Genomic DNA, 72089 nt, shown 5'->3' with positions numbered 1-72089 from the left:
AGGACAGAAACCCTGAGGGCAGCATCAGTTGGTCTTCTCAGCAGGAATCGAGGTAGAGTTCCATGCCAGCGACAGCCCACAAAGCAGTTTAGGAGCTCTTTTACCTAGGTGACAGGTCTCAGGTGCAAGAAGACGAGATCCACATCAGACAGGGTGGTAGGGATGGGGGGATGAAGGGGAGGCACCCTGGCTCCTCCTGGGGCCAATGTCTCTTCTACCAATTCCATAGACATAAGTTTTTAGGGTCCCCATGAGACATATGCCCGGTTACAAAAGTCGCCATCCTCAGTGAAGATGTTTGTGATTTATTACAATTCTCCCCAGTCCAGATGCAATTTACAAGTCAGGGTCTTTTTTTACCAGAGGCAAAATTTCTGGGATATAGGGTCGCCAGGACCAGTGTTGAACAGTTAACCAAAAGTTAAATCTCCATGCAGACCAGAAAAGGGTTGGGTTAACACTTTACCCACAGAATGTATCATGGTTTATTCAGCCAACCCCCATACTGATGGACATTTGGGTTATTTTCAATCTTTTATTACTACAAATAATGTGATGTATAACGGCATGCATGTGCTGTTTCATATTTGTAGAGATGAGTCTTCACAGTACATTCCTGGAGGTGGGATTTGTAAAATCAAAGGGTAAATGCATATATACTTTTATTTATGCATTTTATGTGTGTTAGGTATTGCCAAATTCCCCTCCATAAGAGTTGAACAATTTTGTCTTCCATCCTGTAGTGTATGAAAGTATTATAGTTCTTTACCCATAGCTTTTCTGACAGGATATAATGGCAAACTTTTGACTCATAAATCTGATATTTAAAAAGTAATATCTTAGTGTACTATAATTTGTTTTTATTGTATGTATAAAGTTGAACTTTGTTTTCTTATGTTAAAATACCACTGCACATTTCTTTTTAGTGAAACATCTGTATATATAATAGCTTTTGTCCAGTTTTTACTAGGCTTTTGATCTTTCTCTTCTTTTTAAAAAGGCTCTTTATTTATCTGGAAATTAACCCTTTGTGCTATAAATTACAAAGAGTTTCTTCCAGTTTGTCATTTGTCTATTGAATATGCTTATGGTGGTGGTTTTTTGTTTTGCTTTGTTTTTGCCATGCGAAGTCTTTTCCTTTTTCTAGAATTTGAGCCTGGTTTGCAAGATTTCCCCCTCCCCCAGGTTATAAATGAATTCACCCAGGTTTTCTTGTTATACTGTGTATTTTCAATTTTTCAATTTATGTCTGGAATATATTTAGAGTATATTCTGATATATAGTGTGAGGTTTTAACTAATTTTATCTCTTTCTAAATGGCTATTCATTTATTCCAACACTATTTAAAAGAATCCTTTTGCTTTTATTCTATATTAAATTTTAATTTTTTTCTTGGTAAACAGTGTCAATATTGAGCTAGGTTTACCTGTGAATGACAAATAAGAATGCAATTTTATGTAATAAGTCAAATTATTTTCAGTTTACTTAAAGCTCAGTTTCCTAATTTAATCTATATAAATAATTTTTGAATACAGCACAGAATAAAATGTATGAACTCATTCATTTATATTGTTTCTTACTCATCATTCTGTAAATTCATCCCGTTGAAATAATCATCCCAGCTGGTTTTGCTCTCGATTCTGAGCAGCATCCAGAGGAGGGCAGCTCGTGGTTTCGAGCCGAATTGTGCTAGCAGGGGAGCAGGTGATGGGCCCTGCCTCGCCAAGCTTTTCTCTTAAGCATGTACTTCCGAAGAAAAGTTCAAAGAGACGATTTTATTTGCTTTCCAGCCTCAGTTTCCATACAGAAGGCAACCAATCAATCAATCAAACAGCCTCTATCTTTGATACCATGGACTGCTGTACACACACAAAAAAAATCCTTTTGAAAATATTATCAACCCAGTCAGTTAATGATGAGAGTACAGATTGCTAACAACATCCAATTTACTAAGGCTAAGGAGGAATTTCTAATAAACCATATCCTGTTTAAAACCTCCCTATACCTGGCAACTGTGAAGGCAGCCTTTTTCCTGCCAATGACAGAATTCAGGAAACATTCTTAATTTCATTCTACTCCACAGCCATATCAATATGGTAACTAGAGAGTTCCAAGTATTTCTGACATCCACTCTGCTTTTAGAGGGAATTTTGTAGTGAGCAAGCTGTGGAGAATGAGTAGTATTCTTACTAACATATTCATGTTAAAATGAGGGATGCAGAGCCAAACAAAAGGAAGGGGCTGGATTATTAAGAGAAATATTACTCATGTTGAATCAATTTTGCCCACCTCATGAAACTCAGAAGCACTGACTGGGCTCAGCAGAGCACGGCTGACTTCCGCTGTGCTGACTGTGTGTAAATTCCGCGTTACACAACAGGCCCCAGAGAACACTATCAGTTTTGGAAATGAAAGAAATTGTGTAAGTTTCTCTCACAAGTAGGGGTAGCTCTTTTCTGGGGGATGGTGCAATTCATTTCCTCCTCAAGAATTTTTAAATGCTGAAAACAATTCCTTGTTTTTGTATTACAAGGGTGACATGAAATACTCATGTTAGTACTCCTAAAATACATTTGAATTCTAACACACATCTTGAGGTGGATCAGAGTTTCATTTCTCTTTTATTTTAGGTCTGAATTTCACACTTACTGACATACTGTAAAGAAAACTGAACCCCTCTCAGTACGTTGTGTCACCCATCAATCAGTACTCACGACATGTAGGAAAATGTGCCAACAGGGCAGCCCTCATGGTTAGATATCCACCACCTGCCCCTCCAGAATATTCTTCTCTCCCTCACCCTCCTCTGTCCCGGGAGACTGATGGGTAAGGACTACCAACATCAGTTGGTTGGGCCAATAGCAAGCACTGCAGGCCAGCAAAAGGAGGGCAGACTGAGTGTTCGGGGTAATTGTTTCCTGCACAGTCATCTGGGCTGACTGCTTCTGTTGACCTTCCTAAGGTCACAGCTTCGGTCAGAAGGCCTCTCTCCAGCCAGCCCTCTCTGCTCCTAGATTCTGTTAACTGCCTTCTTTCCTTGTGCCTGCATGACTACCCATACCTGTTACCTTTGACCTACCCCAGTGTGTTTCACTGTCCTTGAGTTGACCTACATTTGCCCACACCTTTTTAAAACAACTCATTGTTAAGCACTCTTAAGTTTGACTGTACCATCGCTTACCTTCTGGGACCCTGACTGCTAACGCCTCTTTGAAAATTTCATAAAGTATCCATAGGTTATCAGAGGCATGCCTGCGGCAGCTTGAGCTGAATCTGAAAAAGTCACAGAGGCTAATATGACTTTCTTAAGTGGAACAAGCCTATTTGGAGGAAAAGGTAGTAACTACATCTCTGGGGCCTGGGTTGAGACGGACTGAAAGAGAGAATGGAGCAGAACAGGATGGTTGCACAGGATGCATTTCCCTATGGTAACTCTAGTGAAATAACATTTCACTGTTTTCTGAACTATTTTATAAGCCCTCTGGGAGATGTATTTGCAGTGAAGGGGATGCCCCTTTATTGCAAATCAACCTACAAACTTTCATTGCAGACTAACTTAATGAAAACTGATAGATACATCATTAAGATGAAAAATAAGACACTATCTCCCGATAGGAGCTGTACATAGTAGGAACCTAATACCTGCATGTTCATTGATTTTTCTGAATTTTTAAACCTTTAATTATAAACTACAGTCTATATATTTTTAATTTTGGATCAAATATTTCACAACTGATATGAAATGGAAATCAAGTTTATTTGTAGGATGAACTGCCAACAGGTATTGAAGAGCTGATTCTTACAGGCCTCCTCGCTAAATAAGATCAGTTAACTCTAGAAATTCCAAGTTATTATGGAAAAGTGTAGAAGCCTAGACCATCAAGAGAGATTGACAAAATCATACATCATAGATGGCCTTAGCCAACCAGCTTTTCAGGGCATCTGGGATATGCCTGTTGCCTGCCAGAGAGATTTGCATGATGGCTCTACTTCTGGTTGTGATCACTTCTTGAGTCCTATAAAGGTTTGCCCTAGAAATCTGTGCTAGACCATGTTGCCCAGGAATTATTCACACAGAAAGAAGGATAATGGACTCTGGAGATAGGCTGTCTCAAATTTAAACCTGTACTGGGTATTAGCTGGATATCCCGTGATTAAGGAATCTCTCTGGTTTCAGTTTTCTTATTTATAAAATGGTGATATCTACCTCATAGGTTTGTTCTGAAGGCTGCATGAGAATGCATGTATTAATAAAAACAGCTCAATAAAAGAAGAGTTCTAGGCATCTTACTCCTATTTAATTATATGAGCCATTTCTACCCAATTAAATAACACATTGTCACAGCCCTTATTTCATGAGGCTGACTTTTGATATGAGACCTGTGATAACTGCAGTGTGTTTTATTTTTATTAATGCTGTAATGGCTTATGAATTATGTAGAATAGAGCAATGCAATGATACGTTTTTCCAATAGTGTGTGAATTGATTATATGTTTTTCATACTCCTTAGTAATATTTCTGTTTCTACATGACAAATCATTAGCATTAACTGAGCAGTCTGTGACAGTTGGGCACTGCCTTAGATTCTGGGGATACAAATAATAATTTGATAAGTTTCTTATCCTCAAATTACTTGCAGAGAAAGTACAAAAGCATAAAGATAACGGTAATTAACATAAATTGACAGCTCACCATGTGCCCAGTACTGTGCTAATTATAGGGATCTTTTCATTTAATCCTCACAACACAACCCAATGAATTAGGTAATATTATTATTTCGATTTTATAATTGCATGACTTAGTGCTCAAAATGGTTAGATAGCTTGCACAAGGAGTAAGAGGTAGAGCTACAGTTTGAATTCTGAACTGCTATCATGGAGTATATTTTGTGACAGTGCTAGTTCTGACATTTGGTCCAGGCAATCAGTGTTAGAACACAGCCACACAGTGTGTGATCTATGGGCCTCTGCTCCTTTGCAAAACAGCTGTTATTGGCCTACAACCAATAATAAGGAAAGAAATTGAGAGTGAGAGTTTGGAAACTTTCATAGCAATTTCACAGAGTAATTTTATGTCGATTAAATCCTAATAGTTAAAAACTAATTCGGGCTTGTATTTGCACTTTTTTTCTTTTTATTATTCATTTTTATTGTATTTGACAAAAGTACTGCTCCGTGGCTGATTGGAAATTTAAAAACAAAACAAGAAAAGTCGCCTTGGTCCTGCACCACCAATAGTGTGGGAGTCACTCTTCTAATCCAGAGGATTAGTGAGGCGGAAAGATGTCATGGATGAAGTAGGGATTATGATGACACTATGAATAGCTGATGATGATGGAGTACTTACTGTGTACCCATCATTGTGCTTAGTATCTTATGGTTTATATGACATGTATGTGTGGGTATATTTAGGTCTATATACTGTGTATGTATAGAGTTGTCCCTCAGTATCCTCAGAGTATTGATTGCAGAATGCCTGAGAATACCAAAATCCACCATACTCAAGTCCCTTGCAGTCAGCTCTCCATGTCCATAGGTTCTGTATCTGCAAGTTCCCCATCTGCAGGTTCTGAGGGACGAACCTACTGTTGGTTGAATGGCGGATACAGTCGGCCTGTGGATATGGAAGGCTGACTGTATAAACACATGATTTAATATCCTTACAATTCCAGAACTTTATAAGATAGGTATTTATTATACCTGCTTTATCTGATTATATTCTGGATATTGCTGCCAATATACACTTCTCCCCCAGAATTATTCTTTGCTAAAAGCTGAACCAACTGGGTTCTTTTCATTACCAGTGCTCCTCATGCACATGTGAGGATAGAGAATCATCATACTTTCCCATCTCCCCCCAGCTTCCCATAAAAGAAAGAAAAAAAACCTTTCATTTTACTTCTTATCTTTTTTTCTATACTTCGGAGGGTACTTTAGTGGGAGGTTGGGAATGGCTGTGTCAGGGGCTGCTGGTGGAGGCTTCATTCCTTCGTCATCATGCGTAGCCTTTCTAATAGCTGGTGCTCACTCTTCCTGGAATGAGTGAAAATGTTTTGCTGTGTGAGTGAAGAGTGCTGATTGAACTGATTCCATCACTTGTACGCTTCCTGGAGGTTGGTGTGCTCATTTAAAAAAAAGATTGAACTGGTATGAACTTGATAACAGGACTTAGGGTGTGGCAAATACATTATATTAAAGGCAGAATGATGGGAAGACATTATTTTGATCAAACAGACCTAATACATAATATGCTGTAGCGAAAGAGGACCATAAATCCTCTCCAACAAATTTTTACCGTGAGTAAAACATGGGCTTTTAAAAAAGTTTACTGGTTACTTGATTGTGTCTGTAAATGTTCTTTTGTAGATGTCTATTGGTGTAAGACAAAATGTACAGAATGTAGCTTTGGAAAGAATAGATCGTGTACTCCTTCATATGCTGAATATATCTGAGGAGATGGCCAAGTAAAGCTGTTCTTCAAAATAGGAGGTATTGTGAAGTACGAGAGAGAATCACAGGCAGCCTACATTGGTTTCCTTATAGAAAAAAAATTTTAATAACATATAGGTATGTTATATTAAACACAAACATAAATGGGATATAGGATATATTTTGTGTGTTTTAGCTCCTCTGGGGATACTTCCACACAGTATTAATCTCTTTATTCTCTTTTAACATGTTTAAACATTTCTCTGTATTAAATTTCCATAGCAATTATCCCTGTTTATATAACTATCTTAAATAATTATATGGATCATTACTATTAAGGGAAACAATCTCTGTGATCTCCTTTTTCAAATGTTATGGTTTTGTCTATTGATTTTTTTTCTTTTCACATTTTAAGTCTTTTTTTCCTTTCCTTATTTTAATCTTACCATCTTTATGTGTATTGAAATAATGAACATGTCTGCTCTCTGAAAAACGGTTTGATGAATCTCAAAGTGAACATGTAACACAGATGAAAGTGCTGTCAGGACTTTCCCAAGTGAACACATTATGACTCTATAGTAAACGCTCATTTTTTTTTTTTTTTTTTAGAATGACACAGTGAAAGTAATAGGGCCGTGATAAGGGTTCTTATTGTCACCTTGCAGTGTTTCTGACAAAGGCTGCTTTACTGTATTTTTGTTCCCATTTCTAAGGCATTCGTCCTAAGCTAATGCTGCTGTTCTAAAATAAAACAAAGCCTGAATAAGTCAGGTAAAAATTGGATTTTTAAAAACACTACTTTTATCTGTATTGGTCTTTCAGGCTTTCCGGAATTTCTACGTAATTGAATGACTTTCCCTTTCATCTTAACTGTGCAAATCTGGCCTGTGTTAGAGAATCTGTCTGCCCACCTATGCTGGAAAGAAATCTTCTGTTTCTCTTGTTTCACTCATTTGGCATACGTTGGCTGAGATCGCTTATCTCAAGAAATGGGTCCTATGATTAATGCATAACATATATTGACTGAGCTCACTGACTCTCAACCTTATTTATGGCGCTTTTTTACCATATACCATTTTGACAATATTAGCATCAAAATAACTAATTTTTAACTGTGCGTTTTGAAATGAAACACTGGCTTCTACTAGATTCCAAAATATACAAACATTAGTAGGTACCAACATTTTAAGGGAAAAAATGTGAGATAAACCTTATGAGAGACATTTCTCCTCATTAAATTAAATTTTTTTCTTGTGAGCAAAATAGAGGAATGACTCTAGCTCACAAAATATCAGTGCTTGGTTGGAGCTTAATTGAGACTCACAATTATTTTTTCATGTGTATCAAGAGTACCAAGATGAATGACCCAGCCTCTGCCCTCAAGGAGCTCATAGTCTTGTAGGAAAAACTTAGAAACGGCAAAGCTTTAAGTCAATATGAAATTACAGGGCAAGGAAGGTGGAGCAGTGCGGGCTTCTTCCCACAGGCCGGGAGGGTCTGCAAAGATTTCCTGGAGTAAGCGCCTCTAGCAAGTGCTGGCGATACCAACAAGGATGTCGGAGTCCAGTGAGAAAAGCAGGCTTGTACACAAATTACATCTCAGAGGCAGGTGCACAATACTGTGTGAACACTGAGAGGGATGCTTCTGTTTCTTCCCAAATGGAAAGAGAGCAGACAGATGGGGTGATAAGTGGAATAGAAGTTCCACAAGCCCTTTGTGATCCGTCCTCCCACTTGAAGCTTCACTAGAACACACCGTGTCCTTCTATGCCTAGTGGATCAGACCCTCAAGGTCCCAACCCATTGTGGAATGAACCAATGCTGCCCAGGCCTCTGGCCCCTGTCACTCCATATTGTTTTATGTCATTAAAATGCAGATCCAGAGCTAGAAAGTCTCAGGTGGGGCTTGAGATCTAACAACCGCCCAGGTGATGTGATGCTGCTTGCTGGCCCATGAACTACACTTTGAATGACAAAGGCCCAGATTTCAACTTCTTATGTTAAAATTGTTATTTGCAATTACCAATTAAATTTATCACCCTTGCAGTGATATTTTAAAATCCATTGTGAATTTTGAAGAAAAGTCATCAGGTGATGTTTGTAAATATGAAGACAGAAGCTTGTCTAGGAGGAATAATAATAGGAACAATTGTTATCATTGGGATGACATTATTGAGTGCTTTTCACTTGGTATCCTGTTATGGATAGTAGTAAAAATAGCAATAAATAGGTTTTCTTCTATTCCTTACAATTACTGAGTGACGTAAATTATCATTTTCCCATTTTGCAAGCAAAAGCAGAGAGGTTAAGAAACTTACTCAATGCCACGCAGCCAGTACAAGGCAGACCTTTGTGATTCAAGTCGAGATGTCTCTTACTCCAGAGCCAATACCCTCTAAAGAGCATGGTCAAAAGAAGCAAATAGAAAGTTTATAGAAGCACAGAATCATAAGAGTAGAAATTGTGATGTTCTGTGGAATAGAAGTGGCTTAACCTTCTGGGGACATAAACTAGTAGCTGAGCTGCACAAGGTGCCCTTATCAAATAGCTCTGTCAAATAATGCTTTTAAGTGCAGCCCGTAGATACACATGAGCCAAAACAAGGAGGGTGCTGATGCTATTCTGATTCTGTTCATTAGATATAGAGGAAAGCACAGGAGTAATTCTTTTTTAGTTTTTGCATATATTTATATATAATTGCATGTATGTAAATACCATGAACATGAAGAGAGAACTTCTGACTCACCATTATGTGACATTTTATTGAGGATTATATATCAGCTAGGAAAAGGAACCACATGGACATAGTCACGGCTGAAGCCAGATTCTGACCACCCCAAGCATGGACAGGAACCATATTCGTAGTGAGTATTCGCTCTGAGTACACAGAGTTTACTTCTTGAATTTCTGTTAGTTTTAATGTAATCATTAAATTGGTAATTTTGAACGACAACAACAACAACAACAACAAAGCACTAAAAATCCCTCCCACCCTCAGCCAGAATGAAAGACTGATCTGTATACAACTCTTTTTAGATAAATAGTTCATGAACTGGGAAGTGATATTGAAGGCTTGCTCAGTTCCATAGATACATGCTGGCTTAGCTGAAGTAGGGTAGTTAGCAGAAATTTTAAATTGAGAAGTAAGTTGCTTTTCTTCACAGGGAAAATACGTCACAACTAAGAATAAATATCTGTACTTGGTAAATTGTTGCCTTGTCCACTGCAGTGCTAAAGAGGGCCTCACAAATCTGGCTTATTTAGCAAATACCTTTGTGGGGCTCAACACTGAATGAACAACTGCGTGGTGAAACCTAATGCTTTCACTCACCACGGCAAGATGGCTACAATGATAATGAAGTTTGATTGTTGGATAACGAGTTGATTGTGCATACTATGAGTCACTTGAGACTCAGTTCATTTACATGTGATAAAAAATACAGTGTCAGTGGTGAAATAAAAAACCAAACCATTAGTGTTCTTTCTTCACTGAGTAAGCTTTTGTGTAGAACCCTGAGATAGGAAGATCCTAACCAATGGATACAAAGACTTTACAACCCACCATACAAGTGAAATGATCTCTCAGCAGGAAGATACTGATGAGCATCTTCAACATCTGTAGCCTGAAAACATTGTACCGAGCTAACTTTTTGGCAACGTTATGATCAACTCTCCTCAGTATTACCTTAAGAGAGCTGTCACTTATTGAGCACGTACTATTATTGCAAAGATTTGTTCCAAGTGTTTTATGTGCTCAATTCATGTAACTCTTACAGTTGTACTTGTACGTTCTATTATCAATTATTATCTGCCAATAAGGAAACTGGGACACAAATAGGTTAGGTAACTAATCAAAGGTCATCCAACTAATAGCAGAGGCAAGATTGGTACACAGGCAGCCTGACTCCAGAGCTTGTTTCCTCACTGTACTGTCGTGCAGCTTGGAGGTGGGGATGGGGGATATTGCCATTTGTATATTTGTAAGTTTGAATCCTAAAAATATGGTGACATCAAGAGTGGGATGAGAACTAATTTTGATGTGCAGAGTCAGTTATTTTCCAATTCAGCCTAATTTTCCAAATTGATACTCTCACTATAACATCTTGACTATTAAGGCAGATGTAGGAGCATTCTTTTGCTTTCAAAGTTAAGAAATATATAACTATTACTTTTATATTTATACATAATATCTGCCAAAATGCCCAGATTTTATGTAGAATCTTTAAGATAAAATATGAGTGTCTACACTGCAGGAGGTCATTTAGACTTCAAGTCTCTAGACTTCCTCGGCATGAGTTTAGTCCCATTCTGCATGAGAGATACTTTGGAAAAGGATGAGGAACACTGTTCACACTTAACACTGTGCTCAAGTGCAGTGAAACTTCCAAATCTCTGTATCTGGAAAATAAATATTTTTAACAATCAGAGGAATCTTTTATATTTGCCATCATCAATAATCAATATTTACTGTACATCTACCATAGGCAGAGAATACCATGAGATTGCAGGAAAACATATATACATATATATTCGTTTTGCTGGAATTGGTGAACTCTAGAAAAGAAAAATATAAAAGTTGGACAGATTTTCCCTTCTGTATTTACTGATAAACCCAGGCAAATTCTGTTCAGTACCAGTTAACAGTTGCACACAGGAACCTAGGTGCAAATAGGTGTTCCAGGATGTGGTCATCCCGTACCTGAGGGCACGCCACCGTTTCCTGTACTTATTCACCCACTGACTGGCATTTTAGGAAGGAGCTTCCTAGGCACTGTCACTAAGCAGCTCTTTCAGATAGTTTTTTTTTCCCCAGCTCCATGTGTCTAATTCCTTGGATGGTGCAGCTATGTAGCAAAATACGATAAGAGATGGTTTCTCTTAGCTGTATGCTGGGCAGCCAAGGGTTTAGACTGGAAACACAGATGAGGTGCTGAACTGCTGGTATTCAGGAAGGTATAGGACTCAGTCAAAAAAATAAAAGCAATCTGTTCCAAAAGGTATAGAAACTTACACAAAAGAAATTAGTGAGTAGAAATTTTTTTTCCAGAAGGAAGATGATTATGGCACAACACATACAATTACCTCAGAAGAGCACAGAGAAAGCATTTGTCTCTGATTTTTTTTCTAGCCAGCCAAGACTTAGAAGAGAGTAAAAAGGTCTTGCAAATCTAACATCATATTTGGACCCCCCATAGTGATTTCAAACCACGACATCTCTAGAGGTTGCCTAAATAAGGGGATATTCACGATGGCATTTACCTCACAGTTTTTTTTAAATTGAGTATTTAACAGTGAGAAAATTAGATATTCAATTCTTAAGAAAGCTATTGAATCTTTCTGCAAATTTGTGGGTTGTAGATAAGGACTCCTGTCTAGTATAAAGCTGTATTGTATGTGTGTGTGTGTGTGTGTGTGTGTTTCCAAAGAAAAAATGAAATACAAATAAATACAGAAGATAATAAAGCAAATACTCCTGTGCTCTGTAGCTCAATTAAATAAATATTAATACTTTGGTTTTGCTTCAGATCTTTTTTAAGGAAATGATTAAAGTTGAAATCCTTTCTTCTCCAATCACATTCCTATTATTATCCTGCCAAACCATCCAAAGTCATGGATCCAGTTCATGCTTTTATAACTTTGCTACATATATTATCCAGGAAAAAATATGTATTATTGTTTGGATGCTTATGAAAATTATATTAATGATATTGTATTTAATATTTTTTATTTGGCATTTTTCCGTTCAACTTTATTTTGTGATTCCCTCAAGTTGATTCATATAGATCTAAGTTACTCATTTTGAGTGCTATTTATATAGTATAATAATATATAGCAATATCACCATTCTTTAATTTGTTCCTGAAAAGATGAAAATAGGATTGTGTCATAGCTCAGGCTGCTATAGCAAAGTACCATAAACTAACATATTTGTTTCTCTTAGTTCTGGAAGCTGGAAGTCTGAGATCAGGGTGCCAGCATCGTTGGGTTCTGGTGAGGGTCCTCTTTCAGGTTGTACACTACTGACTTCTCATTGTAGCCTCACATGGTGGGCAGAGAGCAAGACAGCTCTGTGAGCTCCCTTGTATAAGGATGCTAATGTCATTCATGAAGTTTCCACCCTCATGATTTAATTATCACTGTATAGGCTCCACCTCCAAATAATATTATATTGGAGATTAGATTTCAATGTATGAGCTTTGAGGAGACACAAATATTCATTCAGTCCATAACATTCTGCACTGGCCCCCCACAATTCATGTCTTCACGTACAAAATACATTCATTCTATCCCAATAGCCTTGAAAGTCTTACCTTGTTCCAGTATCAATTCTAAAGTCTAAAATCTCATCTATCCTCTAAATCAGATATGGATGAGGCTCAAGGTATGATTCATTCTAAAGGAAAATGCATCCCCAGCTGTGAACATGTAAAATCAAATTAGTTATGTGTTTCCAAAATATAATGATGGGACAGGTATAGAATAGACATTCCCATTCCAAAATAAAAGGAATAAGAAAGAAGGAAGGGGTAACAGCTTCCAAGCAAGCCCCACACCTAGCAAGGGAAACTCCATGAGATTTTAAGTCTAGAGAATAGTCTTCCTGTGTTCAATGCTCTACCCTCCAGGCCTACTGGGGCAGAGGTCCCACCTTCCAGACCTAGAAGAGTTGAGGTCCTGCCTCTGCAGCTATGCCAGGCAGGGGTCTCAACTCCAGGGCTTTTCTGGGCAGGCGTCAACCCCCCACAGCTCTTCCCATTCCCACCTCCACATCTTTGATCCCAGATAATCTAACCTGTTGAAAATGAGGCAACCCTTCCCATCTTTGAAACCGAGAAGGAAGCCCTTATGATATCTTAATCACCTTCCTGGTCATTCTTTCCTTGTCTTGAAGAATAGAGCACATTTGCAGCTAAATAATAACTCTATGGTCTTGTCCTACAAAATCCAAGAAATCATACAGACTTTCTTCATTCCCTCTCATCTCCTTCCCCTTCCGTTCAAACTGGCAGTTATTCGCACTGATGTAGCTAAATTAAGTCCATGGTTCACACCTATACTAATCTCCTTATCAAATGGTGGCTTGGCTGCACCCTTAGTGTTCTCTTTTAAACATGCTTTCTCATTATTTACAATGTGGGTTGGCTGAGAATTTTCTAAGTCTATAACTTCTAGTTTCTTTTTGCTTAATAATTCCACCTTCAAGCCATTTCTCTCCTCTTATACTTTACTAGAAGCAGTCAAGAAGAACCAAGCCACTCCTTCAACACTTTGCTTAGGTATCCTCAGCTAAATATCCAATTTCATTGATCATAATTTCTGACTTCCACAAACACTAGTACCTAAAAACAATTCAGTCAAGTTCTTTGTCACTTAATAACAAGGATCAACTTTTCTCCACTGGACAAGGTAGAAAAAAGGACAATGAAATTAGCAATGTTAATGAGGACAATGACATGTTTTTCATTTCAATGGGAGAATGGCCTTTATCATCCATACTTCTACTGACATTCTGTACATGATTATGTATTGTCTGAGATGATGAAAGCTTTCTCTACTGCTCTCCTCTTTCCTTTATGATCCCTCACCAGAATTACCTTCGAAAGTCCTTTCATGACAATCTCATCTTCTTGTAGATGTACTTCAAAACTCTTCCAGTCTCAGCCCATTGCTCAGTTCCAAAGCTGCTTTCACATTTTTAGGTATCTGTTACAGCAGAACACCACTTCTCAGTACCAATTTCTGATTTAGTCAGCTCAGGCTGCTATAATAAAATACCATAAGTAGGGTAGCTTTTCAACAACAGGCATTTATTTCTCACAGTTCTGGAGGCTGGGAAATCAAGATCGAGGTGCTGGCCTATTTGGTTTCTGATGAGGGCCCTCTTCCTGGTTGTAGCTGGTTGTCTTCTTGCTTTGTCCTCAAATGGTGGAGAAAAAACAGCAAGTACTCTGGCCTCTTCTTATAAGGGTACTAATCTCATTTATAACGGCTTTGCTTTCATGACGTAATTACCTCCCAAATGCCCTACCTTCAGATACTATCACATTGGGGATTAGATTTCAACATATGAATTTGGGAGGGGAGAAAATAAACTTTCAGTCCATGACAGGTTGTTTCCAATTTAAGATGTTAAATATATTGTAATTAATGTCCTCGTATTCAGGTGTTGAAGTTTCTCCAGTGTAAAAACATGAAAGTGAAATTTGTTATGTAAATTGTAAACTAAATATAGTCAATGTAATTCTTTGAAGTGATTGATCAATTTACGTTCCCACCATTAATGTGCAGGAGTTTTTTATTTACCTATCCTTATCCCTCCCATTGCCCATTGTCTTCATATTAATTGTGGAAAGTCTCCTGTCAGAGCATTACATTACTTTACTTCTCTGTGGGTATTTCATCTGTTTTCTTTGTCTTACAGATCTGTGGTTTTGCCATTATGTGTATGACTGTGGATTTATTTTTATTTTTATTTTGTTTATCCTGCTCAGCATGTGGTGTGCTTTTTCATGTGAGGCTTTGTTTTGTTTTGTTTTCTTCCAATTCTGGGGAGTTCTCAGCCAACTTCCCTTAAAATATCACTTCCTGACAATCTGTTATTTCTCCCCTTATGATAAAAATCTTGTTGGGTGCATACTGGAGCCTTTCAATGTTACTGCTCTAATTGTCTCAATTCTCTTTTTATGTTTTATCTTTTGATCTCTCTTTGAGGGATTCTGGGTCTATTCCTTGGCACCATCACTTATTTTCTTTTGGATTGTTTTGGGAAGAGATTATTACATCTGAATGTTTTAATGTTTTTGTTTTTATATTTCCATCTTCCATTATGTCTATTCTTATTTCGTATTTGTTGATTTTTGTTTTATCATTTGTTTTATATAAATATTATTCTTTTCTTATGACATCATTTATCTTAAACATGTTGATGAAACTAATTCTAGGTGATTCTATTATTTGCATTTGATCTGGAGTATATTCATCTCCTAATTTTTGAGTTGGCTGTCTGTTTTCTGGTGTTAATTTGAATTTTTGCTTTCAGGAAGCACACTGAGTGACAGGTGCATTTTTCACTCTGACTTACTCTTTGTAATGTAATGCTTTGTAGTTGTCTCCTCTAATCCCTCAAGACCCTTAATCTTGAGGCAATATCTTATGATTCCCTCCCATTTGGCAATAATTTTGGAGACATCCCTGACCCAGTCACTGAACCAGTGGGCTGGTTGGCCTAGGTCCAATCTGGATGCTTCTCTGCATCCTCCCCCTCCTGCAGCTAGGTGTCGATGAATGATAGATTTTTCAGCACCTTTTTATGTATGAGTGACAGAACCACAGACCCTGATTTATGCAGGTAGCCTGGAATCTGGTTCCCTACATTCATAGGGGAGTATCTTACACCCCACTTGAACGTGGATCTTTGCCCCTTTCTGCTTCCGTACCTGAACTACAGAATGACTGTGGCTTTAGACCCCATTTACCTACCACTGTGGTTTTCTGTTCCATTTCTGGCCTAAGAGATGTTTATCGCATTTTTAAGAAGGTAGCATTTTTTAAAAAGTGTCTATCATTGCATTTAGAACTGAAAATATAATTTTTAAGTAATGGGCTCACAATGCCAAAATAACCTGAAGCACTTTATAGTTTTAATAAATACTGCTGTCAGCCACTCATGGCAATATATGTTTATGGCTTGCATATATTGCATATTTATGAAAAACATTATTCAATAGATTGCATTCCTTTTTCTAAGAGTTCATGTTAAATCATATATTATTCTGCTAAAATAAAACTTTATCTTTTTATCCACAACACGGTCTTAAATCAGGATTGCTCCTCTAAATAGGTGGCAACTCATTTGACCTGATTTTTAAGGTCACAGGTAGGGCACTCTGTACCCCAATATTCTTTGTATCTGCCATGATATATAAATTACACCAAAGTAATTCCCCTGAATTTAATGACTTTTTAACTTTCCCCAAAGATCCATTAAATGAAAATAAATTTGGGGTCAGGTGGAGAAAGGGGAGCCGATCCCTTTGTAACACTGACACCTAACAGAGAATAAGGCACTTTGGTAATGTCATCAAGATCAGGCCCCCCAGAGGATGAGTCAGAAGTGCCAAAAAGGATATTGGGTTTTTTAAAGGAAGTGAGAGGTCACCAAAAACAAATTCGATCTTCCTGGTAATATTACATAGTTAAAAACCTTGTAACAAGGATCGGTAAAGCTCAATTCACCTTTCAGTAAACATCAGTGGAGAAGCGAGTTCTGTACACCCCTGTAATCATTTAAAGGTGTTCATAAAGGAGAGCAGATTTAATCATTCTTGGTTTAAGAGGAAAGTTGAAAATAAATTTTCAAACCTTAACATACGTACCTTACCAATGATTTTGATTACATGGGAACTTCATTCCTCTAATTTTATTTTATTTTATTTTATTTTATTTTTTTTTTGAGACAGAGTCTCACTCTGTTGCCCAGGCTAGAGTGAGTGCCGTGGCGTCAGCCTAGCTCACAGCAACCTCAAACTCCTGAGCTCAAGGGATCCTCCTGCCTCAGCCTCCCGAGTAGCTGGGACTACAGGCATGCACCACCATGCCCGGCTAATTTTTTCTATATATATTTTTAGCTGTCCATATAATGTCTTTCTATTTTTAGTAGAGATGGGGTCTCGCTCTTGCTCAGGCTGGTCTCGAACTCCTGAGCTCAAACGATCCACCCACCTCGGCCTCCCAGAGTGCTAGGATTACAGGCGTGAGCCACCGCGCCCGGCCTATTCCTCTAATTTTATGTAGCAGATAATGGTAGAAGTTTGTCTCCAAAGTTTTTAGAATATTTTCCTAAAAAAATTTTCATGAGAATTTTTAGTTTGACTGGTAAAGCTTACTTGTTTCCTCCTCTTACATTGTCTCCCTCCTCCGTTAATTAAATTATGCTTCCTTCAGCATGGGGAACTTATCCTTATGGCCATTTTCTTCAAGCCTTACATTTTCTCTCTTCTTTCAGCCAGTCGGGTACTGAAGTAGCTGAAATGCGAAAAAGGCAGCAGTCACAAAATGAAGGAACACCTGCTGTGTCTCAAGCGCCTGGAAACCAGAGGCCCAACAACACATGTTGCTTTTGTTGGTGCTGTTGTTGCAGCTGCTCCTGGTACGTCTCGCTACGTGTGCCATGCCACACCTGCGCTAGGTAGTCACTAGTGTGAACGTGCATGCCAAAGCTTGAAATCACAGAAACCTCTCAACATGCCTCTTTTTTCCCTTTGCAAGTAGGGATTATTGAAAATTATCATTGGTATAATGCAAACATTTCCACAAGCAAAATATACTATTTCCTCAGAATCTACATTTAAATTGATATAAGGTAAAGCATGAAAAATTATTTTATATCATGGTTTTCTTCATCCATGCTTCTTAAAGATATGGGTAAAAATAAGATTATTGTTATATATATATACATTTGTCAATAAACAATATTCTCCAATGTTACAGATGATGCAGGCACATTAAGATAACATCTAGTAGTATAGTAGGATAGTATTCAATGTTGACTTTTAGTCGTGCACCACTTGGTAGGGTGTTGATCATTCAGTCAGATAACTGTGAGTCAGGGCGGCAACCTCAGCCACAGAACTAACTCCTGCCAATAAGGATGAGAGAAGAGCCACAGGCTCACAACCACCCATCTGAAAGATCAGGAGCTATCCTTGGTATGAAGGCCAAGTCATTTAATTAAGAATTCTGAACCTAGAACCAGAGAACCCGCTTTCCATTGCAGTTTTATCACTGGCAGGCTCTGGGACATCATGCAAAGTGGTAATCTCTTTGTTCTTTGGTTTCCTCACTGACACATCCATGAAGAGTTAGACAAACTGATTTCTAAGGTCCCATCTAGTGCTAAATGTCCATGCTCCAGGGACCTCAGAGAACCTGCTCCAGTTCCAAATTCTCGAAGCGCCTTTCAATGAGAAAATCAGTAGAATCCCAAACCCCTAACATTTATGCAGATGACATTCCTCAGGGGAATGCTAGATTTAAGGAACTTTCCCTTGAACCATACGTCTTGGGGTCTTTTAAAATCCCACAGGGATCCTCTAGACCAGCCAAAGTCTTCTAGATCTCCCTGGCCCATTTCAAAACCTAAAGAAAGGCCCATATGCCTGAGTCATTGTCATACGTGTGATCTCTACAGTTTCCCAATGTATTTTTTTGATATGATGGCAAAAATGTGTATCACTATGACAAAAACAGAAGATGAAAAGTGTTATACTATAGTGGCGCCCTTGATGGTGAACAAGCTCCACCCACTGTAGAAAACTCGGATTCCAGAAAACCATCAGATATTGCAGTAATCTGAATGGTCTAAAGTAGTTTTTATAAATATCAAAATTGCTTTCTGGATTATGATTCTTTGTTGGAAAGCCACACATAATTTTTTTTTTCATTCTTAAGCCTTAACAATATCAGATGGAGGAAATAGAATTCTAGATAAGGTAATATTTCAGTCACAGTATGTAATCTTGACTGTCTGTAACCACTCCTGAAGATATCATCCAGCTCTAGTCTTAATCCATGAAATACCGAGTAGTGTCTGGATATGGTGGTTCTGAAGTCAGACTACCGGATTCAAATCTTGTCCTCACTCATCACTATCTGTACAACCTTCAGCAAATTTGTTAATCTCTCTGGTCCTCAGATTTCTTGTCTGCCAAATAACAGTAATAAGAATTCCTACCTCCTAAGGTAATTATCAAATTAAATGAGATAAAATATATAATAAGCCTAGAACAGTGTCTGACACATAGTAAGCATTTCATAAGAGTTAGCTCCCTGGGCTATGGAGCACTTCATATTGGAAATGTAAGATCTCTTTAAAGAGCAGCTGGCTTGAAATAATATAAAAAAATCTGTTTTATTTTAAATTCTATATAAAACATTGCAAATACATTATTACACAATGTTGGGGACTGTACTTCTGTTTCTCATTTGCACTATGGCGTATATGTAATCAGTGTCTGATTTTATCTACCTGCCAAAAGTTGTTTCCAAATTGCTTCAGGATTAAAACACCAGAACGTATAGAGCGCTGAAGTTTCATTTCACTGTGTTTGTTAGCTGCCAAACAAATATTTAGTGGGACTTGCTTTTGTTAATTTTAAAAGCACATACACATTAAATAACGAAACATTCAACATTAGCTCGGGAGCATCAGATTGTCACAGAACACAGACGATGGATCAAGAACAAAACGGCTTTTGGAAGGTGTGTCAACTCTCCACACCTCTAGAGTGGATTCCCAAACACATGGTGCATTGGCTCGTGCTCTTTTAGTTCTAGACTAGGGCATCCTTGTCAGGAACTGCATTTGTTAGCAATGAGCGATGGATGTCTAAGTCTATGACATAAAATGTACAGTCTATAAATTTACAAGTCTTTCTACATATGGCAAATGATAGATAATTTCTAATATAAACAACTTGATTTTGAAAAAACATTGAAAGTTAAATTGCCTGGAACTATGGATTTTAATTATGACTACATTGTCTTATTGCAAATGAAGATGTCCTTTACACATGCATTTTAAGAATATTGTTATTTTTATACTTTGAGTTTAGGAAAGAAAATTGTAATGGCTTTTTGGAGTGAAAAGAAAAAGAAATAAATGTTCTTCAGATTTTCCAGGCTAGGTCAAAGGAGCAGAACAAAAAGAAACACTAAAAATATAATTTAGCCACTAAAAAAAAATGAAATAACTGTCATTCATGAATAGGAACAGTTGTCATGTGGCTGAATTTACTTCCTTTTTAGGAAATAGAGTGGTAGGAATATAAATTTCTATATCTAGTAATAAATATAAAATACCTCACTCCAGCTTCACATGTTACGGGTTTTTTAAACAATATATTTCCCTCAAATTTGCATTTCTCATTTATATTTCATTGTCAGCTCTTCTCTTATTTTTAAATCTATTCCATCTTTTTAAAATTACCACTGCACTTTGTTTTGGGGGAGGATACAGAGAATAAGTACATCACTGATGAATGTTTCCACAATTTCCTTCAAAATTCTGAACAGTTTGGATAAACTTTAGAACGACTTACCAAGCTGATCCGTTCTCTATCTCTGTCCAGAAACCACTTCCTCCCCAATCAGTCTCTCTCCCTATCTCCTCATAGGCCTCCACTGCAAGGAGAGGAAGCAAGAGGATGAGGTTTAGATCATTTAATTGTCTTACCTAGACGAGTGATGGACGCCTGAAGCTGGGCCACCAGGTGGACAATCTGTCAATGTACAAATCCTTCTATGCATGGAACTAAGCTTTTTCTGACCAGGTGAAGAGATAGTTTTGTTAGGACCCTTGTCTAGAGGTTCAGGGTTGTCACTGGAAAACAGAATGACTTGCCTCTTCAGGCTCTCCCCCTCTTCCCTTTTCTTTATGAGAAAGAAACCTACGAAAGATGTTGTGGGCTCCTCTCAAATTACCCTCAGTCAGGACCGTGAATCAGTGAGGTTGTGCCGATATTCACACGTGAGATAATGCATGTCAAAGTACTTTGCAGACTAGAAACTGCTGTGTGCTTACACAAATGGGGTGCATCAAAATGGAAATAGGAAAATAGAGCTTTCAAAGTTTATTCTGAGCTTAAAGCTAATTTTCAGTTTGTCCTGTGAACCCTCTCGTAACATCAGAGGTTACATTGAAATAACACAGGCTATTTTTTTACACATAAAGTTTTAGATGCTAATCCCTCTCTAATAACTGGCCGCTTCTAGTGGTGTCCCATTGAGCAAGACAGATTTCCCTATGTTTAGTAGTAAAAAATTAGAACTCAGGAGACCTCAGCTGCCATCTATCCAAAATGTTCACGTTGACCTCTGCTTGGCACTTCTTGGTGGTAAGAGATGATGGTCGTGGGAGGAGAGGACCACGTATTGCTGGCCACAGCCCTGACTGCTACTTGCAGTTTCCAAGAGAATAGTGCTATCTTTAGTTGTTTTACATATTAGACTCAGATATAAGCTTTTGTTTAGGGAAAAAATGGCCCCGCTAAAAAAAAAGTAATATTTGGAAAATGCTGTGTCTAATTTTACAGGTAAGGAAACTGATGGCTTGCTTGCTGTCACTGGGCTCACTAGGGACAGAGGTGGCACTAGAATGCACGCCTCTTACTATCCAGGCCATTGTTCAGTCTACATTAATGCAACACTTCCAAACTGTTCATTTCCAGATTTGATAGGAGCCATTTCCAAATACAACTTTCCTAACTGAATTCACAGTCCCATGAACTACTGGGTATTGCCTATGAGATTTGGCCCACCGTGCTGGATTCTTCTCAGGAGAGATTGGTCACAGACTGAATTTAGTAAATTAGCTAGCCCTTTGAAAGCTAAAATTGTCTTTCTTTTGGACACATTAGTTCCCAGAGTTCCTAGACCATGGGAGAGATCTCACGAAGTGAATGTTAGGCACTTCAGAAACATGCTTTTGGGTGCCCCTCCCTCCATTTTTAACAAGTACCACAGCCTCCCTAATTCAAAACAGTGCAAAAATGTCCTATTTTATCCTCTGATGCTGTCACACTTTAGCTCTCTGCCAATGGAAACAGTAAGATGCATGCCTTAAAAGTCAAAGGATATTTTTTGAAAAGAAAAACAAAAATCCATGATTGCACCATGGTGAAGAAACCACTCCCTGGAAATAAAACCGCTCACACATGCAAGGTGAATCATTTCATCTGAGGCACCAGTGAGTAAATGGTCTCCTCTGTACCTGCCACCCTGGGAGGGCTGATTCATCTCGATGGGAGCATAAGCTATTCCACAGGAATAAGTCACCGTGCACAGGATTTCCGAAGTACTGTCAACAGATCATCATAACTGCCCCTTACCAAGAATTCTACAGTTTTGAAACTTCATCTTGCCATGGCAGGGGTAACTCACCAGTTTCTATCAACTATATGAACTTTACAGAATCAAAAAGCATCTATCAAAATGAACCCAGGTTTTCCAGGCTGTATACACAAAACCAAAAAGTGGACATTAGGACGATGAATCTTCTTTATGTTATCCATTCATTAATTTTCTCATTCGCAATTTATTGAAAGTCTCTCATTGCCTGGCACTGTTGCACTTCCCCAGGTTTCACCAGGTCCCCCCACCTCTACAATGACAGGGAACAAAGTCTCACTAAGTGACTAAATCTAGATACGAATATTTGGTATCATTCCCAGGTCACCCTCTAAAAGTTTAGTGTTACACCTGCTCCTGCCAAGCCTATGTTACATATGACCAGAGTCCCACCAATTGTAAAGCTGCCAGAATTAGAACTAACTTGATCCTTTTCCATGGAAGGTATATTATATGCACTCTTTTTGACTGTTTACTGTAAGTGTAAAGATTTTCTGAGTGTGACATTGCAGTATTAAGATCGTCTATGGAAAGATGGATGGGAAAGAAACAAACTAATAGATGAACATATTATTTCCAGTCTTATTCAGGAGAGTAGGAAGAACAATGAGCCAGAAGAGAAAAGACAGACGATTAAATCATTTCAAGCCAGAGCCAGCTTAGAAGGTGAGCTGGCTCAGAGCCAGGGAAAGCTAGTCAGTGAGGAAACAAGGAAGCGTCCTGGAGTGTACCTTGGAACGCCTGTGGGGACACCTGTGCGTGGTTCCCATGAGTTGCAGGGTCAGAAGGGGAAGGAAGGGACCATAGAGCTGTGAGAGGCGAAGGAGAGGCGGGAAGGGGAAGTCAAACGGCATAAGCCTCAGAGGGTACAGAAGAGGAATGCGTGAGCAGAAATGCCTAAGCGTGGGACGAGCCACCTCTTTAAAAGAGAACCCTGAGAGAGGCAGTGCCTCGGAGAGCTGGGAGAGCTCCCTGTCAAGCAGGGCCAGTGGGAGACAGTGGGCCAGGGAAGGCTGAGCATGCAGGAGAGTGTATTTGATGTGGAAAGGGAGTTCCAGAGAAAACGAGTGTTTTCAAAGGGGGAAGCTAATAGTGGAGGGAGCTTCACTCCTCTGGAGAAGCCAAGAGTCCTAAGAGGACAGGAGGAAAGAGACTGAAGGTAAAGGGGTGTGACAGTGCATCTGGGGACAGAGCTCTGCACAGAGACATGGGCGGGGTCCACTGGCCCCAGATACCCTAGTCGGCTTCAAGGGTCAGACCTGGAAAAAGTCTCTCAAATCTCAGCCAAAGTTGACTCACTATATGTGGCAATGTGATGAGGACCATCTGTGTCTGGATAGGCCGGGCTGTGCCAGAGCTTCAGGGCTGACCTTGGCAATGGGCCGGTGCTGTTCATACCCATGGCCACGCCTCCCTCTGCCCTGGACAAGGCTGAACACATGGAAGGTCAGAGTTCTTTTGTCTGATTATTTTATTTTTTGTTCTCTTTGAGGTAACCAAGAGTTGTATAAATGAATTTGAGGCTTGCAGGGCAAGTCTAGATTAAATATGACAAGCTGGGAGTCACCGGTATACGGTACACAAGAGCTGAGAGTGGTGGCCCTGGAGAGCATGCCAGGGGACAAGCAGGGAGCTGCAGACCGAAACCTCAGGTTGTACCTCCATTTACAGAGCAGTAGAGGAGTGGGAAGTGGGAGAGCTGCAGACACGGAACACGGAGAACAGACAGTGTGAGAGTAACACGCAAACACAGCAGTGGGCTGGCACAGAAACCACGGAGTAGAGTTTCACAAAGAAGGGAATGTTGAGGTTATAAATACACCAGGGAGGTCCAGTACAATAAGAATCGTGAACACCTTATGATCTGACCTACTAGGAGATATTTGTGAAATTTTCAAAAAACAAGCTTCTGAAGGTGCAGGAGGAGGAGGAACCTGGAGAGAAAAAAGCTGCTAACTGAGAAAATAAGTGAGCCCCTCTTTAAGGGTTCTGAGACACCATGATCCTTCAGGATGAATGTTTGGTTTGAGGGGAGTCAGAGTTCCCTTTGTGACTTATTCAAAGCAAATTATTTAATTTCTAAAACAGTATAAAACTCAACCCTTCCAAATCCTGGCTAAATTTATTAGCTATTTGGACATATTGAAGAACCTCACCAAGCATCTCCCAATCAATAATACAAAAACGAGACTGATGGTTTTGCTATGCTTTCCCTATATATAAAATGTCATAGTTCCGCTACATCTGATTGAAATAAGTATTAACTCTATTTTTGTTCCTCTTATTAACATTCTTCATTGTATCTTTTGGGCCTAGCCTACTTTCTTTCATGGTCTAGGCATGGAAGACCTATTACAATCTGCCTGCTATTTTAGGAAATCATCCAAGAATTACTTGTTCTCTCTTTTGTCAGATAGGACAATAAGATCCACTTTTTGTGCAAATAAAGTTGATTGCATAATTCTGCTGAATTGGGTGTTATAAATATAATTTCCAATGCCATAAAATCCATACCTTTGTTTCAGATATTAATATACGATATATTAACATGCATCTCATGCATGGGAGAATCTGTTCTTAAGTAGAAAGCAAATTTCTGCCATTGATACTTTTCATTTGAAGCAATGTAGATTATTTAAAGGTACAGAGCCACTTTAGTCTATCAATTCCATAAATAACAGTGAAATAGTAACTTCATGCGTTTCATTCTAAATAGAGGCAGTCTTGCCATATTTAATGATTGCACACAAATTCTAATGACATGTGTTTCTCATATAAAGCTGACTTTCAGGAGGCTGCATGGGATAGGAAATGAACAGCTCTAGAATTAGACACACCTGGGTATGTCCCAGTTTTATGACATAGAACTATGAGACCTTTGGGAAGTTACTTAATCTCCCTGAGCCTCAGTTTCTTCCTCAGTAAAATATGATTAATAACATATATACATTACTTAGTTTAAGGTTCAGTGCATGCTGTGAGCCCCTCTGCATAACCTTTTATTGATAGGTATTATTTCTGTCCCTCTCACAAGTCTCAGACCAAAGGAATTTACCAGACTTTGTAGGATTTGACCATTGTATGCTTGGCAATGCTCTATTTACATGTTGTCAGTTAATGTAACAGTTGCTCTTTCTGCACTTCGTATCACTTTGCCCTTTGTCTCCAACTCTCACATTAATCAGCACAGGTATAAATCAGAGCGTCCCTGGAACACGTCCCACACAGACACAGGACTCCCAGAGAGTAAGTTTTATATACTGGAGTTCTGTTTCCCTATAGATCAGCATGTTGCCTTCAATAATACTTTTTTCCCAAGGATGTCCCCACTCCCCACTTCCATCCCATACATACTCATACACACAGTAACTGGAAAACACCGGGGAAGGGATGAGTGAGAGAATGAATGAAGACCCCGCTGGCTATCAGATATATTTCTGGATATTAACTGCTAGAGTTCTAACTTTTTCATTCCGCTTTTTATGATAGGGAAACAAGCTTCCAAAATCAGAAGTTGAGCTCCGACTTAACTAATGCATGTGAAGACTCAGATGGTGACATGCCATTTTAATAACAGTATGAACTAACTAAATAGAAGTCCATTTGGCCTTTTCACCTCCAAGATATTTGCTTTCCCACAAAGGTATCCACTAACTTAATTATGAATTACAGGGGAAATTACAGTGGGTTGAAGGAACAGCTGAAAATAGAATTTCAATTAACCTGAGAACTGAAGTAGAAGATTCTGATGACTGGCATGGATTTATGTAAAGTGTATCTACTTCAGTCCTATAATTCTTTTAATTTTAAGGAAAAAATGAAGAAACCCTGTTCATGCCAAATAAGCTTTGGTTATCTAATTAAATGTCAGCTTACAGAGTGGGTCTGGATTTTCACCATGTAATTATTTGTTAAATGCAGTTGGCATTCTAAATCAAATAAATGTGCCGATGAACGTAAATACGTGGCTTGGGGTTTGAAATGAAAATTTAATACAGATAAAAACAGGGAATTTTTGAAATTCATCTTTTCAAACAGATGCATACGTAGAGAGAAATTAGCAACAGAGAGAGAGAGAGAATCAAAGAATGAATAGATTTATCTTCAGTTTCCATGTGTCAAAAGAAGTGGTGAATGTTTCTATACAACCCAGACTGGAATTGAAAGTGAGAGAACCCACTCTCATAGTGGCTATTTTAAAACATTTTAAATAGAAAATATTTCCTATTGGTAGTTAAAAACCTTTTCTAATTAATTTGTTCTAAGAACCTATAACCTAAGTTCCATTTTACCCCAGCATGAGAGTAGAGTGCAAAGCAATTTATTATTGGAAAGGATAAGGACAATGTTAATAGGATTATGCCTGCCTGTTTTTAAGACTAAAATATTCCTAAATCAAATGACTTTGGGACAGGGTGTATTCAGAACATTTTCTAAACACCAAAAAGGAAAAATGGTCGCAGTTATGCACACTTCCAAGATTACACTTATTCCCCTCGAGTTTGATTATTACACTCACAGAAAGATTGAATGACTCTTTTAAAATCCTTAGAAAGATATAATTATCAAAAGTTCTTACATAATAAGAGTAGGGTCCCCGCCCCCAAATAAGGGTAATTATTCCCAGAAACTCTTCAGATTTTCTTTATTCTGATTAGATATTGTATTTATAAAGGTAACACAGCCATCTAGTGGACAGATTTTTAACAGCTCATCATTTTACTTGAGAAGTTTAAATTCATGAAACAAAAGATTAAGCCAAATGAAATACTTGTTTATGACATACAATACTTGATTATAAAATGTGGGGGGAGTCTTTATAGTGGCAGTGTGGGATTTTTTTTTTAGACAAGCTTGGGGGTTTTTTTAGACAAGTGGTGTATAACATTTCCAAACACGTATTTCTAACCACGATTCCCATCCCCACATACCCTACTCACAACCAAGCTGTATTATATTAATAAAAATGTAGAAATCGAAGAGATGAAGTTCAAGTCACAGATTTGACACTGAGTTTCTATGTGTTGGAAATTATGGATGTTATATGGTAACTGTCCCACCTTCAGGTGCTTGGGTTTTTGTTTGTTTGTTTGTTTGTTTGTTTTTGTTGTTTTTTAATAGTCTTGTAAGCAATGCATCAGTTCTGTTTTCTTTTCCTTGTTCCCCTCTCCCTAAGTTATCTTTGCTGGTGGAAGGAAGTAGAACTTCCCAAGGAGGCCCTCCTTAGGTACAGCAACACCCTGTCTATAGTCATTAGTGCCATTCCCATTTTTTCTTCCTCTTTCAAGCTTTGCTGTCAAAACCTTCTGTAACAACTCCTTTATGGTAATCTCAAATTCCAGGGAGTTGCTCCTCACCAATATCCATCATAAATCCAGTGCTTTGGGCAACAACTCCTATGGAGTGATATTCTATTGGGGCGGATTTACACTTAGTGTCCTGGTTTGTAATAGGAGGTTTACCCTTTCCAAACCTTTAAGAAAAATAAATTTGTGTAAACAGCTGAAAAAGTAACATACCACAATTAATTCTCTCATGTAAAGAGAAGTGGCGTTGCAGAGTGAGAATGAGCATGAGATGGTAAGGCAGAAGATGTGAGTTCCAATCCTAGCTCTGATACATTTGAGTTGTGGATATCGCAAAGTCGTGACTGTTGCCTTGTAAATAAGATGGGAATGATTAATAGCAAGTCCCCTGCTTACCTAACAGGACTGTTGTGAGGAAGAAATAGTAAGATTACGTATGAGAAAGTGTTTTGGAATAATAGCAAAGTGTAAGTCTCTATTTTCTCGGGTTGAAATAAAAAGCTTTTTGGTAAACTTGGAATTGTCATTTTCCTATGCAGCCGATTGGTTCTTCCATGTAATTAAGCATTTGTAATAATTTGCCTTTTTGTCACACGTTTTTATTCCTTGCTTTACATCCTTGTGAAGTAGGTCACTACCATTATCCCCATTATGAGTGGGGAAAATAAAGCACAGAAAGCCAAAAATCATCCTGAAGGAGGTATATTCTGCATTGGAGTCAACTTCATTGTTTTCTCGGCCCGCTGCATACCACATAGGTCACTGCCATTCTAATCTGCTGCCCCGCCCTGGGACATCTTGTCTGTCCATTCTGTTCTATGTTTGCATCATGCTTTTTTACAACTCCCAGCCCCTGTGGGATGTTATCCCCCTCTGCTTGGAAGCCTCTTTGTCCAGGTCTCCACCTGGTAGATGCCTGCTAATTTGCCACCCTATTTAATCATTAGCTCCTCTGTGTAGCTTTTCTCAATTCTCTCATGCAAGAGTACAGATACCACACCCGTGTCTAAGAAACATCACGTAAATAACTCTATTTTTGTTGTTACCGCAGTGCCATGTGATGTTTATTTACCTGTCTGAGTGCCTCGATAGCAGAGCCTTTGTCTTATTCATCTTGTATTTCCAACCCGGGCAATGTTGCACAAACCAGGTGTTTCATACATATTTGTAAGTTATTGTTAACTCCTGAATAGAGCTGTGCTATTTTACTATGATATTTTGAATGATGAAAATGAAAGCTCTAAAGAAAAATCTACCAATTCTTTTTGAGAACCTGAAGGATGTTGATTTTATGGTTTCATTGGGAACTTTGTGGTAGAAGCTGTTAAATGAACAGAAAAGATTGATAATACAATGTGAGAATATTAAAATATGGAATAGTCTGCTCTCACCAATGACAGTGGTTCTTTCTTAGAGCCTTGATGTCATACCGTATTAAATTTAAGTATCTTATTGATTCCTTAGTTGAATTTTTCTGTAAATATATGTGGTTTTGTGACCAGCCTCCATCCTAGAGTTACCATGGCTACTGCGAAGTTTTCATCATATTTGCAACGCTTTTAAGGGTTGTTTTAAAGAACCAATTGTTTTTCTTACAATAGTAAGAAAATAGACCCTGCACATATCCAGCATGACAAATCAGTAGATAAACTCTATCATTGGCAGCAGGTAATGTTTTTCCCACCCCATTACCCACCCTCCCCTATAAACAACCCACTCACCCACAGAGAGAGCACATTTCCTTATTTTCTGAAATGTACCACATGCATTCCCTCCCTTCTCAAAGTCTCCATTTTAGAAAATATCTAATAGGATTTTCAGTCCTTATTTAGCATATTTAGCCTAGATTATTGGATTTTTCTTCCTTAAAGTATTTAAGCTTTGATCAAGACTCCTATCATGAGCATTGTGTATGCATTTTGTTCTCTTTGTGACTTTAACTGCTTAAAAAGTAGAAATGTTAATTTAAAATGTTGCATACATAAAAGTGGAAACAAAAACACGTCTCTGTGTGACCCCTCACAACTTTTAAGTTTGGTGTTTTTCCTCTTAGAAGAAGGGCTTCTGTTGTAGGGCTTTTCTCAAACACATACAACATATTGATCTAGAGCAAATTCTTAGTAATTTATTATCTTAAAAAATTATACTACTTAGAGCAGGATAAAGTGAAATTGGGGACAGACATTAGTATCAGAACAGACAAGCAATCCAGTATCAATTCCTTGTCTATTTTCTCCCTTTCTCTTCATCTTAAAATGGCATTTTCAGTGGTTCTTGATAATTGAAACCTTGAGACCATTTTTTAAGAACATTACTAAATGATAGTTAATTAAAAGGACAACTTGCTGGTTAAAGTTCAATTTCTTTCTACAGGGCAAGATAGTGTTCAGTATTAGATCAAGAGATGGCACAACAGCAAACAGTTAAGCATTTATTGAATGTCTGTTATAAGTAGTTTTAGTCCAAATGTGTGTCCGTATTTTACCATCTGTAGAAATGAAAGATGTAAACATAATCCAATATTTCATAATGATGGCTCTAATATGGTAGCATTTGGAATGTTTGTAAATACCACAGAAACAGACATAAGAGCCAGAATTCATGTTCGGAAACTTGTGAATCATGCATGTGGATTCCAGATTTGTTGCTCTACAGCAAAAGCACAAGGGAGGACAAATTTTTCAAAGACGTTGTGTGAAATGAGGTATACCGACATTCTGCGTGGCACATTCTGTGGGACACTGTGGAAATGTAACAACAATAAATTCTCAAGGAGTTTATTATTTAAGCTGAGAAAGAGAGCTCTTTTTCCAGTCTCTTTATAGTGTCTTAATATGTGTGCACACATACACATATAAGCTTAATAAACCTTGGCAGAACCAGTATTAATTTCCTATTTACATAAAATCTTTCTAGAATTTACAAAAATTCCTATTTTGTGTATATAAGAAATTTCATAGAATATTGTCAGTAGTGTATTTACCCACCCATCCAATTTCCCATAATTACTGGAAATACATCGAATTCCGGAGAAGCAGTCTTACTCAAAGATACTTTGAGACATTAATGAATCTCCTCTAAAACACTTACCCCACTTAAGTGTATAGAAACCTAGAGGACTGAGGTTTCCTAGGCTGCCTCAAGCCACATACACATTCATGGTTCCCACATATAAAGACCCAAAAAAATCTCACTGCTTTCTCTGAATCCCTACCCCATGGCTACGCTATACTGGAGGCTTTGATGTCTCTAACCATGGGATTGCTCCCTCCCTGCAGGGCTCTCAGTAGCAATGGGCTCTAGTTTCTGTTTCCCAGGACTCTCTGGGCCACACCACTTTTCTGTCCATAGTTTTACGCCAATGAACCTGCCACTGTCCCTAGAAATGGATAGAGAGGAGAATTCAAATTTTTTCCCCATTAAATTCTATTTTTTTCTATGAAGTGCCCGTTCTCTGAATCCTTTCCAATTCCTACTGTCTTCTCTTTCTGGCTTAGTCCATGTTCTCCAGTAAATTGTCCTGGCCAGTCTCACTTTCAGTTGTACATTGGCCTGTGCATCAGGCTCCTCCTCCTAAAATTCTTCCCTTTGCATTCTCTCCATCCTCACCCTTGCATCTGAGAATAGAAAAATGAATTAATGAGACACTGTTTCAGTTTCTCTTATCAGATTTTCCAGATTAAGATTACTTGTGAGACACCTTCTCCCCACATTTCCACTCCAACCACATTTACTAACCTTTTTCTGCATTCACATAATCACTGGTATATTTCCTCAGTGTCTTGTCAGAGGGCCTGGCTCATAGTGGGCACTCAGTAAAAATACAGGGTTGTTCAAAAGAGTAGGCTTCAAACTCCATGTCACATATTCAGTGTTCAATTTTGACCAACCTGCCAGACAGCTCTGCACCTCACTTTGCTCATCTGTAAAATGGGGACAATAACATCAATACTAAAAGAATGGTGCCTGGCACATAGTAGGCCCTAAAAAATAATATTTTCCATTGCCTCTCATGGAGTAAATAAATGAAAGAATGAACAAATGAAAGAGATGTTATCTGAACTTCCTTCGCTCCCTGACAGGCTCTCCTGAAGCTCCTTGGCTTCCAGACAGAGGTATCAGTTGGCTGATTTAAAAGCCTGAGTTTTCCAAGACCATTGAGTCATTTTCCCCACCTTGTTTCTTAGCATCTCCCCATAACTACCCAATATTTCTAGTCTACACCTAGAACCTTGGGTGTTCCACCCTAAGGCACTGCTCAGATACAGTTTATCTGAATCGGACAATTCTTACTCTGGGTTGCTAAAATCCATGGGATTATCCCAGATCCTATAATCCTTTAGAATTCCCAAACCTATGTCCTAGAAATGCAGAGACTCCTCCCACCCAATGCTTTCCTATTCCAAACCCTCTGGCCTATCCCTCACAAGCTATTGGAGATTGACTAACTGGGATGAAAGGAGAAAGAAAAAGTCACCTATAAATCCAGTAGCTTGATTTTTAGTAGTTGGGGGAATGATGTTACTGAGGACAGCAACTTATTCTGCAGGGAAGGATGATGTAAATTAAGCAAAATCTGTATCAAATTCTGACACATTTTATCTTCTTAGCTATTAAGGAGTGGGGAATAAGTGGAAAACAAACTATGCATAGAACTAACCAGAAGTCAAAGTGGCTTTCCATTTAAAGAATTATGTAGGCTGGACACTGTGGCTCATGCCGGTAATCACAGCACTTTGGGAAGCTGAGGTGAGAGGATCATTTGAGGCCAGGAGTTTGAGACCAGCCTGGGCAACATAACGAGACCCTGCCTCTATAAAAAATATAAAATAAATAAATAGACTAATGTAATGATTTACATCAAGTATTAAAGTGTTTAATCATGTAAGTATCTTGGAGATTTTAAGTAATTTGCGTATGTAAGGATGAAGTCAGAATGTTAACATCCATTTTTGAGATTCTGATTTACTTTAGTATTTTATTAAGAAATTATTCTCTTTCCTTTAATTGACACAGGCTTACTCATCATTTTAAAAATGGTATTGCTCTTTTTATGCTTGAAATAGTCTCACACAGTTGAAAGTAAAATCTTCTGTGAAATGTTTCTCCTGCAAAACTTAGTATTTTCTTTTGCTATTTGGATTACCCTTGACAAAAGAAAGTGTTATGCTGCCTTACAGCCTCACTGTTAGGAATGAAGAAAGAGGGGAAAATGCTGCAAGACCTCCGCTTACTACAAAAATGGAGAGCATCCAGGTCCTAGAGGAATGGTGAGTGTGAGAGCCACATAGTAATTGTTTCTCATATTTATATGCCATTTACACCTGTTGAGTGCCAAAGTATTATCTTTTGCTTCATTGTACTCTTCAAAATGACTTTGTGGAATGAACACAAACTCAATCTGGAAGATTTTGACATTGCAATTGTTTTTCATCCATTTTTTTCTATTAGCTATATGAAGACACTGGCTAAAATGTTGCCTAAGTTTATCTTTCTCTTTCAAAAAGTAAAAATTATTACATGAATAGCCCCCCCCCAAATCACCCTACTTCTTTATTTTCCATTTCTGAGAATAATTTTTAGGTTCTATTTATAAGGGAATTGTCTAAACACACGACAAGATGGGAATGGATTGTTGCAGGCTGTCAGGCACCCAGCGGGCTCCTGGACCATCAGAACAGACTCTGACCAAGTGTTTTCTACTAAATGAAAAGCTGAAATGCAGTACCTATGGAACAAAATCAAAACACAAATAGACTATCCATATAATTATAAGTGCTTTCTTTCTCTCTCTGCTTTTTATGAAAAGGTTTTAATAATCATGCTTCATAGTAATTTTTAAGCTTTTTAAATTTTAATTTTTTTTTTAAGTCAATAAGGAGGTTCAGACATTATGGAATAGTAAAAATCTATGTAAAATACCTGGTCCAAAAAGTAAGAAAAAATAAAATATAAATACTTATTTGACCAGATATATTTTAGGTTGAGAAATGATTATAATAAATAGACCAATTAATGGGAAAGCAAGATCAGGATCATTTTAACCACAAGAATCTTCAAGCTTCCCCTTCCTCTGCTTTGATGTATAAGCAAGTGGACTAATGACTCGTGGCTTCTGCAGTTACGCAGTCACTAAAAATCTGTACATAGATATCAAAAAAGTCCCCAGTGTTATTATGAAAGCCCTTTGCATCCCAACTTTGATAATTCCATTCATGGCTAACCATTCATAACTTTTCATAGAAAACTTCTTAAAGTTTAGGAAAATATGTGACAAGTTCATGCAGTGTATTATTTCAGATCCAGTGACAAATGAAAAAAGTGGATACCAGATTTTTTTTTTTAAACTGTGTCTTATGGTTGGAAAGCAGAAATCTGTCTCAGAAGCAAAGAAAAATTTCAGTTTGTCCTACGAGCCTTATACGCTGTTACTATCAACTTGCAACATATTGTTAGTTTGAACATTTCCAGGCTTCATTAGGAATTTATGGTGACCTGCACGCATACTGTAAATGGCCCCTTGCCATGTGAATGCTTGGCTCCCTCACACGCCTCTTGTGCCTTCATGAATTTTGTCAAGACCCGACATAGTCCTGCCCAGATATTTATTTGCCAGATCAGGCTGGAGTGAGTGGCAAAATACTGACCACTAGATGGCAGCAATGGATAGACTTTCCGTCCGCAGCTCTCCTTACCTGGTCTAGCATCAGGGGTCAAAGTTCCCTTTGATAAAGGCCCCATTCTGTCTCTGCAGCCAAAACCCCACCACAGAGGAAGTCTTGTCCTGGTCTCAAAATTTTGACAAGATGATGAAGGCCCCAGCCGGAAGAAACCTTTTCAGAGAATTCCTCCGGACAGAATACAGTGAAGAGAACCTGCTTTTCTGGCTTGCCTGTGAAGACTTAAAGAAAGAGCAGAACAAAAAAGTAATTGAAGAAAAGGCCAGAATGATATATGAAGATTACATTTCTATACTATCACCAAAAGAGGTAAAAATCTGGAAAATATTGAGGTGGGCTTCCTAAAACCAAGGATAACCCCAGAGGGACAGCCGTCCAAGTTGGGTAATGCATGGGCTGTGGACAGATTAGATGTCTCTGGGTAGATAAATTTGCTTCCATTCGGAGAATCTCCCTGAACCCGTGTTTGGAGGCTGGGTATCTCCACCATGCTTTGATCATTGATCTCTGGCTGAATTGTGTCCACTTGCTTTTCAGAACTAACACCAAGGAACCTGTCTAGGCACAATTTGCTATGACTTAAACTAAAATGGAAAGGAAGAATTTACTCTGGGATGGTGTTTCTCAAAGCGTGATCTCCAGATCACTTTGTATGAGAATCACCTGGAACATTTGTTTAAAAAGCAAATTCTTAAGGCCTACCCAGGACTTCTGAATCTGAATTTTTGGAAATAGAGCCCAGAAATATGCACTTTTAACAAGCGTTGCACACGCACACTAGTTTGAAAATGTCTGCTATTGGCTAAAAAACAAAACAAAACAAAACAAAAAAGCCTGCTTGATGTTTATGATTGAATTTTTACAGAATTGAAAAATGGGCCTTTTGGCCACTAATATTTTGGGGCAGGGATAGGGAATGGAAATTATTTTACTTAATTTAGATTTTCTGTTATTGAAAGTGTAGACTTTTTTCTCCCCTTGCCAGAATGTAACTAATCAATCAGGAACACTTCTAGGAACCAAATAGCACTTTTCCATTGACTTTTTAAAAATTAATTTGTTCTTGAGAAGTGTTTCAGCTATCAGTTAAAAGCACTGGGTGAGGGAGGGGTTACTAATGTGACTAGGCCCCTGGATCCCTGAGTGACAGAGCTTTGTGGGTCAAGAACAAAGACATTGCTAGAATGCCTTCTCTTTTCCATGCTACCTTCTTCTTCTTTGGTCTTTTCCTTCTAAATGACTATGATGCTTACTTTGCATTTAAATGTACTGACCTGATACTTTCTGCTCTTAGAAAGGCTAGAAGGTTTAGTTTCCACACCTCTCTCTTGTGCACCTGAACGTCCATGGGCTTTGGTCATCAGTCCCTCATTCAACACTTGGTGTGGTCCCATTCTGCCTTATATTCCTTACTTTGAGATCTACAAAAGGAATTAGTGTCTATTCTATTAATCTCTAATACAATGCTATATATACTATTTCACTTCTACTGAGGTATACAGTACCTAAATAGTTTAGATTTTTTTTTATTAGTTAGGTTAAAGTGCCATTGATATTCCAGTACTCCAGTACAATTGTCTCTACAAAATGAGAAACCTTGTAGAACTGGATGTACAAAAGATTGTTTTATTTTTTATTTGCTACATGAACATATAAAAAATATCCATAAAAACAAGATGGGGAGAATTTTTCTGTAGCCTTGGAACATTTATTACTGATGTCACATTTCTAACACTGGTATAATTCTGCATCCTAAAAATACATTCAGGTTCTGCTCTGTGTGGAAGCTCAGCATCTAACCAACTCTATTTGGATTTTATTAATATGATAATTCTCATTTTTATTTTATTTTATTTTATGCCATTGCATTGATCTTGGAACATTTTGATTTTAAAGTTGCATTAAATGGCAAATAAACCAAATGATCCAAATATGCCCAAGGGTGTACTTCTCTTGCTTATAATTACACAAAATTACAGAGTCCTTGGGAAGATTAGTCCATTTCTCTCCCCAAAATATATAAAATATGTCATCTTAAAGTGATAGTTGTCTAGATTAGGCATTTGTATTATATTTGTATTCTTAAAATGATTACTGTTGCATTTTTTTAAATGTTAGGAGAAAAAATAGTCTCCATATTAAGTACATATAATTCCTTTATTTGTACAGTTTCTATTTTTTAATCTTTAGGTTTTAAGGGAAACATTTCCCTATTATCCTTATGGCCCCTGATTTTCAGATGTTATTGATGAAGCTTTGTAAAATACTTAATTTCCACAAAGTTACTTTGAGTTTCAGCTAAAAGTCATTAAAATATTATTTCCTGATTAAGAACATGACCACACTTGGATTACATAGACTGATATTTAGTGTCATAACTATATTTATTCTCTCCTTTATGTTTCCTAATATCCACATTTGCCATTACCCACTCTTTAATACTCTCAAAATATCATGGAGAGAGAGAGACAGAGAGGTGAAATTCAATGTTTTGCTGACTTGTAAATAACTCTCAACATAGAATCTAAATTATTAGACTATATGAAGAGCTTTTGTTTAGCAATTAATTTCTCACCTGTCAACATAGTAATTAAATTTCATCGTTGTTTAGCAGCCAAAAAACAAATAAACTAAAAGTGGGTATTTTCAGTTATAAAAAATAATTGTTAAAAAACTATACTTTAAATGAAGGTATTGTGTGCAATGACTTGAGTCATTCATGCTCACAATATGGTATGCACGTTATAGCTATTTCAGAGCCCTCTCCAAACTATTATATCTCACTGACCTTGCTGTGCAAAAACTCATCAATTTCTACTCAGCTACAATACATTACTAACTGATGATACCGAGTTATCACTTTTCAAAATTTGTTTTCTAATATCAGAGAGAACACATGTCACACCAAGAGAGTTGTGATTATATAGTAGTCAGAGCAGTGGACTAATATCAGGTGCGCAGGATTCTAGTCCTAGCTTTGCTGTAACCTAATTTGTGGCCTAGGATAAATTACTTTACCTCTGTCTCAGTATTCAGTTGATTTGTTTACAAAAATGGTAGTAAAAATGAGCACAGAAACTAGTAAACCTAATCCATAATAACAGCTGTAAAGCCATTTGTGTTACTACTTCATCCTCCCCACCAAATTACATGCATTATCATGGTCCTCTTTACTGCTGTTCCCAGATTAAACCTCAGAATCTTTCTCAACACAGTACTCAAGGTAGCCACAACAAACCAATCAGGTTTAGCATCTATTTCTCATTTTGGGGCTAGACAATCTGACCTTTCTACCTCTGAAATTCTATAGCTGTTTCTGCTTACTCAGAATATTTTTAAAGAATATAAACATTTGAATTATTTACAAAATTGTAATGACTAAATAACTAAAAAATAGTCAAGATTTTATTATTGGACAGAACAGTATTTTTCTTCACTAGACCTTCATTTTACTTTAATTTGATTGTTACCAGGTTCCTCTTTGTAAAATGTAAAGTCAGCATTAAAAAATGTATTTATATATATGTAACTTTTTCCTTAATGAAGCCACTGAAGTCAATGTGCTGAAAATTACATTACATATCATTGTTTTAAGAGCATGTTTTACACATTTGTAATAATTTGAGCATTACGTTATAAAATAAGAGATGTTTGCAATCAGGAGGTGATATAACTTCTGTTCTTGGTATAGTGAACGTTTTAAGAGGAAAAGGCCAAATTTTAAATTTTTAAAAAAATCTAAAAATTTAAATAAAAATCGCATTTCTTTAAAAAGCAATTTTTTTTAAATGCTATCTTCAAGGGGAAAACAAATGAAGATAATAAAGAGGCATTTAAGACTAATAGTAGCCTTGCTGCACATAACAGATCCTAGTGGTAGCTTATATTTATTAGGTATTGAAAAGATAAACCTAGTAAAATAAAGAACTTGAATAAAAACTCTATTTAAAGGCTGTTATCAACTATAAACAGCATTGAACTATTGATAAAATAAATAATTGTAAATCCTTCAACAAATAAGACTTTTATCTGAATTAAAGAAAACTATATTTGTTCAGTTATCTACAAATCTGCTTAATGATGGCATTGTCCTTAACCAGGACTGTAATGTGGTCCTGCCACCTACCATCTGTGTGACACTCAGCAACTCACTTTGGGGCTCTGGAGCCTCAAGCTTCCTAGTGTCGTAGAATGAGGACGTGGAGAAAGCTCTAAAATCCACTACATCTGTGATGTTCAAGCTCTGCCATGTGCTGATTTTAGTAGTAATAGGAATTGTTTGCTTTTTCTAATTTCACCATAAATTTCCAGCTACTATCTGAGAGAAAAAAGTAATAAACCCATTTAAATACTAGAATTATCTAAAAATCATGCTTATGTGATAAACATGTGAATTTTATGTGTTTGTGTATGTATCTTCAAGTGAAATTATGCAAATTTAGCACTTTCAATGATTTAAGTTAGTTTATTTAAACAGGAATCATTTGACTGTTATTGTCCTAGATTTATATCTTTATGCATGCATATTAACATTCAAAAATATTTACTCAGTATTTTCCATGAGCCAGGCACTGGGCTAGATGTTGGGATATGATGGTGAACAAGACAGACGCTGGTCTATCCCTTATGGAGCTTACATTTTAGGAAGACAGAGAAATCATGTTGAAAACAAGTAACTAAAAATTGTGATACACATTATGATGGGGTGGAGGTTGAATGATGTAGTTCAGAATAGGAGTAGTCATGCAAGGTCACTCTGAGAAGGTAAAATTCAAATTGATACAAAAGCCAGAGACATTGTGTTTGATCAGGAAAATGTCATCATAATTATGATCAGTTATTATTATTACTATTAATCCTTTACATTGGGCTTAAATTTGCTGTTGGCAAAATGGTCTTTCACATGTTACTACCACCTGAGTCTCACAATAATCCTTCAGCGAGGACAGATGGCACCACTTTACATCAAACGAAACTGATGCTCAAAGAGGTAAAATGAATATTCGGAAGACATTAGAATTATATCAGATAGGGATAGAACACAAGCCCAAGACCTTCTGTTTCCTGAAATAGTGTTTTTCCAACTATAACATGCTGATCAGTTCTTTCATTGCTTAATATTTTCTTTATGACACTATTGTAAATTTCTGTAAACTCAACTTTAGAACTTCAGACAACATGAGAAATAGTAACCTTCACCGCATGCCTGAATCCTCCCCAAGACAAGAAAGATATAGTTTCCCATCACCTGGACACCATCAACAATGTGGTTACTATACTTTATCCTACTAGATAAATCTTCATTCCAAAAGATAAATTCAAACAATCCATTTTATTTACAATTTATGATTTTTTCAGTAAAAAATAACAAGCACAAAATAATATGCGACTAAATGTGCACATAGTAAAAATTTTTTAATATTGATAGGAGAATTAGATATCCATTAAATCTATAAATTTTAACATGGAAATACCAAATTTAATTCAAATTAAAAACAGAAAATTTCCAGAGGCAGAAGTTATAATTAGTAAAATTTGATATGATCTTATAATGGAAAAAGAAAAAAATTAATCAGAATTTTACTTGGAAAAGAATCCTAAATAAAGCAACTTCAGTAATATTAAAAAAAGATAAGGAAAATGGGAAAAAAACTTAATTATGATATGTAAAAAAAAAATTGTTCAGGAGATTAACTCAATTAATATAAAGGAGGGCCCTCTATAGAAGAAAAAGACTCTCAGTGAAAATTCATCATTTTCAGTATAATTCTGCCAAATTTGTCCACAGGGTCAAATTTTCTGTTGTATCTTGATGACTAGAACAAAACTTGGTGTACTCCTTTCAGCAGTACTCACCTATCTTCATATTCTCCTTCATTGGATAGGAGATCTAGTAAGATCAACCAGGGTACATAAACCTGTTTAGACCAGGTTTTCCCAGGCCACACTAGCAAGATTTCTCTGTCTTTATTCTCTCCACTTTACTTCCAGACTCTTGTTGGACCCTTTGCTCTAATTATATTTTCTTCCCCAATAATTTGTGGCAGGGCCAGTGGATATTGTTATTATGCTTGCAAGCTGCTTGCTTTTCCTCTTCCCTGTCTCCTACTCCCTGTGGGAATGAATGCTTCCAAGTTCACTAAGGCCTATCTCAGTCACTTGTGTTTTTTTAAAGCTTCAATTGCCATGTCTCAACACTTGCCAAAGTTTTCAGCACTGCCAAAACCGCCAGTTAAATGCTGACAAACTTATCACTGCTGTCTTGTGCGCTATCTTGCAGTAACAGTGCTTTTTTATAAACTCTGTTATTGCCGTAATGTACCCTTCCTTCTCTCCTACTCCCCGTCTGAGTCTAGGGAGACTGAGTAAGAGGAGACATTCATTGCCCAAGGATAGCTCTTGTCTTGTGCTACTCAGCTTTCTCTTCCCTTAGGACGACTTCTATCCAGGAAACTTCTCAGTCTCTCATGCAATACAGTCCAGATAAGATGGCTTTACAAGCCACCCAGGCACACCTGAATCCTAGGGTGACTATGGCTCAGGCTCAACCTGGCATCCACCTCTAATACCTGTATTATAGATATTCCACATTCTGAACCACAAAGATGCCACAAGATGAAACTATGATTGTTATACCCATGAGGTTCATCCTTATTATTTGACCTCTCTGCACTTCTTTTGACTGACCAACAACCTTTTCAAACAAACAACCAGATATTAAGGTAAATATTTTATTATTTAAATGAAAATACCAAATGCATTTTGGTTACATATTACAAAATGTTGAACTATACTACTTTCTCTGCAATATTTCACTAGTTTTTAATTTGCAAAAAAAACTTAAAGTTAAATCATAAGGACTCAAGACATTTAATAATTCAAGTTATTTTACTTTTCTGTCTTAACAAATATGATTCCAGCTACTGAAAACAAACTGTTACTATATTTAACGATGCTATTAATTAAGAAGTAAATGACTCTCTTTTCTTTATCACTAATCTAAGGTTTCCTTCTCCATTAAAACAAAAAGTTCTCTCAAGTTTGAAAGTAGGGGCACCATTTCCCAAAACAGTGGAGAGTGTCTGGTAAGACTTCACCTCACCGTAACACCACATTTGAGAATAAGATAAATCAGTTTAAACTCCAAAGTCAACATTTTCCTATGGCATAAAAAGAGAAAATATATTTTTATATGAACTAAAAACCTTTGGGAAAAAAAATTCGTACTTTGTAATTACTTTGTACTTAATTATGACTTCATATGGCAATAACACAGAAAATAAAAGCTAAACAATCACTTCAGAATATCTTTATTTTTAAAGAATTCCCAACAAAAAAAGAATGTACAGTTCAGCCACAAGATGTTTTTCAGCCATACCTCAGAGATACTGTGGGTTCAGTTACAGACTACTGAGATAAAGCAAATATTGTAATAAAACAAATTGTACAAATATCTTGGTTTTCCAGTTCATATAAGTGTGCAATAGCATTATGTCTAAAAAAATAATGTACATACCTTAATTTAAAAATACCCTATTGCTAAAAAAGGTTAATGTTCATCTGAGCCTTCTGTGAGTCATAATCTTTTTGCTGCTGTAGGGTCTTGACATTGACGGCTGCTGACTGATCAGGGTGGTTGGTGGTTGCTGAAAGCTGGGGTGGCTGTGGTAATTTAAAATAAAACAACAATGAAGTTTGCTGCATCGATGGACTCTTCCTTTCATGAGGTGTTCTCTGTAGCATGTGATGCTGTTGCGTAGCATTTTACCCACAGTAAAACTTCTTTCAAAAGTGGAGTCAGTGCTCTCTAACTCTGCCGCTGCTTTATCAATTAAGTTTGTGTAATATTCTAAATTCACAGCATCTTCGCCAGGAGTAGATGTCATCTCAAGAAACCACTTTCTTTGCTCATCCATAAAAAGCAATTCCCCATCCATTAAAGTTTTATTATGAAATTGCAGCAATTCAGTCACATCTTCAGGCTCGGCTTCTAATTCTAGTTCTCTTGCTGTTTCCACCACATCTACTGTTACTTCCCCCACTGAAGTCTTGAACCCCTCAAAGTCATCCATGAGGGTTGGAATCAACTTCTTCCAAACTCTGTTAATGTTGATATTTTGACCTCCTCCCATGAGTCACAAATGTTTTTAATGGCATCTACAATGGTGAATCCTTTCCAGAGGTTTTCAATTCACTTTGCCTAGATCCATCAGCAATAGCCTTATAAAATGTATTTCTTAAATAACAAAGCTTGAAATTTGAAATTACTACTTGATCCATGGATTGCAGAATGGATTTTGTGTTAGCAGGCATGAAAACATTAATAACCTCATACATTTCCATCACAGCTCTTGAGTTACCAAGTGTATTGTCACTGAGCAGTAAAATTTTGAAGGGAATCTTTTTTTCCTGAACAATACAGCCCAATAGTGGGCTTAAAATACTCAGTAAACTCTGTTGTAAGCAGATGTGCTGTCATCCAGTCTTCCATTGATGGGGAACAGGCCTTATCAATTTATTATAATTCTAAGAGCCCTAGAATTTTCAGAATGGTAAATAAGCATTGGCTTCAGTTTAAAGTTACCAGCTGCATTAGCTCTAGACAGGAGAGTCAGCCTGTCCTTTTAAGCTTTGAAGCCAGACATTGACTTCTCCTCTCTAGTTATGAAAGTCCTAGATGACATCTTCTTCCAATAGAAGGCTGTTTTTTGTCTATATTGAAAATCTGTTGTTTCATATAGCCACCTTCATCAATGATCTTAGCTAGATCTTCTGGATAACTTGCTGCAGTTTCTGTATCAGCATTTGCTGCTTCACTTGGCACTTCTATGTTATGGAGATGTTTTCTTCCCTTAAATCTCAAAAACCGACCTCTGCTAGCTCCAGACTTTTCTTCTGCAGCCTCTTTACTTCTCTCAGCCTTCGTAGAATTGAAGAGAATTAGAGCGTTGCTCTCGATCAGGCTTTGGCTTAAGGGAATGTTGCGTCTGGTTTGATCTTCTATCTAGTCCATTCAAACTTTCCCCATTTTAGCAATAAGGCTGTTTGCTTTCTTATCATTCATATTTTCAATGGAGTAGCATTTAGTTTCCTTCAAGAATTTTTCTTTTGCATTCACCACTTGGCTTACTGTTTGACTCAAGTCCTAGCTTTCAGCCTAGCTTGGCTTTTGACATGCCTTCTTCATTAAGCTTAAGCATTTCTAGCTTTTGATTGAAATTGAAAGACATGCAACTCTTCCTTTAACTTGGAACACGTAGAGGCCAAAGTAGGGTTATTATCTGGCCTAATTTCAATATTGTTGTGTCTCAGGAAATAGGAAGACCCAAAAAGAGGTAGAAAGACAGGGGAATGGCCAGTCAGTAGAACAGTCAGAACACACACAATATTTATCAATTAAGTATCAATTGAGTCTTATATGGGCACAGTTTATGGCCCCCCAACACAATTACAATAGTACCACCAATTATCACTGATCACAGATCATCATAACAGATATAATAATAATGACAAAGTCTGGAACATTGTAAGAATTATCAAAATGTGAGAAACCCAGTGAGCACACGCTGTTGGGAAAATGGCAGTGATAGTCTTGCTGGACACAGGGTTTCCACAAACCTTCAATTTGTAAAAGAAAACACAGTATCTGCAAAGCACAATAAAGTGAAGCATAATAAAATGAGATATGCCTGTGTAGTTTGGTCCAGCTACACAGAAATGTAGTCTGGATCACAATTTCCTGACAAATCTAGTAGCTATCTGTGGGATGTGTCAATCAACCCAATTCCACATGGTCTGCAGAGCTCAGGAATCTGGGGACCCTGGATGGAAGACGCTTAACTTCAATCAGAGATGGTTTCAGACCTCAGACTTAGTCCAAACAGTAGGTGGGAAAAGAAGCTAGAATGAAAAAGCCTTTTGCAAAATGCTTGTGACAAAATATCTAGGTATAAATATGAAAAAGTTTGTATTTACGTGAATATATCATGAGAAAATTGACTATGGATTACAGTCCTATTCCTTGCTCAATAGTGAGGACTGAGGAAAATGATCAGGATTCTGAGTGACTGTTTGCCTGTTGTAGAGTTTTTCTAACGTGGTGTTTCAGGACAGAACTTTAGTTCTGTTCCACCAAGCATGCCTTTATTGGTATTTATTTTTTCCCCACTTCCCTTTCCAACATATCCTACCAGTTCCAACAGGATTAGCATTTAGTGAGGAAGGGGAAACAAACCAAATCAATGCAGAATTTAATTTCTGTACATTTTTCAAGTAACACTGTATTCATAATTTTAATGAATATTCTGAATTCCTATTTATATTTCTCCTTTCAAAGATTCCACTCCAAGCAGTTATTCTGCTTCATCTTTAGTACAGAAATCTTTGGATGTTTAAGGATGTTTCCTATGTATTTCTTTACTATGCCCTTCCACATTCCTAGTTTCTTACTTTTCACACAGTAGGACTTGTTGGGATATGAAACTATTGGGAATCAGCATTTGGTATGCATGCTGATTTTTGTCAGAGGATTCTTCTTTGCCAGTAGATTTTTTTTTTTACCTTGTTAACAAGACAGTAACCCCAGAAGTCACAGAATAGGAGGTGGTGAATACACATTCTGGCTAGGGAATTCTCTGGTACTTCAACAATGAGTACAAAGTGTCAAAAAACTCCTGAATGAATGCATAGAAAAGGTAAATCCAAGTAAGTTGAGGTATCTATAAACTAAATTTCTGGTTGTCTTCTGTTTGTTTAATTCAACTGTTGGAGAGAAAAGTACACCTGGTTTTGAAAAGATGAGCTCAAGATTTTCAGTAGTTGGATTTACCCTTTGAGGTTTCTCTAAATGTCACAAACCTATGGTTACTTAATTGAGGTCTTTTGGAAAAATATTATTTAATGTATCTGCTCTCATTTCTTTTTAGGTCAGTCTTGATTCTCGAGTTAGAGAGGTGATCAATAGAAATCTGTTGGATCCTAATCCTCACATGTATGAAGATGCCCAACTTCAGATATATACTTTAATGCACAGAGATTCTTTTCCAAGGTTTTTGAACTCTCAAATTTATAAGTCATTTGTTGAAAGTACTGCCGGCTCTTCTTCTGAATCTTAATTTTCATTAAAAAAAAGAATCATTTTGGAGGGTTGGGATGGGAAATAAAAGTAGTTAAATAACATCAGAAACTGAGTTCCTGGAGAACTACAGTTTAGCATTCCTCAGGCTACTGTGAAAATACAACCATTATGGTTTTTGTCTCCATTTTTATCACGGTTATCCATGATTAAGTTTGGAGAAAATACCACACGAAACAATGAATTGCCAAATTGTTTTATTCAATACTCATTCTACTTGCAAGCAAACTGTATTTGTAGTCCTATAAACAGTCTCCTCGTGTATCTCCAGAGACTGCATGTGCAAAGTAAAACTGCTTCATTTGCCACATAGTTGTTGTAATATTTAATACAGTAGCATAACTTATATCTGTATTTAAGGATTTTTGTGCAATATGGTCTTGTAGAAATAATTGCCAAAAATTTGGCTGTGGTTTGCATTTTTTAATATAATCTAAGACAAAAAGGCAATTTTTACAATGTAACAATGGTATTCAATATCCTATATACTGTGTTCAGTACAATAATTTTGAAGCCAATATTTCTGTATATGAAAAAAGAGCTATTTATCTCTGTTTGTTGGAAAATTCTAATGGAGGATTCCTCTGGTTATCGACTGCCAAAATGGTGGCATTTTCATTACAGAAGAGTTTGCTATGGTTAAAAAAAAAGAAGAAGAAAAGAATAAAAGCACAAAACAATTTGAAGATATCCTATCTCAATGACAAATCAAAGAGTGATATTGTTTTTAATTGTAATAGAAGAAAATGAATCTATGTATATATCAGATGTCTAATACTGTAATTAATTTATTAAAGACTGGCTCTCCAGTTCTAAAATGGTTGTGTAAAGTTATGTACTTCAGCAAAAAAATAATAGGAATAATAATAGGGTTGATAACTTAGTTTTGGAATAGAAAAATGATTTAATAAAGGAATGCCTACATGTAGCACTGTAAAACATTTTGATGAATGGCATCTCTCCTGTGGCATATTTTCCTTGAAAGTGAAATCCAGTGAAAAGCTAAGTTTTTACCAAGAGAAGTTTTATAGGGGTTATGAAGAAGTTAATTCTCTACTTCAGACCTTAACTGTTTTCACATACTATCTTAAGAATCACTTATTTTGAAGATGTTAAAATCAAACTATTTATTCTCATCCATAATTAAAAGGCAGTACAGTGCTCAGATCTTCTAGCTGCCATATTATTTTTTATAAGTACACTAAATCTTTAAGACAAAAACTTGCCTGATGTTGGCATGTACTTCTGACCTTCCAGAAAACAATATTATCCTATTGTGCACAAAAAAATAATAACAATAATCAGTGTCATATTTATATCAAGGTGTTACATTTGAATAATTAATATCCCCTAGAGACTATTTTTTTAATCTTAAGCTGAATGAATATAATACTGAGTAACCTAAAATGAAAGTTTTAAAAAGATTTATATCCACTGAGAACACTGGCCTTATATTAAGGATGATATTAAAATTATAGGTTTTCTTTGTCATTTTTTTAACTACCTCTCATTTTTTAATTTATTAAACATTTTTTAAAAAAACAAGTTTGGGATTTCTTTTTAAATTTATTTTACTTGAAAGGTTGGCATAGTAAGTTTCTTTTTCCATAAACTTAAAGCATTTCAAGAACTTTTTTTATGTGAATATGATTTTCTAATTTATATAGAATTCAGGAGACATGATTAAAAGGGCTATTATCTACTCCCTATGCAAATATATTAACTGTTGCATTGTTTGACAAAATGGGATTTTAAAAAAAAATTTGCAGAGTAGAAAACAAAAATTCTGTTTACACTGGCGTTGCTGACTATCCTACCATATTCAGCACTTTTAAATACATTATTTATGAAAATGTAGTTAGAAATGCAAGATAAAAAATATTTATAATAATCATGTCTTTTAACAAATGCCTGTTTTTTCTGAAAGTGTTAGTGTGTTAGGATATATTTTATCCATGTCACTTAGATATTTACTATTTGAATAATAGTTTTCAGTAATATGTTGAAAAAAGATAGTTATGAAGATGTTTACAAAAAAGTCATATTTTTTTCCTAGAGAGTAAAGAAAAACCTAAAAGAATCATCACTTCTATTGTATAGTTCTATTGTTTCTAAATTATTTAATTTTTTTCTTGATTAGAGTTTATTATGCTACTATGATGTATACATATATATGGTGTAGTGTAATTGTTTCTGTGTTTGAGGCACAATAAATTGGTGCACATGACTAGACAATATGTAATATACTCTGATACTGGCATGCATTGATCTTTTTAAATGTAGACTTTATATTCTTCTTGTTACTATATATGATGGTGACCTGCTAGTCATAAGTTATCTTTATAAGATACTTTGGACTATTAGATGAATTGTCTGTTTGACAATACCTTTAATATTTTACCAAATGTAAAAGATAAGGGCCCTTATAAAGAGTCCTAATCTCTAATCTGGGCATTTGTAGAATACAGATTTTGAAGTTGGTATGTCCTTTTAAAACCTGATTAGGAAATTGTGTTGAGAATGATTCCAGAGTAGATTTACACATCAGCTGTTGGTAAACATGTTATGTGAGCATTTCTGTGCTAAACTCATATTTTCGAAGGTGGGAAGGGTTTCTCTTTTAGGAATGTGTCTGTATATTTGCAACTCGACCAGTTTTTAAGTATGGTATAATTCCTTCTGTTTAAGTTACAGAACTATAATAAACAAAAAAGCCCTCAACTGGAGTCTATGCTACAATTCCAAGAGCACAATATTTGTTTTAGTAGAATTTGATTTTTCCTAGTGAGTAAATTCCTCCCTGGGGAAAAATCAGCACTTTAAAAGGAACACTTTATGTTGTAGATTGCCAAGTATCTTCCTATACTGTTAGAATTTGCCAGTGCATACAGAAAAAGGTTAATGCACTTTCTATGGTGCCTAACTTCAGAAGTATCTATAATGGAAAAAAAAGTAGAGGGTATAGATTATGTATATGTAAATAAATTGGAGATCCAGATTTATTCAGAGATTGATATTGTACATAAATCACACTAATAATGTATGGATGGCACTTCTTTACTCTGGCTACTTGTCATTATGTTATCCAAAGGTAGTAAGTATAGATGCTCTGGCAGTGTTACAGAGCACATATGAACAATGAGACCAAAACATGATTTTGATATAGAAGTTATGAAATGAAAAACTCAAGACCATAATGTGGTCTTTTTTAAAAATATTAAAGTATGTACATAGAATGACCAGTTCTGATATGTGGTGCATGGGGTGTTTATTAGTATTCTTTAATGCTGCCTAGGTTCTAAGGTACAGAATGAAACGTGTGTTATCTATCTGATAAATAAAGTTCAGTTTTGCAAAAGGACCATAGAAATAGGTAAATAATGTTTATTTATTAGGGGCAAAAATACACGTTCATCCCATTAAGCTGATTTAAAATAATACCTGATTTTAATTTTGAGTTTATCCATAACTTATACATCTGTAACTTATACTGAAAAAATAAATCATATTGTAATTGTGACAAATTACATTTGCAAAAAATATCAATCATCAGATGCTTTGGTGAAGAAATGTAAAAGGAAGAAAGTACAATACAATTGGAAAATAGAAAAATAAGAACCCTTTTGAAAATCACCTAAAATTTATTAAAGAAATAGAAAATACCTATAGATAGAACTTTATCAAACATGTATTTGGAATACTTTTAGCTTGATATACTGGCAAATTACTTTGAAAGGTTGTAGAGATATTTTCAGAAAATTTCCTTGCCCATCTGTATACATTGACAGTTTAGGACTCAAACTTTCAAAATATATTTCACAAACACTTATATTTGAGTGTCTTTCAGTCTTTTAATTTCTGACGAATACAAAGTATTTGTTCTCCTGAGAAAAGAGTATTCAATTGGTAAAAATTTTAGTAATTCCTCACTTGCTACATTTGCAAATATTTATCAATAAAACAGATAGCAAAAATTTGTTTCAGATTTTCTATGCAACACTTACAATATCCTTGCAACACACAACAGTGTACAGAATGATAAATACCAGACTTTGATTTCTTTATAAGTATTTTAAAAATTATTACTTTTACAAGTATAGTCCTCTCCAGCCCAAGTGACATCTTTTCAGATAATTTCAAGGTGATATTCAAGACATTGTCTCTAATTAAAAGACTATGGAAGACAAAATGCTGCTCTGATAATAGCTCCCAGTTTGGGAATTAATTTCATTCCTATGACAAAAGCTCTAAGATGAGCAGAGAAAAGGAATGCTATTAAGCAGTGATGATGGCAACCAAATGTAATATTTTTTAATACATCATATGTTCAACCTGAAATTTATTCTTCCCTCATTATTTCTCATATTAAGTCTCTTTACCATTTCAGAAATTTCAGAATTTTAAAACTGATGACAGATACCTAACTGCCATCACAGAATTACAGCTTTTAAATAGTTAGAAATAAATATTTTAGAATAGTTAAACAGATTGTTTTTCTGTCCTAGGCTTGGATGCATTTCTTTTCTAAAGATCTAGCTCTCATTACTGTATTAAAAGGATGCTACATACAATGCTTACTAATGGAAATGTATGTCCACAGATTCACATAAGGAACATAGTGTAAAAACATCAGGAACTTTGAATTACAAATTTGATTTCAAGTTACATTTCTGTCTCATGTGACTTTGGGCAAATCATTTATCTCCTCTGAGATAAATGTTTCCTATTCTGCAAATGAGGAATATAATCATTTACAAGATGGCCATGAGCATTAAATAAAATAAACGTGGAAAGAATAAAGTGTGACATATAATATCAAAGTTCTTCATTCAATAGTTACTATTTTTCAGGAATGCCTGTATTAAATGTCATTTTATTGCACTTTTGTCCTACTATTTTCAAAACATACTTTAAAAATATGATTTAATTATTCATCAAAATATTATACAATCAATCTTATTTTAAGATGGGGGCTAGGCTTGGCGCGGTGGCTCACACCTGTAATCCTAGCACTCTGGGAGGCTGAGGTGGGTGGATCACTAGAGGTCAGTAGTTCGAGACCAGCCTGAGCAAGAGCGAGACCCCGTCTCTACTAAAAAATAGAAAGAAATTATCGGGCCAACTAAAAATATATAGAAAAAATTAGCCAGCCATGGTGGTGCATGCCTGTAGTCCCAGCTGCTCGGGAGGCTAAGGCAGAAGGATCTCTTAAGTCCAGGAGTCTGAGGTTGCTGTGAGCAAGGCTGATGCCATGGCACTCTAGCCCCGGCAACAGAGTGAGACTTTGTCTCAAAAAAAAAAAAAAAAAAAAAGGCTATATTAATGTTACTGCTTTATTCAATAATGTGATTCAAAATTACTATTTTCAGGTCGCCAACATCACATCAAATCTACAGTCTAGAAATGTTTCTTTCAATCACACACATGAGAAAGAGAGAGAGAGAGAGAGAGAGTGTGTGTGTGTGTGTGTGCTGTAGATTAAAACTAAAATTTAAATAAGACAAATCATTTAAATTTTTTATTTCCAAAGGAAATAAAACAACATTCCCAAGGATAGGAATAATATAAATATCAAGTCATTTGCCAAATATATAAATGGGTGATAGAGCCAAAACTAAAGTATAAAAGATTGACCATCAGAAAACATTCTTTTTAATGTTAAGGTCATATGATTTTCTTTAACAATTTTACCATGAAAATAAAAAATTGATAAAAGGTGGTAATGTGTTAATAAAATTTTTCATTAAACCTTTTATTTTAGAATAGTTTAAGATTTATGGAAAAACTGCAAAGATAGTACAGAGAAGTTTTTTGTGGGATATATGTCAAAATTAATGAACCAGTATTGATTCATTAAGTCCATACTTTGTTCTGATTTCCTTAGTTTTTACCTAATGTGCTTTTTCTGTCCCAAGATCCTATTCACATACCACATTACATTTAGTTGTCACATCTTCTTAGGTTCCTCTTAACTGTAACACTTTCTCAAACTTACCTTGTTTTTGATGGCTTGGACAGTTTTGAGGAGCATTGGTCTGGTATTTTGTAGAATGTCCCTCTGTTGGGATTTGACTGATGTTTTTCTCATGATTAGATAAGGATTTTGGTTTTTGGAAGGAAGACCACAGAGTTAAAGTGCCATTCTCATCACAGGGTATCACAGGTACATGCCATCATCATGACTCCTCTTAGCTGTGACCGTTTCATAAACTTTAGGCTCCCCTTTACTGTTAACGTTAGCCTTGATCACTTGACTGAGTTAGCATCTATTAGGTTTCTCCACTGTAAAGAAATACATTTTCTAAGAAATTATAGTGAACGTAAATTTTCTGGATGTTTACACTGAGCTGAAAAAATCTGAGCAGATTCCTCAACACTAATATTAGGTTCCATTAAATGATTGCTAACAAATGCTATTAAGAAAATACAATGAACTGAATAGTGGAATGGAAAAATAAAACTCCAAAAGTCTTAGCTTGAATATTCACTTAATAGAGGTGAAACTATTTTTTCCCCTTGAATTACCTATATAATTAATTACCTTAGTCCTCTACACATTTTGCATATTAAAGATCTTAGTCTTACTCATTGTCATAAGAAGTAATTTAAATTGATAACCATTTTGCTTAGTGCTCCTCTATAATGCCTTCCACTGAACAATGAATATTGATTATTAAAACAATGTAAAATACTTGATATTTTTCTCCCCTGGCTTTAACCTATTCGTTATAAGTACATTGTTTCTGGTTTATGATTTTTAAAGGTTTGCTAAATATTAAAAAAGCATTTCAATGTGTTTGGGTCTGTAAAATTTATCATATTGAAGGTGTATAATTTTTTACTACCATGTTCATTATACTTAACAATCTATATCTATATATTGGACTCCACCAATATTTATTAGTGGACCATAAAGAAGTTTTGAATACGTGAATACAACTTAAGAGGCACCATGCTTGGTTATTTTGCAATGCCAGAATAATGCAGGTACTCATAAATTGAATAGATAATGCAGATTATGGTTCCTCCAGTTTAAGTTGTTCTGGGTTTTTATTCCTCCTTCCTTGGATCTATTTTATCATTTTACCTATGTACCATAATGTACTTCCTGAAAATGCTAGAATTTTCACTATGTAATAAAATTTGAGCATGTCAATAATGTAAGAAAATTCAGATGTCTCAAACTGGTATAGTTCTTTGGAATTTTCAAAGTAAATCAAACTACAGCTGTTTTCATTTGACAATATTGTGAAAACCTATGGATATTATTGTAAAAATGTGTATGCATACACTGACTTTCTTAAAGTGTTTTGAATTAATAAAGAAATCACCAATGTATCCTTAGACAAGTTACTGTTTCCTCATTAGTATAACACTATAGGAACAAAAGGTACACTTATATGTGTTACTTAAAATGCTTAGACACCTGAGAGAAAATAATAAATTCTGGCTAGATTCTTTACATTGTTCTATAAAGGCTAATGCTTATTATAATTTTGCACCTTTTATAAATAATAAAATATATTCTTCAAATAAGTTATGTTTTGAAAATTCAGCTGAAAGATTTATCATGTTGCGTTCAAATGACTCTCACCATTTCTATGGTTAAAAAAACTTCAAAGTTGAGTTTAGACTTGGGAAATAACTATTCCTGATAGATATATAAATAACCTTACCAATCCTTTTTTATACTCAGATCAGAATTAAAATAAAATAAGATTCAAACACTATCTTACAGCAAAACAATTTTATAAAGTAGTGTAGCTTGAATACACACAGTAAAATGAAGAATTGAGGTAATTAGTTGGAGCTTTTAAGTAGCAAAATTATTTTTGCTTCCTGTTATTTGGAGAGTCATTTCATTCTTCCACATCACTCTGCATTTGTATGTAATGGTAAGAGAAGAATAGAGAGGCAATGCAAACTCATTTTCTAAGAATTTTATACTTAACCTCAATAGTTTTGATTAAATGATGCAAGTCTATTTTAACCTTGTTAAGAGCTCTCATTTTTTATTATTTAATTTTTTAAAACTAATTTAGAAGCTCTTTCAATATGTCCTTTCTCTCAACAGTGAAACAGCATTTAATAGACCCTAACCAAACCAGGCAATAAGTATTTTCCACATTGAGCGCTCAGCCCTTACATTCCCAGGACGGTCTTGCTTGTATTAAATCCATCATCTCCGTTTCTGTGCTAGACTGTGACTAGATCTTTTGAAAACTGCAAAGCATTATACCAATAAACTTTACTATTCTTGACACCTATCTGCTATGTGCAGTTTTTTGCGAAGGGATGGGGTTTGGGCTACCAGACTTGGGTCTCTGAAGGTTTTGTTGTGCTGTAGTTTGTTCTAAGACAGATTCACCCAACCTCTTTAAAAAGTAGCTGGAGAAAACTGGGAAAAGGAACGTGCAGGTGAGGAAGAAAATCTTTTGAAAGCAAGTCAGTTACGTGGCAGATACAGGCAGGAACGTAGATTTTGTAAATTTATTTGGTTGCCTTAGAATACACTTGTCACGTCCTCATTAACACGAATCTGACCCACTGCAGAAGAAAAATATGAGCAGGAAAGAAGGAAAAGAAATGAACACACACACACACACACACACACACACACACGACCATCCTAAAGTTGGAGACTAATGGCCAGGCTGGCACTAGGGACAGACTTCGGAGGCTGCGACCTGTGCCCCTGCAGAGGTTCTTGAACACCCCATTCAGTGCTTGGGAAACAAATCCTCGCGGCCAGCAGTGCGGCAACTTGTTGCTTTATCCTTCCAGCCCAACATGCCGCCGGGGCACGTGTGATAAGGCCCGGGGTGTCCCGCAGTTACGGGCTGACAGCCCAGCCCCTACTGTTCTCTGCTTGGCCACTTCAACTTTTGGCCTCCAGGAATTCTGCAGCATCTCCAGCCTTAGCCGGAAGTTCCCACGAAAGCTTCCGGGCGGCCCTATAACATAGCGCATGCGCAGGGCAGGCCATGGTCTCCCTCGTACCTATTTCCGAGTTCTGTGTGGTGTCGCGATACCTGCTCTGTCCGGAACTTCCTGTCCTGGTCGTCCTCCGCGATCTCGGAGTAGCGATGCGGTCCAGGCTGCTGTGGGTTGCTGCGCGGTGCTTCTGCGCCCGCCCGACTGTGGGTCCGGCCCGCAGGCTTCTAAGCTGCGGTAGCCAGCCGCTGGAAGAACTGTTCTCCAGCGGCGGGCCTTTGCGGACCTTCCTAGAGCGCCAGGCAGGGTCTGAAGCCCAGTTGCAGGTCAGGAGGCCTGAGCTGGTGGCGGTGGCCAAACGGCTGAGCGAGAAGGAGCAGGAGCTGCGGGAGACTGAGCAGCTGCTGCACGGTAAGGGCCGCGCCCAGGAGAGCGATGTCAGAGCAGATTCTTGACTCTTCGTTTGCTTTTTCCACTAAGCCATTGGCCAGGTGCCCACACTCTACCCGAGTTTGAAACTACTCACTTCAGCTGGTTTTGTTTTGGATCAGAAGTCAAGACATTATGATGTGCGTTTTCATCCCATCCTCTCCTGTTGGCTCTCTCGTGCTTCGCTCCCTTTCACAGAATTTAAATTGACTCTTATTTGTTGCGTACTGTCTGGCAGAAGCTCATTAGCTCACTAAGGACAAATAATGTACTGTCGCTTTGGGCTTGACAGCAGTGTTTCTCAAAGTGGTATGGAGACTGTCTACAATAGTATCAGGAGCAGTACTTGTTAAAACCAGACTTGGGACTCAGAATCTGAGCCCTAGGCATATGTATTTTTAACAAGTTTCCCCACGGTGTTTCGCGCGCATTTGAATCTGGAAATGGGGCTTAAGTTTCCTGCATTACTACAAGCTCCTAGGGATACTGAGCTGCTGGTCCGTATACCACACTTTGGGTAGCAAGGCTTTAGAGAGGGTCGCAGTCTACTGGAGACAGAATTAATTACATATAATAACAGCTGATAAGTGAGAGCAGATATAAATGTATGAATAAATAACTAGGAAAGCAAGGAAAGTGTTGGGAAGGCATTACAGATATGTAAAGGCCCACCTTCCTTTATTGATCCCTTACTATGGGCTTTGCTTAGTTTTCTTTATGCATCAACTCCTCCAGTTCACTTAACAAACTATGAGGTAGGGACTATTAGCCCCATGCAACAAAAGATGAACCGGAGGCATAAAGAGGTAAAATAACTCGGTTCAAGGTTACACAGTTTATAAGGAATGGAGTTGGGATTGGGCTGCAAATCTCATGCTCTTAATCACTGTACTTTGTTAACCAAGAAAGAAGAGAGATGAGGTTATGGGGAGTGGCAGGTTGGAACCATTTTGTAAGAGGAATCAAATACTAATCTAAGAGGTTGGTTTTTATCCTTTTGGCAGAAAGGAGCCAGCAGAAGCTTTTAGATTGGGGAGTGAGTAACAGAATTAGTTTGGTCACTTAGGAAGGTTGATTTGTGGCAGTTTAGAAGCCAACTTGGAAATGGGATTGAAGATGCCAGGAAAAACAGACAGCTAACACAGTAGTGTAAGTGAGAGTTAAGAAGAGTCTAAAGTGATTAAAGAGAAAAGCAGCATTCCTAGAGTTTTAAAAAAACAAAAGATTAATAAGTGGTATTGGGAAAAATATCTTTTGGGGAATAATTAAGTTGGTTTCATTACTTAAGCCAAACTTAAAATCCAAGTGGATTTAAGGGTTAGCTATTTTAAAAATCAAACTACAGAGAACTTAACGGAATATTAGAAAGTTATTGCTGACAGAATGCAACTCAGCTTAAACAATAGAAAATGTCATTCATCAAATCTTCAGTTCTTACTATGTGTCACACACAACTAATTACCAAAAAATTAGGGAACTACTTTTAGGAGCTTACAGCACCTAATAAGGGAGAGAGATGCATAAGAAGTAAAAATATAAGTGTATTAGTGTTTAATTTTTGCGGTAAAGAGCACAGTGTTATAAGAGCAAAGGCTGCATTTAAATGGATCTTGAAGGGTAAGCAGGAGTTTGTCAGGTGGTGCAAGAGAAGGGAATTGAAGGCAGAGGTGACCAGCATGGACAGGTAAAGGTACCAAAATAGGAAATACGATATGGCAGGAGCATAGAATAGGTGTGGGAGATGATAATGTAATAGAAACTTGAAACTAGAAAGACAATTAAGAACCCTGCATGACAAAAAATTTGTAATTGTTTCTATAGACCATGGAAAGTCAGCATATGTTTTTATGCAGAGAAGTGAGTTTTGTTTTGTTTTGTTTTGTTTTAAAGGAAAGTTAATGTTGGCATCAGTGTTGAGGATGAATTGGAGTATTCTCCAGAAACCCTAGTGGCTGAAAGGCCAGGGAGGAGGCTATTGAAACAGTCCAAGGGAGAGGTGGTGACAGGCACAGGTCTGACTCTCAAGATATTCTGGAGAACAACAGGATTTGGTGGCTTATGTCCTGAAAAGGATGAAGGAAAGACAGTAGTCTAAGAAAAGTCTTAGGCTTCTGGCTTCAGAAAATGAGTGGTACTGTTAATTAAAATGAAAATATAGGCCGGGTGCGGTGGCTCACGCCTGTAATCCTAGCACTCTGGGAGGCCGAGGTGGGCGGATCGTTTGAGCTCAGGAGTTCGAGACCAGCCTGAGCAAGAGCGAGACCCCATCTCTACTAAAAATAGAAAGAAATTATATGGACAGCTAAAAATATATATAGAAAAAATTAGCCGGGCATGGTGGTGCATGCCTGTAGTCCCAGCTACTCGGGAGGCTGAGACAGGAGGATCCCTTGAGCTCAGGAGTTTGTGGTTGCTGTGAGCTAGGCTGACGCCACGGCACTCAGGCACTCACTCTAGCCTGGGCAACAGAGTGAGACTCTGTCTCAAAAAAAAAAAGAAAATATAAACATTGGATCAAATTCAGGAAAAAGATGAGTTGTGCATTGAATGGCTATATTAAGTTAAAAATACCCTAGAAGAAGGACATTCAGATAAAGAATTACATACTAGCCTAGGAGAAAAAAACTACTGGCCTAGGAGAAAAAAACTACTGGCCTAGGAGAAAAATTGAGCCTGAATAATCCTATGAGAGCTCTCAGGATATATAGTACATGATAAATTAAAACCTTAGAAGTAGATGAGAATACTCAGGGAAAATTTGTGAACTTAGAAACAAGCCTAATAGGGCCAAAAATAGTATTTGAGGAGCAGGCAGAGAAGAAAGCTATAAAAGATCAAGAAAGAACAGGTAAAGCTTTGGGACCTTGAACCAGATAAATAAATGAAGCTGTAGAAATCAATTAAAGAAAATTTCAAGAAGTAAGGGATTGTCACTATCTGACTTAGAAAGGTAAAGCTTGCCTTTTCAGCTCACACTGAAATAAGTCATTAGATTTGGTAGTTTTGTCACTGGTGATTTTAATAATTTTCATTTGTTACTATTTAGAGTAAACTGGATTATTTTTATTTTCCAGTTCTATTGGAGTATAATTGGCAAGTAAAAATGGTATATATTTAAGGTGATGATGCAGTGTTTTGATGTATGCATATATTATGAAATGATCACCACTGTCCATATGATTATTCAATCCAGTGTTAACAACTTGAAAAGTAAATTAGAGTTAGCAGAAAAATAAATATGGCATTTTATCTCCAGAAATTTTGGTGGGAAAAGAGGGGATGACAATATGCAGTTACTTCAGGGGTTGAAAAGAAAAGGACCCTTTCAGAAGGGGAAACTAAACATCTTTGTATCCCTGTAGGCAGAGGGGAAGGAGAAGGCAGGCATGCAGTAAGTGCCCACAAAACGTGCTGATTTATGATATTGAAAAAGAAATTAAAGAACTCACATGTTACTATGAATTACTCCTCAGTCTAAACCCTCTAGAGCTGTGTGGTCCAGTAGGGTAGTTACTAGCCACACATGGCTGTTGACCATCTGTATGTGGCTAATCTGAATTGAGATGTTCTATAAGTGTAAAATACACAGAGATTTCAGGCTTGGTATTAAAAATTAATAATTTTATATTATATGTTGAAATGATAATATTTTGGGAATACTGGGTTAAATAAAAGGTAGTATTAAGATTAAATTACTTCTAAACTCTAGTTCCAATGTTCTTAGCCTTGCAGAACATAGCACTTCAGAACTGAAAGACATTAGAACTTCCATTATACTCTTGACATAACTGAGACTTAGAAGTTGAGCTTGTTGCCCTAAGAGAGCACCTTAGCAGTTGAGCTACGGCTGGAATTCATTTTTCCTTTTCCTAATTCAAATTTCTGCTATACCATATGCTTGCCAAAATAATTTCCAATGCTTCCTGTACTTTTTTGTCTGAAGTTTGCTGTTGTCATTCTGCTTGAGTTAATCTTTCTTTCCTTTTTCTGCCCGTCCCCAAAACAAACAAATGAAATTCCTTCAAGATGCTACTGTTTTAATATTTGGTCACAGTGTTTTAGGTTGCTAGTCTTTGTGAGTTTTTCTCCTCTAGAAAATATAAGGAAACTAAAATTATCTATAATCCTGCCTTGAGGGCAGGTCTTATATGTGTATTATCCCCAGTTCCCAGCATGGTTGGTTTTTAATAGATAAGCATACAAACTGATACTTCGTTACAAAGAGTTTCCTCATAGAGAATAATTTGTAATAGCTAAAAAAATTTCCCCATTTCTTCCTTCTTTCTATAGGCTGCATATTGTCCATAGGGTAGGGGAATGGAAAAGTATATTTTGTAAGGAAAAAAATTAGAATTCAAAGATGAAAAAATAACGGTAAAGCCAGAGAGGGGAATACTTCATGTGAACATTCTGTAAACATTAGGCAGGGTCTAATAAATGTTTTTGAGTGAATACTTATTTTATATTAATGAAGCATTTACTAATAATAAATAACTTTCAAATTTTTAATTCAATTTTAGTTTAACTGGTGGAAACTTTTGTTCTCCCTCTAACTAGCTAATGTATTCATTTTTTATTATCTAGTCTAAGTTAGAAAATGAAAAGCATATTTATTAATGTGACTACAGAGGTGAAATTATAGAAAAGTTTAGCTTCTTTATATTTTTTACAGAGCCTTTATTTTTAGTTTCTTATCCTCTGATCATCAGAAAAAAAAGTTTTTTGTTTTTTTTTATACCCACATTCATTATGAAAATGAATGCATAAAATGCTACTTTTAATTAATGGCATTTATTAAAAGGACAGGATAAGACATTTTCTTTTTTCCTTCAGCTATCATAACAATCAAACTATTAACTTTAAGTCTTTTGGCAATTTAATACTAATTAAGAACAACTTAACTGCTGCCTTTTTTTTCTTAGATAAGAATGAAGATTTAAGGAAACTTGCAGAAAATGAAATAACTCTGTGTCAAAAAGAAATAACTCAGTTGAAGCATCAGGTATGGTATTTGTGCAAAAAATAAAGCATTTGTGCAGTTAGTTATGCATTTTATTAGAGGTTTATAAAAACAATTCAAGAAATAATTTGTTACTATTTAGAATAAACTGTGTGTTTTTATTTTCCAGCTTTATTGTAGTATAATTGACAAATAAAAACATATATTTAAGGTGTATGGTGTGGTGTTTTGATACATGAATACGCTGTGAAATGATGATCACCACTGTCAATAAACTGGTTTTTAAAGAAAGCAAAGGTATACTTCATGTGATTCTGTTTTAAGCATATTAAAGGGTTGTAGTAAACTAAAAGCCCAGACTTCACCACTGTACAATATATACATGTAATAGAATTCAACATGTATCCCCTAAATCTATTTTTTTTAAAAAAGACTGTAGAGCTCTCACAGACAAATGTCACACTGATAGCACTTTTTGGAAAGGTGATGAAATATGGGCATATCTCCCCTCTTTTGGTTTTTAAATCATTAATTGCCCTGTGAGTTGTATTTAACTCGTGCTGGTTTTGAGCCCGGGGCCTTGTGAAACATATGCAACTCATGTCTCTTCACCTTGGGAGCTGTGTGAACTATTTTTCAAGTTGCATATAACTCACACACAGAAAATGATAAAAAAAATAACAAATTTTTCATTAAATTAGAAAGGATCATTTTGTTTTCGATTTTTGTATTATATTTTCATCGTAAAACACAATGGCCTGAAGGAAAAATTTTTTTTTTCTGGTGTGGCAGTCAGTGTGTGAAGAGGGTTTAGGTAAGTACTGGGTAGAAGAGGTTATTGAGTGATGGTAGACTGAGCTCCTCAGGGGCAGGCATATTTATTTTTTGTCTCTGGCACTGTGAGAATGCCAGACCAAGAATAGGCCCTTAGGATTTTAAGAATTGAATTATATTCCTTTGGTTTACATCCAGGAGAACTGCAGGAGAACATATAGGAATTAGATGAAGAACAATCATGAAATTAGAACCACTCTTTGCTGATTCTGTAAAGCAGAAATTAAAGGTTTACAGTTATCTCAGGTAGGTGAAAGAACATGTTAAAGTGAGGAAGGAGCCAGGAAAGGGAATGCTTAATTTTGAGATTCTGCCTCTTTTTTAGCCAAATGTGCAAATTATTAAAAATTAATGTCCCTAAAACCTACTCTAGAGGGAGAGTTCCACTATAGGGTGAAAAGTCTAGTGCAGCTTGCCTTTTACCCGTTTTCTAAATTTTTTGTGAATTAGAAGGATGTATGTGTTAAAAGTTACACAGTTCAGTGGCTGCTAACCAACAAAGAGAAGTAAAAATCTATTGTTAGTTCAAGATGTGAACGATCACATTGTATTAGCATAGGCTAGAGAGATGGAAAAGTAGTAATAAGTACAGCTCCTGACCAAGATGAAGTGTGACAGTTTAGAACTGAGGTACACTTGGTTTCAGTTCCACGTCTTCCACCTTCTAGTTGTATAATGTTGGGCAACTAGATTAACCTCAACTAGATTAACTAGATTAAGATCAACCCTTCTTAATTTAGTTTCACATCTTAACGTACAACTGTTAACAGTACCTACCCAAGATTGTTTTAAGAATTAATGTGGCCTGGCATAGTGGCCCATGCCTGTAATCCCAGCACTTTGGGAGGCCAAGGAAGGAGGATCGCTTGAGGCCAGGAGTTTGAGGCTGCAGTGAGCTATGATTGTGCCACTGCACTCCAGTCTGGGTGAGGTCCTGTCTCTTAATAAATAAATAAAAAGAATTAAAGTATATATAGTGCTTGGCAGAATGCCTGCCATATATTAAAGAACCAATAACTGTTGGTAGCTTTTCTTATTGACCTAATCTAAGAAGCCTTTATTCTAGATCCCCGTAACTGGTGCAAACTTAGATGTGAAACATACTATTACACGGGTAGGAAGACTAATCTGAGCACAAAGATTTAAGTTCTTGGGCCTGCTAGGCCAGTAACTAATGCTTTGCCCTTTAACAAGTTATTTATCCTCCATTAAGCTCAGTTTCCTTTACATGTAAAATGAGGGAATTGGACCAGATTATCTCTAGGGGCCTTTTCAGTTTCAAAACTACAAATTTCTCTTCTGTATTAAGGAAGCTTAAAACAAATACAAATACAATCTAGAATGTTTTTGTTTTTCTGCCTTAGGCCTTAAAGTTCAAAAGTATAGACAAGAATCTTTTGCATTCTACACACAGTATAATGTCCTACTCACAGCAAGCACTTAATTCTTATTAACTGAGTAGAGAATTGATGTAAAGCATATAAGAACTCCAAGAGACAATAAAACAAGGCTGTAAGTTTTAGCTGAATCTTATAGCATCTATAATATAGTTGTAACATTAATACTTTATGGAAGTTATGTATTATATGGTTCTGACTGGCAAGATGGTTGAACAGTCCTCAGCAATATTAAATTATTTGCTTAAAGAAACTTAAATATTTAAAATTCCTGAATCTAATCATTTAGCTTTTTGGAGAGTACGTTTAAAATAATTTTTAATTATAGGAGGGGTGATATTTTTGTATTTACAGATTATCTTACTTTTGGTTCCCTCAGAAGAAACAGATGAAAATGATTTGATCCTGGAGGTGACTGCAGGAGTTGGGGGTCAAGAGGCAATGTTGTTTACTTCAGAGATATTTGAAATGTATCAGCAATATGCTGCTTTTAAAAGATGGCATTTTGAAACCCTGGAATATTTTCCAAGTGAAATAGGTCAGTGAACTGGTCAATTTGTTTTAGATAATGTATAGATTTTATCTACACGTGTCTTAGGAAAAGGGTGGGAAAGATCATGACTAGGCTTTCGAACTTATTTGTAAGGAAGCTTGTGTAGTTTATGTTCATCATTTACCTAATAAATTTGAATGTAAATATACTAATTTTGAAATGGCCCATAAAATGTAATGGATAGTCATTCAATAATGTTAACCATTGAATTACTAATAGTCTTTAAAAGTGGTCTTTTAGATCTGTTATTGACATTAGTTCATTAGTCCCATAAATGCTTTATATTTAATAACTGTAAGCAATAAAGATTAAGTGTAAAACACTATTTTAATGTTTTGTAATCTCTGTGCTTATATCCTTTGTGACTCATTTAAATATATTTCAAGATAGTAGATGTGATGGTCAATTATTTATAAATGGCAGGAATAATAAAAAGAATTCTGTTTTCCCTGTATTTTCAAGGTGGCCTTAGACATGCATCTGCCAGCATTGGGGGTTCAGAAGCCTATAAGCATATGAAATTTGAAGGAGGTGTGCACAGAGTACAAAGAGTGCCAAAGACAGAGAAGCAAGGCCGCATCCATACTAGCACCATGACTGTGGCAATATTACCCCAGCCTACTGAGGTAAGGCATTATAAGCCCCTCCCTCTCCTTGGGCTTCTGGGCCTAGCACAATGTCTTGCCTCCAGAGTTTACTCAGACCTTACTGAATTGAGTATCTCCTTTATCATTTGGTCTTCCTCACGTATTTTGAGTTGCTTTTGATAATCTATTATCTCAGTCCAAAAACTACAATTTTACAATAGATGATAAGAATTAAGGATTTATAAATGATCCAATTTTGCATTGTCTATGTATGACTTTTTCTCCACTAATGTCATTGTGTGGCCATTTCTACAGATGAAATAATAACATATTTAAATACGGACTGGTTGCCTTTATAATAACTTGTGTGTGACTGATTCCCAGGGTATTAATAGCAAGAATCCTATTTTAACATGGTAATTACTTAACGGAATTGCTACTTCATAACCCAATCACATCAAGATAGAAATATATTGATACAGTGTTCATAATGAGTATACTTTATTCTCACAAAGCAAATTCTTGATCCATAGTTACAAGATATAGTTTAGAAGTTCTTTTGCTTAATTTCCCTTCTGCTGAAAAGTGATAGGAAATATTTGATTTTGTTTTGAGAACGAAATAAAATGGTTTGAGGAGAAGGAAGTTTGAGGGTTTCTATATTAATTTTGGGGAAAAGTCTCTGTAATAGAGTTAATGGAGTTCCTATCTTTACATCTTGCTGGTTTCTTTAGATCAAATTTTTGTGATGCCTATATGAGAAAGTAAGTAGTTAAAGGAGAGCGTTTTCAAGAAAAGATGGCAGACTGAAGTCCACATATAATCTAATTCTTCTAGCAAACGTAAGAGGGAGTCACGTGGGGAGACTTGGAGGGCCTAGGGAATGGTAGGATTCTTACTGCCAGGGTTGTTGAAATGTCATAGAGCGGTTCATAGTTTTTCATGAAAAACTACTACTTAAACTTGAGTGCTTTTGATGGTGGCTACCAGGATAGAGCATTGTCTTGACATAGATCCCAGTGTGTTCATGAATAGATTCTATACCCATGACTTCTTAGCATTGCCATTTCCATTTGCCTCAGTTCTACCTCCAAATATGTATGAAATTAAACAAAATAAACCCTTCCTATAGTTCTCAAGCTAGCATTGTGTTTTTTCTCTGCTAGTCTTTTTAAATTCAGAAAAATTCTAGAGTCTCACTTTAGTTCATATATTCACATTTCTAACAGTTGCTATTAACAAGTTCTGCTGTTCCTGTGGTAGGAAGGGAGAAATTCAGAGAATCTCATTTTATGAGGATTAGGACTGGTTTGTTTTCATCTGGTATGATGTTTTGTTTTGATTCCCTACTCTTCCAAAAAGGAAAAGAGTTTAAAAAATTTTCAACTACTTTCTATTCTTAAACCTTACAAATCTTATATGAATTCAGTACATGACATGTGTTTACAAATGGGTAGTTCTTGCCTTTATACAACTGGTATATGTAATTTTTTAAAATCCCAACTTTTCTTCTTCTGTATAGATTAATCTGGTGATTAATCCTAAAGATTTGAGAATTGACACAAAGCGAGCCAGTGGAGCTGGGGGGCAGCATGTAAACACCACGGACAGTGCTGTCCGGATAGTTCACCTTCCTACAGGTATGTATTTATTCCTTCAATGTAACCCTGAAGAAAGAAATCAATTTCTGAATGACTTGACTAATTTCCCATTGAAATAGATCCTCAATTACCAGAGGAATGTATACAGCTAAGAATTGGTATTAAATACTTGATTTATTTGGAATCCTTAGCTGATATTCTGTGGGATAATTTTAAAGAGAGAGGGATCTAAACCCAGGAAATTTCTATGTTAGTGACTATGAGTAGAAGGTGTGGGTAGTCCTTCCAGGTGGCCTTCTAAAGTTTATACTTAATAGTTTTAGCTATTAAAAAAAAATCCTCACAGTGAAGTAATTATTATAGGGTCTTTATCAGAAAATGCACTAAATCACTGCTTTTTAGTCTTTTGTCAGGGGGAGGGGAACATGGACTCCTTTGAAAAGTGAAAGTGTTGGACCTCCTACCTAGAAGCATACACACATGCAAGGTTTTGCATATAATTTCAGGGGTTTCTTTCCATTAATTTCATTCACCCACCTCCAGGGAATCTGATTCTAGATAGTTAACACACAAAGATTGCATCTCAGTCTTTCTTAAGAGTCTCCAGTATACCAGTAGGCAGAACTACATGTGTTTTACAAATATTGCTATAATGATTTACATGTTGATAAAGAGTATGTGGATAACAAGGCTCAGTTATCTAGAAAGAATACAAGAATCTCTTACCATGACTGATCTCAAATTGGCATAATTCTCATTAACCAATACTGGTTAGGAGTGCTGGATTGCTATGATTTTGTTCTTTTGTTATAGAAAAATCCTCATGTTAAACTTGGTCATGTCTTATATAATATAGGGTATGTAAACAGGAATAGGGGAAAAAATGGAAATCTTCAAAAATATTAATAGTTATTATCTCTAGTAATAGGATATTTAACTTCTAGTAATTATTATGTTAAAAACATTTTAGTGGCTAGCTGAGGGAAAACAGTCCATATTAAATGATTTATGCTTATTGTTTAGTGTGTATACCTTCAATATGGAAATATTTTGTGCTATAGCTCAAACTTAAATTTTCAGTTTTCTGATAAACTATACAATTTATTAAGTTTGTAGTTTATTTTTTATTGGAGTCCTGTTTTTTCCATTTATTAAAGGAAGAAGAAAAAGGATAAGAAGGAAACGGAGTATTCCTTGATAAAAAATAAAGAAGAATTTTTTATTAAAACTCTTTAATTCTCATAACACTATTCAGGTATTGTTTCTGAATGCCAACAAGAGAGATCTCAACTGAAAAATAGAGAGATGGCTATGAAAAAGTTACGTGCAAAACTGTACAGCATGCATCTAGAAGAAGAAACAAGTAAAAGATACAATGCTAGAAAGATTCAGGTAAAATGAATTTTTAAAATGTTTTTAAACAAAAATATTTTAGATAACTCAGTTTTTATATATGTCAAAATTGTTTTAATATCTGTCAAAATAAAAAAATTCAAGTAGCTTAACTAAGGGCTATGCTTGTTTTATAGAAATTTTAACATCTCTACCCTGTTTTCTATATTCAGGGGCATTTTTGTCAGACTTTTAAAGTTACTAAAAAAAGATATAGAGTCTCTCTTCACTTTTAGTCCTTTGAAATTATAAAAGCAAGAAAGTTGGAAAGTGTACTGAACATACTTTCCTCCTGTTTAGTATTTAATTTTATAACTCCAGAGCCTTTTAAGAATTCCTCAATATGGGCTGGATGCAGTGGCTCAGGCCTGTAATCCTAGTACTTTGGGAGGCCCAAGGCAAGAGGATTGCTTGAGGCCAGGAATTCAAAACCAGCCTGAGCAACATACTGAGACCCCCATCTCTACAAAAAAATAGAAAAAAAATTACCCAGGCGCAGTGGTGCACACCTATAGTCCCAGCTGCTTGGGAGGCTGAGGCAGGAAGCTCTCTTGAGCCTGGGAATTGGAGGTTGCAATGAGCTATGATGATATCAATGCAGGCAACAGAGAGAGACCCTGTCTCCAAAAAAAAAAAAAAAAAATTCCTCAATATGGGGATTCACCTTCACACCACTGAAGATGACTACATTAATGCAGAAAAGATACATCTTCACTGTGTAGTAGATATTTGTATTTTGCAGATGGGGAAACTAAAGTTTAAAGTTGAAGTGAATTACCTAAAGTCATAGAGCATTGAAATGGCAAAGATAGGATTCAAACATTAATATTGATCTGTCTGTTTTTAAAGCCTCTGTTCTTTTTTCTGTATCATGTTCTCATGTCATTTGGAGATTCAAAATGTTTAAAACTTGTTTCTTACATTTTGATTCATGTTATAAATCAAGGACTTAATCTCCAAGTAAGTGAAACTTGTAGGTTGAAGTTGCCCTGAATCTAACTGTACTCATTATCTCTTTTTATACATATAGGTTGGAACTAAAGGAAGGTCAGAGAAAATAAGAACATACAATTTTCCACAGAACCGGGTCACAGATCACAGAATAAACAAGTCACTACACGATCTTGAAACTTTTATGCAAGGAGATTATTTACTGGATGAACTTGTACAGTCATTGAAGGACTATGCTGATTATGAATCTTTAGTAGAAATTATTTCCCAAAAAGTTTAAGTTGATTTGTTATTAAAGACTTTATAGCTTAGAAAAATTCTATTATAGCAAGTCATATCATATGCAAATTCTCACCAGTATTCTCTTGAAAAATAAGAATTAACACAGTTGGAAGTAATATGTATATTCTCAAGACATAAATAATTTACATAAATACTTCTCAATGCTTAGTAAAAAACATACAATATACAGATCTTCCTCCATTTACAATGGAGCTACTTCCCAATAAACCCATCATAAGTTGAAAATATCTTAAGTCAAATTCATTTAATGCTAGCAACACAACACAGCATATAGTCCCCTACTTAAGGATGGATTAACTAACAATTTTTCATCTTTATGATGATATGGGAGATGCATTTGTTAAGTTGTAGGAGCTCCTTGACCTAAGATGGGGCTATGTCCCAGTAAACCCATGGTAAAGTCAGAAAATCATAAGTCAAACTATTGTAAATTGGGGACTATCTATAATCATGACTGTGTCAATCTTGGACTCATCCTTACAAGAAGTAGGCAAAGGAAAATAGTCCTTTGTCCTGTTATATGTAAATATTTAATGGGTAATCAAAAATTGAGTTTAACTCTATTATGATTATGATAAACTTCAAATATAAAATGAAATATGACAGTAAATACTGTATCAGTCAGGATCCAGTCAGGAGAAAGAATCCATACAATTTCTATAGAAAAATTTTAACTGATAATGGAGTTAGCTGTTAAGAGGGATAAAAGAACTCATACATTAGGACTGAAAGGGAGTACCCAACGAAAGAACACCCTTGGAAGGAGTTCCCCTTCCTCGAGGTAAATTTAGGCCTATTTGAGAGAGTGTGGCTGCAGCCTACACAGTGATGGAGAGGATCCCTGCGCTGCCCTGGAACAGAGCTGGTGTAAAGTTGGTGGATCAGGCCATGTAGGCAGAGAACCTCAAACCCTCAAGACTGGTAAGCAAGAAGCCTGGTAGGGTATGAGCAAAACTTTTTGGACAGTAAGCCTCAGTAGGTATTCGCATTAGTCAGGGTTCTCCAGAGCAGCAGAACCATTATAAATATCGGCTCGTGATTATTGATGCTGACAAGTCCAGGATCTGCAATATGAGCCAGAAGGCTGGAGACCCAGGAGAGCTGATGGTACAGTTCTAGTCCAAAGGCAGTCTGTTGAGGAATTCTCTCTTGCTTGGAAGGAGCTGGTCTTTTTGTTCTGTTCAGGCCTTCAACTGATTGGATGAAGCCCACCAACATTATGGAAAGCTATCTGCTTTACTCAAAATTCACTGATTTAAATGTCAATCTCATCCAAAAACACCCTCACGGAAACACTCAGAATAACATTTGATCAAATATCTGCGCACCCTGTGGCCCAGCCAAGTTGACATAAAATTAACCATCACAGTGTCCAAAAGCACCCCAGGCAGCTGTACCATAGAAGAGGAGAAACAAGAAAGCCCCCTTCCTCCTGCCGTGCTACTTAAGCATGGTAACATTTAAGTAGCACTGCATGGTAATGCTTAAGTAGAATACCATGTTTTGGAAATGTAAGCTGAAATATTTAAACCTGTCACAATATTTGTAATTTACTTCAAACACTAAGCAAACATGAAAACATTTCATATTTGAAACTGTTTCCAAACTGAACAAGTTTCAAATATGAAACCACCCCCTACTGACAAAGCTTGACATGGTGCTAGCTGGCAAAGGCAAAATGTTTGTATAGGTTGCTACGGTTTGAATGTGCCGCCTCCAAAATCCAAGTGTTGCCAATGTGATAGTGTTAAGAGGTGGGGCCTTTGAGGTGACCAGGCCATGAGGGCTTCTTCATGAACAGAATTTAGACCCTCTTTCATGGAGCATTCTGCTAGCTTGCCCTTCTGCAATGTGAGGATGCAGCAAGAAACTAACTGTTCCTGCCAGACAACACATGCTGGTGCCTTAATCTTGGATTTCCCAACCTCCACAACTGTGACAAACACATTTCTGTTCTTCATAAATTAGCCAGTCTCATGTGTTCTATTATAGCTGCACAAACTAAGACACAGGTCCAGCTCCAATATCACAAACTCAAGCAATGAAAGGTGAATTTGTTGCTGAGAGACAATAAATTTAACTGGCACAAACACCCATCTCATTACCTAAGTTTCAATGTTTTCATATTTGCTTAGAGTTTGAAGTAAATTACAAATATCATGACACTTCACCCTTAAACATTTCAACTTGCATTTTCAAAAAATGGTATTATTCTACTTAAGCATATACCATCATCTAACAATTCACAGTAATTCCCTAATATCTTCAAATGCCCAGTAATAAAATTTTCCCAATTCTCCCCAAAATGTATCACAGCTGGCTTCCTCAAACCAGGATCCAGTTAAGGACTTACACATAGAATTTGGTGGTTACGTTTCTTAAGTCCCCCTAAATGTAGAACAGCCCTGCTGTCCCTCCTCCCCGCCCCCCCCCCCCGTTTTCTTCATGGCACTGAATTTGAGGTCAGTCTAGATACCGTGTAATTTAACTTGTTCCTCAAGTCAGTATTTCCTGCAAACTGGAATTCAGAGCTTAATACTTAGCTAGGTTTGAATACTCCATCTCCTTCTGTGACTTAGTATTGTCACTAAAATATCTATTTAAATAAGGCCAGGTTCGAATGCTCTGATATGCTTTTACTGAGATGTACTAGATTGCCCCCCAAATGACAGATGAGACAAATGAATTCACCCCGTGAATTGAGAATTTATAGTTGAAAATAAACCTAAAGCTAAATCAGTGTAATCTTTATCAATATTCTTCTGTCAAAAGATTCAAAAGAAAGAATTTGTTGCTTTTTCCATGGGAATCCTGGTTATAGATAGGTCTTTTCTGAGAAGACTGACTGCAGAGAATTGGGCCCTGAGAGGAAAGGAAACCCAGGAATGTTTGCAAGGGGACGCACAGCTATAAAAGACCTAGCGGTGGTGAGAGCAAAAGAGAACAAACTGAGGTGTGCCTGATAAAAACATGTGGAACAGTTTAGTTGCTGGATAAATAAGGAGAAAAGGTGGAAGCGGCTTATGAGGTTATTTTGAAAACGAGGCAAAGTAAGAACTCTATGAGAAGAGCTCCATATAAGGAAATGCTAAATTTATAGTAGTTACAAAATAAGATTTCTATGTAAAATCATTTTACTATTAAAATTATGATTAAAATACTGAAGAATTAGGAGACATTTAGTTAACTCCCAAAATTGCCACCCTTTTTCCCTATATGTTAAAATCAACTGTAGTCTGAGTTCTTATGAACATGTGTACCATGCAAATTCAAAACTATTGTCAGATAATGTGTTTCCTCCTTAAGTCAACATTTAGTAGCCAAATTTTCTTTACAGCCCAGCTTGTGCTAATCTGCACAGTACTTTATATTGATAATTTGTCTCACCTTATTGCTTTGAAAGAGAGGTGCAGAAAAGCTACTAAATATTAAAGATAAGTATTTAAAGCTGACCAAATGTGGTTATCAAATGAGTCAGAATTTTAATTTGAAGAGAATCCCTCTCCATTGCAATCCATTTATGAAAGGCATTCTACCTTCATAAGAACAGTTACGAATGCACAGTGACCTATGCAACTCAAGCATGCAAGACCAGTCGCGGCATCATCCTCAGTGTCTCCCACTATTCTATCCTCTTCCGTCTTCCAGTTTCAAGGGCTGTTTTGAATTTGCAGGTCATTAAATATTACAGTGTACTATTACTTAGTTTTCCCTTACCTCTTCTCATATATAAATAATTAGAAAAGTTAGATTGAGATTGTGAAGTCTTGAATGTTGGAGTTCATTCTGTAAACAAGGGGGAGCTACTAAGAGTTTGTTTATTGTCCTCACCCCATCCCTCTCCATTCCGTTATCCTTTGCCCTACAGGAAAAGAAGGTATGAGAGCTGTACTAATTAAGGTGGGAAAAAACCCTTGATCAATTTTTAAACTTCCCATTCATTAGAACATCATCGTTGGTTAGAAAAAAATCATAACACTTAGGTTATTTTAACAATATAAATTTAAAATATGTATCAGTAGATGTATTATGAGCACATTCAGAGTAATGTAGGTCTGTGAACTGATACTGGCTCCTCCTCTACCCACTAATCTTAAGTATTCCTACATGATCAAATGTAGCTTTGCAAACCCACTAAGTGTAGAGCACCCTAATTCTGGCAGAAGAAGCCTACTGGAATCCTAAATCTAACATTTTAAGGTCCTTGGAATTTGTAGATGTTTGCACAAACAATCCACCAACACAACTACCTTAATTATAAACCATGCACTGTCACTCCTACCTGCTTTTGGTCATGCTGCCCCTCTAGCTAGAAAACACACTGTTTACCTTTGTAGACAGATGTAAAGTCCAACGTAAAGGGCACTTTACCCTCCAGGTAAAGCTGCTCCTCCATTTGTATTCCATAGTACTTTACCACATGCTGTGGTCTGAATGTGGCCCCCAAAATTCATATTTTGGAAACTTAATCTCTAGTGCAACAGGGTTGGGAGGCAGGGCCTTTGGCAGGTCATAAGTGCTCTACCCTCATTAACAGATTAATGAGTTATAAAATAGCTTGATGGAGGCAGTTTGACCCTTTTTGCCCTTCCACCTTTTGCCATGTGAGGATACACCATCATTTCCCTGAAGACAACCCAGAGTATCTTGGAAGCATACAACAGCCCTCACCAGATGCCCAAGCACCTGTTCT

The 72089-nt window shown here is 36.5% G+C and overlaps 2 protein-coding genes across 4 annotated transcripts; both read left to right on the top strand.

Moving 5' to 3' along the window:
- Positions 1-17459: 17459 nt before the first annotated feature.
- Positions 17460-45435, top strand: RGS17 (regulator of G protein signaling 17). The gene is made up of 4 exons (XM_069488646.1): positions 17460-17578; positions 32822-32911; positions 34396-34630; positions 45247-45435. The coding sequence occupies exons 1-4, from the start codon at positions 17460-17462 to the stop codon at positions 45433-45435; spliced, it is 633 nt and encodes a 210-aa protein (XP_069344747.1).
- A 9106-nt stretch (positions 45436-54541) lies between these two features.
- Positions 54542-67373, top strand: MTRF1L (mitochondrial translation release factor 1 like). Of its 3 annotated transcripts, none has more exons than XM_069488304.1 (7): positions 54542-54800; positions 59741-59820; positions 62364-62439; positions 63025-63188; positions 64672-64789; positions 66006-66142; positions 67173-67373. In XM_069488304.1, exons 1-7 carry the CDS (start codon positions 54542-54544, stop codon positions 67371-67373), a joined length of 1035 nt encoding a protein of 344 aa, XP_069344405.1. The 3 variants fall into 3 exon arrangements, with proteins under 3 accessions (XP_069344405.1, XP_069344404.1, XP_069344406.1); XM_069488303.1 differs by having other exon boundaries at positions 62364-62547; XM_069488305.1 differs by lacking the exon at positions 54542-54800 and having other exon boundaries at positions 59783-59820; positions 62389-62547.
- Positions 67374-72089: the final 4716 nt, after the last annotated feature.

The sequence above is a fragment of the Eulemur rufifrons genome, chromosome 15 (genome assembly GCF_041146395.1).
Source record: "Eulemur rufifrons isolate Redbay chromosome 15, OSU_ERuf_1, whole genome shotgun sequence".
Classification (NCBI taxonomy): Eukaryota; Metazoa; Chordata; class Mammalia; order Primates; family Lemuridae; genus Eulemur; species Eulemur rufifrons.
This window is presented reverse-complemented; position numbering and strand designations above follow the sequence as displayed.

What these genes read in the sequence shown, in the direction of transcription:
- RGS17 (XM_069488646.1), top strand. Translation starts at nt 17,460, where the DNA reads ATGCGAAAAAGGCAGCAGTCACAAAATGAAGGAACACCTGCTGTGTCT. An exon ending in TGTTGTTGCAGCTGCTCCTG is followed by an intron (nt 17,579 to 32,821) that starts GTACGTCTCGCT and finishes GCTGCCTTACAG; the next exon opens with CCTCACTGTTAGGAATGAAG. An exon ending in ATCCAGGTCCTAGAGGAATG is followed by an intron (nt 32,912 to 34,395) that starts GTGAGTGTGAGA and finishes CTGTCTCTGCAG; the next exon opens with CCAAAACCCCACCACAGAGG.
- MTRF1L (XM_069488303.1), top strand. Translation starts at nt 54,542, where the DNA reads ATGCGGTCCAGGCTGCTGTGGGTTGCTGCGCGGTGCTTCTGCGCCCGC. An exon ending in GACTGAGCAGCTGCTGCACG is followed by an intron (nt 54,801 to 59,740) that starts GTAAGGGCCGCG and finishes TTTTTTTCTTAG; the next exon opens with ATAAGAATGAAGATTTAAGG. An exon ending in GATAGTTCACCTTCCTACAG is followed by an intron (nt 64,790 to 66,005) that starts GTATGTATTTAT and finishes AACACTATTCAG; the next exon opens with GTATTGTTTCTGAATGCCAA.